Source organism: Homarus americanus, unplaced genomic scaffold (assembly GCF_018991925.1).
Source record: "Homarus americanus isolate GMGI-L3 unplaced genomic scaffold, GMGI_Hamer_2.0 scaffold24260, whole genome shotgun sequence".
NCBI lineage: Eukaryota > Metazoa > Arthropoda > Malacostraca > Decapoda > Nephropidae > Homarus > Homarus americanus.
In genome coordinates, this window is record NW_024721079.1 from 8,356,139 (window position 1) to 8,428,227 (window position 72,089).

The following is a 72,089-nucleotide window of genomic DNA, read 5'->3' on the forward strand; positions in this document are numbered from 1 at the left end:
TGATGGGCCATTAGTTTTAGCTGATCTTCCCTCCTAGGACACACCCTAACGGACTAGTGTACTATTGTGAATAAGTGTGACCGTATCTGAAGGTTATGGTATTTACGTCTGTGTACGATTAGTAAACATAGCTCCCTCTGGTGTCGGGTGAAAATATGTGAGAACAAGATTTGGTAAAAGGATAAATGTATCACACAAATGTGAAGTGTTGGGGTTGACTCAAAAGAAAATATCTTATGTACCTCAGTGTGAGCTTAATACACACCGTTACTCCATGTGACGAATAGCCACAAACAGTGCAATGATTCGAGAATCTTATTTTTTATTTATTTTTTTATCATATTTGCCACTTATCAGCTTACTAGCCATTTTGGCACTCTATCCAGTGTTAGTACAGGAGGAAACCTGTGATGTTTGGTAGTGTCACACTGGATAACACCCTTCTCACATGTGTCCAGGCCAAGGCTCGAACCCTTGACACATTGGTGAGAGTTAAGCGCGTTACCGCTACACCACCAACACCCAAGTGTTAAACAATTACAAAGTGTGGGGGAAGGAACCATATATTAGGAATAAAGTGAAGTGGATATACCCAAGCTAAGAACCAAGGCCTTTGTTTGCATTGGCGCCTAAATCGCCTGAGGCTACAGTTTCAAGGTAATGAGATATACAAAGTAGTTTACCCGAACCTGACAAACCAGACACTTATTGTAGTACAGTACAGTACAGGGTATGTAATTTAGAATTAAGGTATGTAACTATAAGGCATAAAGTCACAATATCTAAAGAAGCGTATGTGTGGGGGCCAGAATAAGACATGGTGATTTGTAAGCATTGGCACCCAAAGGCCTAGTTGGTTGGAGATACAGAGGCTCGCCCTCAGTGACTCCCAGAATTTTATATGATCAGGTCAGTACAAGCTGGTGTTATGTCAAGAATATATAAAGAGGCATATCTAAAGTTTTATATACATCTTAAAGCCTTGCCTAATGTTATTGTTAACATACAGTAATAAGTTAATTAATAGGTTGTGAAGTATTAAGTGTTAATACAAAGGCCCATCAGACCAGTAAACACATCTCAATGACTCCCAAAATCTTGTAAGAGCAGGTGTACATGCCTGTGTGTGCGTAAAGGTGAGCGGTGAGGACCATGGATACAGACAAGTGAGGTTGGAGGGAATGCTTGGCCCAGCAACCACTGTTTTACTTTGAGGAGCTCATCTGCTGTTGTGGGTAATTCCTGGGACCACTATGCAACCTCCCCTAAGGATCTCTGGATATCTTACACTTTCAACTTCCTGAATGTGAAGAAATAGTGGTGCTACTTGAGGTGCTTACTGTTGCTACTTTAAACAACCTAATGACTCTGGAGAAAGAACCAGTCGTGGTATGAATGTCTGTGAAGAATCTCATCTAAGGCTGACGGCTGACACATCTGCAGGAACTATGCGCTCCGTCAGGTAGCTTTCGTCCACCTGTCTAGTGAAGTCAGTCCGGTTGGAGCAGGTGCTGATGGTCCTGCAACTGACCTAAAATGACCTCCTTAAACTCCCTGTCGAAGCCCTCGTTCTCCTGTTCACTAATGGTAAAGATTTTCCGTAAATATCGCCGATGTAGTTGTTCTTGGTTTTCCTCCTCGAATTTTCATGTTGTTTTGGTCGAGCAGGTAAGGGACCGTGCTGGAGGTGGAACCCATCAGTCGCTTGATCCCTTTCCAGAAAGCAGCAGAATCGCGGTAATTGTTGGCTGCCTCCCACACCAAGGCGGCCCACTTTTGTTCATGTAGACATTTGCACTTGTGCTGGATGTCCGACTGTAGCTATCAGTACCGGTCTCTCAGCTCTTGAGCATTGCCGCATTGTCTATTAAGGTTCTTAAGTTCCTTTGATTTAGTGGGCCACAGTTTGGGGATCTGTAGATACACCCGACGATAAGTAAGTCCCCTCCCTTTAATTTAATCTTACACCACTTGGACTCTTCAAAAACATCCTCTCCCTGTACCCTCGCCTGGCTGGCTGTAAGGTCTTGCCTAGTATAGATAACCACACCTCTCTTGCAAGTTTCTTGAGAAAGGTTTGTAAATGAATCATATCCAGCAATACTAAACTCACATTCCTCTGGGTCGATTCTCCTGTTTTTGTACAACAGTTCTACAACTCCTACAATATCCGTTTTTTTTTTTACGGGGATTAGCCCACCCGGGCAGAGGTCACTGACCCACATCAGGGCCCGGGGGCCAAAAATGTAATAATAATAATAATTCATAGTAAATAAAATTTATAATAAAAAGTAAAATTAAATATTAATGGTAATAATAATAATAACACTGTGATAATAATAAATACAAAGAAATGCAAGAATGAAAAAATCAACAGTGAGAAACGCTATATGTATGTTGTTTTGTCATGTAATAGAAGCAATTGAGACCCTACAGTAGTGTTTCAAACTCCTCTCTTTTATCAAGAAACGTGGCAGTATTAGTGTACATGACATTCAAGCCAAAATGTGTTCTCAGTAACGTCTCTGCTCTTGGTAGTAACCCCGCTGCCCCCCCTCCCCCTCCCATTCTCAGAAGCTGCAGCATTTGCTAAGTACACTGTATTTTGCAGGGTGTGGTTAGAAATGTCATTGTTTACACGATCTTGAAGAGAGAGGTGCTTCCCCGCCTGGAGTACTGTCACCCCGGCTGGTACCCGAGATATGTTAGAGACTGTCAGTTGATTGAAAATGTTCAAAGGAGGGCCACCAGGCTGGTGCTGGTACTTTGGCACCTCAACTACCCAGAGAGATTAGACTGCCTGCAATTGCCTAGCTTATACTACAGATGGGCAAGGGGTGACCTAATTGAGGTGTATAAACTTATCAAATGGCACTACTCAGTCCAATTTTCTTACCTAGAGCTGGCAGACGCTCGCCCCACAAGGGATCACAGCTCAAGGTTGAAGCCGCAAGTCCATAAAACTGTGAGAGCTAACTTTTTTCGGAGTGAGAGTTGTGAACTCTTGGAACAACGCGCCAGAGAGTGTTGTGACGGCACCGAGTGTGAGCTGTTTCAAAACCAGACTTGATAAGCACTGGAGCAGGTTCAGATACATTCAGGAGCCTGTAGCCTGTAGCGTACTGTCGTGGCAGGTTGTCAGGGTCTCTTATTTGGCCTCACAACGTACGTACATGAAATATATCCAACACTCAGGATTGAGGTAGAAATAGAAACTCACAGTGTTTCTCGTATATATATTGTTGCACAGCACAGTGTTAAAGAGATACTAAGTCGGGCGAAGCTTGCTCAGGGTTCCTGTAGGGCGAGGAGCTTTCTGAGGGAGCGTGTGAATGGAGCTGTTGAGAGATGTTGCTTGCTGGTGGCGGTAAGTAGAAAGAGGTCGATGAAGGCCAGGTGAGGTCTTATATAACCGCGGTAGGCGTGGCTTGATGGTAGGCCCCCGCTTTGTTCGGCGTCGCTGGTTACCTGACTTTGACCACTAGGGATACGCCGGTAGATTGGCGGGGGGTCGGCCAGTCAGCGACACACGGCGTTTGTAGGGGAGGACTCCATTACAAGCCGATGCATGCCCAGTACTTGCCAACAGTGCGTAACAGAGACTTGACCGATCGCCCAAGCGGCTAATGAACTGATCATTGGTGAAGAGGATAAAAGTAAAGTAAATCTTAACCACATTTTTTACTTCATTTAACTGATTAGTTTATCATTTGTCAAACAAAAACAACTTTAAAGGCTAGACATGGATTGACACACAAACACTTTACAGGCTGGTCGTCAATATGGACTTCTAACCATGACTGGTACCTTTTACACAAGAGAAAAAATATGGCTTTCTCTGGTAACAATGGAGGAGACTGCTAACACCAGAAGGACTTTGTGGATTTTCTTACTCTTTTCTAGGTTTGTTATTATGGTGATTTTGAATAAGAATTTGGATATGAAAAATGATATGTGTCATTAAAAATATTTTTCCTAATTTTAACCACTGTCTAAGCAGTAAAAGGGTAAATAAACCCAACACATACTTTGAACACAATTAGATTTGCTGGTCGAAAAAATGGCTGCTGAGATTCAATGTCACGAAGTGTAAGAGGGTGCACCTGGGGCGTACCAACGGTAAGGAGACGTATCATATGTCCCAACTGGATGAAGAAGCTGCACTATTTGAGACAATGTGAGAAGGACCTAGGTGTGTATGTTGACAATGAGCTGAAGTTCTCGGGTCATTGTGAGAAGAAGGTAAATCAGGCAAATAAATTATTGGGTCTTATAAGAACGTCGTTCAGATATCTAGACGGCCAGTCCCTTGTAATGATCTTCAAGAGTGAAGTGGTTCCCCATCTGGAGTACTGTCACCCCGTCTGGTCCCTGAGATATGTTAGGGACTGTCTGTTGGTTGAAAATGTTCAAAGGAGGGCCGCCAGACTGGTGCCTGTACTTCGGCACCTCAGATACCCTGAGAGATTGGAGCGCCTGAACTTGGCTAGCTTATACTACAGACGGGCAAGGGGCGACCTAATTTAGGTGTATAAGCATCTCCCCAAACTAACGTATGCGTCACCAGCCTGGTCGTCTTCTCTCAACTCCACCCAACAACGTCAGCTAGAGAAGGTACAGAAAAGGGCCTGCAGAATCATGCTCGGCGCAGAATACTCCGGCTACACCAACGCTCTCTCCACCCTGGAAATGCCATCCCTCAGTGACCTCCACCACCAAGCACTGGAAAGGTTTGGCAGTGGACTACTGCACCACCCTCGTCATCGCCACCTCCTGCCACCTGCAGCCCCCCACCCAACTCGCGCAGTCCGCCACTACAACAAAATTCAGCCCATAAGAGCCCGCACCGATAGATATAAGAACAGCACCATCCCATCTATTGTTAAAATAATAAACAACAACTGGTTTATGTACTGTACAGCCCTGTAAATGTATTCAATGCATATTATATCATTATGTCTAAATCAAATGTAAGTCTGCATATTTTCAGCCACTGGCTGCAACTCTATTAATAAACCGTTTATTATTATTATTTTTATTATTTTACTCAGTCGAGTGTCCTTACTTGGAGCTTGCAGACACTCGCCCCACAAGGGGTCACAGCTCAGGATTGAAGAAGCCGCAGGTCCAGAAAACTGTGAGGACAAACTTTTTCGGAGTGAGAGTTGTAAACTCTTGGAACAATCTGCCAGAGAGTGCTGTGACGGCACCAAGTGTGAGCTCTTTCAAGACCAGATTTGACCAACACTGGAGCAGGTTCAGGTACATTCAGGAGCCGGTACATACCCAGTACTTGCCAACAGTGCGTAATAGAGACGTGACCGATCGCCCAAGCGGCTAACGAGCCAATCAATTGATGAAGGGGATAAAAGAAAAAGAAAATTAACAAAGACATGACCGATCGCCCAAGCGGCTAACAAGCCGATCAGTGGTGAAGAGGATAAAAGTAAAAGTAAAGTTTATATCACCACACACTATTACAACTATTTATTCACCTCTTCCACAGTCACTGATGACACTATGAACTGTTTTAACTAAAGGCACAGTACTATACTCCCTGGTTGGCCTTTATCACGGCCGTGACCACAACTCCGTAAAAAAAAAAAATAAAAACTTTGTCATATGGCAATGATTTTGTGGTTGTAGGCCTCTTAACCTGGGTTGTACCTCCAACTCAGTGGAGATTGAGTTTTCAAAAGTACAATCGCGTCTAGCATTAAGAATCCTACATCAATTTACACTTTCACATTACTAAGACGATCTTCATGATCTTATGTAATCACTGTCCAATATCTGCCACTCAACAACGAAGGCCCGAGTGCCTAACAACGCTTTATTACAGAGATGCAACACGACCCAACCCACGCGCCTAACACCGGTATACACAAAAGCCCCTCAGGCATTATGATCAGTCGGGCGTCTCTTCTCACCCATGCAGGTGTACTCCGGGAGCGCATGTAGGCCCGAGGGAGTCAGAGAAATGCACGGCCCAGTCATCATCATCCTCGTGTGAGGTACCCACATGTTGCTGTGGAAAATACTGCTGGCCACCCTGCAATCTCCCTTAAGGCCCCTGGACATCTCACATATCACCATCTACAACAGAAGGCAATGGTTGTCTTATATGGAATGATTCGCGGTAGCGTTAAGCGACCCTATGATACTGGACGCTGGAATAATCTGGTATGATTACCGGGGAAGCATCCCATCTACCTAGCAAAAGTAGAGTGTGAGCGAGGTACCGATAACGTGTACCATGGTGCTACAAGGATGTAAAGGGTGGTGCTACAAAGTATTTTTGGGTGATTATATAAAGATTGACCTGGGTAAAGAGGTCAATGGTTTGTTATGAAGAATGCAAATTTTAATTAGTTAATTTGGAGAAGGTCGTGTACTGGTGTGAAGTGTAATGAACCTAATAGTAGTTATTTTGATGAAGGTCAACTATTTTTTGTATTGTAACTGAATGCACAATTTTTTTATGAGAAAATAAATTAGTTAAGTCATGAATGATGTTTTGCCCTTACTCCCATCTTTGGTTTGATGAATGCCTGGCTTGCTCTGCCAGCTACCTAACAAGCTACATACTGTCTAGGGGGTCTGGTGGCAGTGACCTTAAAATTAAGAGTAGAGTTAAGTTATCCCCTTTGGATTAGTGACCCCAGAATGGGCAGTATAACACCCCTGCCTGCTATGCCTTACACGTGGAATGCGATTCTGCTTATAACAAGCTTCCTGCCGTGCCCGGAGGAGAGTGGGAGTAATGTAGTGATTTACTCTTCCTACAATGCTCGGCTGTTGTTGTTATTGTTGAGAGTGTCGGACCGTAGTCCGACATGGGCCTTTGCCTGCCTTTTGAGGTCCTCCTTCTGGAGGTTGGCTTTGCTATCACCTAGTTCGGTGATTTTGAATGTGGCTGGTGGAGGGCTCCATGGTAGTGGAACTACATAATCGCTGTCTCGTATGTCTTAGTTGTTCTTGACGAGTGTTTCTGCTTGCAGGTGCCCAATGACCTCGCTTGCCTCGTGCAACCAGGTGGCCCCTCGCACTCTGTGGTCGAGGTGGAGGGAGGCATTGATTCGCATTTTGGCAGCTGTGGGCTTATCTGATCTACAGATTTTGGCGAGATCGGCTGTCACCTGCTTGACTCAGACTGCCAGGGGTGGTAGTTCAGTTTCCATTTGCAAATTGCAAATTCTGGCCCACATGGGTGCTCCGAGCATGGTCCTGAGAGCATTATTTTGGATAACTTCTAGCTTAGCTATCTGGTCTTCTCTCAGTCCAATGAATGCTGGAGCACTGTAATATACCAGCGATCTGATGGCGGCCGTGTAGTAGGCTTTGAGCACGTGTATGTTCGCTCCTGCGGTTGTGCTGGTGAGCGACCTCATTATGTTGTGTCTGCTCTTCGTCCTGTACCTGAGATACTCGAGTTGCGGCTTGAAAGTGAGTTTCTGGTCGAACCAGATTCCAAGACACTGGTGGGTGTTGGTCCAGACTACCGGCATGTTTTGTAAGGAGAGCATCATGTCTGGTGTGTCTGTGCAGATGGCCATCGCTTTCGACTTGGCTGGATTTATCTTGATTCCAAGTCTGTTGCACTCCTCTTCTATAAGTTGGAGTGTGTGTTGCGTGTTGACTAGTCTGTTTGCTCCTTTTACTATGAGCTGTAAGTCGTCTGCATAGCAGAGGAACTTGGCTGTTTGTCTGAAAGGAAGTCTGACTAGATTTTTCATCAGGACATTGAACAGCGTTTGACTGAGGATGCTTCCTTGTGGGGTTCCGTTTTCGTTGACCCTGTAGCTTGACGTTGCCCCATGAAAGCTTACTCTTGCTTCTCTCTGTGTAAGGTAGTTCTGGATCCACCCCAGCAACCTTCCTTTGATGCCTTTTTCAGCGAGCGTCGTTATAATGGCCAGTGGATTTGCTAGTTCGAAGGCCTTCTCCAAGTCGAGGAAGACCACCAAAGCTGGTTTATTGTCCACTGTTCTGAGTATCTCGGCATTGTTGTTGCTTGTGCCGGTGTTCTCGGTGTAAGCAAAAATGTGAGGGTGTGGGCTGCCGACTTTCCACTTGAGTCTGTTGAGTCTTGGTTTGTTTGGTTCTCTGGGCTTCGGAATGGGCTTCCATTCCGGTGGTAGTCTCTGTGCTATCCACGAAGCATTGATGACTTGTAGCAAAGCCTCGTGCCCGGCTTCTCCGGCATGGAAAATCATGGAGTAGGTTATCCTGTCGGCCCCTGGTGCTGTGTCCTTACTTCGTTTTATCGACTTCTGGAGTTCTTGCTGGTTGAAGAGTCTGTCGGTGTAATCTTCACCATTGTAGGCCTCTTCGATCATCTGTAGCCTGGTCTGTCGCAGACGCTGTTATGTCCCTCTCTACTCCCACAGATATTGTGTATATAGACAGTTGTCTCCTCTAGCGGCCGGCTCATCCACGCCAACGCCGTTATGGCTCACATGTGGCATGCACCGCCCGTTCTGCCTCACATATGCCATGCAACCCAGCAGACAACAAGTCTCCTACACCGCCTGGAGGGAAGGGGGAGTATTGTAGTGGATTCCTAATTTCCTCCCCTACAAACGCTGTTCGTCGCTGAGTAGCCGACCCGTGAATTACCCAGTGTATGCCTCGTGGTATAGGTCAACCAGCGCCGCCTTACATGACGGAGTTTCAACTATTAAGCCACGCCTACCTCCGCTATATAAGACCTGACCTCGTGGTGACCTACCTCTCTCTTTCTACCTACAACCGCAGCAAGTAACAACACCTCCTCCGCTCCTGCCTGGCGGTCCTCGCTCCCGCCGGCAACCATGGCCACCCACAGGCTGGTCCTCCTCTGAGCATCCTCACCAACCAGCTCTCTCTACATCACGCTTGTAACTACGCTGCCACTTCCCAGCACCAAGCTGCACTGTACATCCAATACAATATTTATACAGAGAGCACGTTGTGAGTTTCCTTTTTCCATCCCATCCTGAGTGTGAACCAAATATCTCATAACCCCACAAATTCAATTGTTTTCTTTCTTAGAGACGCCTGGCAACTAGATGGCGGACCAATCAGGGGCCTCAAAGTAAAATAACAGACGCGCTTCCTCCTATAAATGAAAGGACCTAAATACCCTTCCTAACCTCCTGCTCCTTCCTCTGTCATCTTCCCCGCTCTGACTTTCGCTACCAACAACTTTGGAGCTTCTAAACTTGATACTCTCCTTGGACGTTACCAACCGCCCAAGCGGCTAACGAGCCAATTAGTGGCTCCGAGTTCCTTATATCGAACCCGGGAGTCGGGGCCTAGACGCAGTTGTGAGAGACTGTGAAAGCCTACAGTACAGTAATTTGATTTGCGTATAACGCTCAATATAATTCGAATCGGGAACTTACAAGTCAGCCATGGCTGTTTTTCATATTTGATATTAGTGATGTATTTTTTACTACTTGTCTTAAAAGAAAGAAATGGTCACTTCTTCCGTATGTAATACTGAGCTCTGAATGTGAAACAAATCAATCACCCCTAAACCCTTTGAAGGAATAGCGGAGCCATACTTTTCATTAATGAGACACATTTATGGTACCGTATAATATTTTTGATAGTTACAAATATAATATTCACAAAAATAAAAAAAATAAAAATGTAAAAAAATTCAGCGAAGACTAAGATATACGGGTATCTTAATCCCACTTACGGTAGTTCAGGCGAATTTGAATGGAGCTTTTATATACAGATAAGAATAGTCATAAATAACTACATAAATAAAGTAACAGATTAACTTAGGGTAGTGATGTGATTTCATTTTTTCCCATAAGGTTATTTAAGGTTCGTAGGCGGTGGTGTGTGTGTGTGTGTGTGTGACTCGAGGCTCAGGGGACGGGAGGGCCACACGTCAACACTCAACTACCAAGTGAAGTGATCGATATCCAAGTGTCAACATGGTGATCAACATCCCTCATGCTTCTATTGCCTTAAAGGTAAACATAGGTACTCAGATATAAATGATAAGTTGTGTTATTATAGGTCTCTTTATGTTTCTACTAATAATCACCGTTGTCATGGAGAGGAAATGTGTTAACTGCTCATTAGAGTTTGGAACGAGGACTGACAGTTGTTTAGGACGTACTGTATTGATATAGTGTACAGATTCCGGTATTATTTAAGTTTCGGTCATCCTGGGAATTTTAGGAATTTAACTATTGGAATCAGTAGTTTAGACAATTCTATGACCTTTCCCTCGCTAGTGACTTGATCTAACTATACTAATGGTAGACCCTGCTGCCATATGGCATCACGAAAATTGTGACCGAGTCCCAGGTTGATGATCTGACTTTCTGCCTCATTTATACACAATTGCAGGGTCTCAACTGTTTCTCTTGCCATTGACAACACAACATACATACAGGTATATTGTTTCTCACTCTTGATCTTTTTTTTTTCATTTTTGTATTTATTATTATTGCAGTGTTGTTATTTTTATTATTATTGTTATTATTATTTTATTTTTATTTTTGTATTTATTAAAATTTTTCCTTATTTGAATTATTATTATTATTATTATTATTATTATTAGTATTAGTAGTAGTAGTAGTAGTAGTAGTAGTAGTAGTAGTAGTAGTACATTTTTGCCCCCAGGCCCCGATGTGGGTCAGTGACCTGTCCCCGGTTGGGCTAATCCCTTTAAAAAAATAAAAAGCCTCTTCGCCACTGATCGGCTCATTAGCCGCTTGGGCGATCGGCTCATTAGCCGCTTGGACGATCGGTCACGTCTCTGTTACGCACTGTTGGCAAGTACTGGGCATGCGCCGGCTCCTGAATGTACCTGAACCTGCTCCAGTGTTGGTCAAGTCTGGTCTTGAAAGAGCTCACACTCGGTGCCGTCACAACACTGGCAGATTGTTCCAAGAGTTCACAACTCTCACTCCGGGTATATTTAAGTCGTTTCTGAGGGAAACATCATAGAGGAAAAGTGCCCTAGAATTGTCTAAACTACTGATTCCAATAGTTAAATTTGTAAAATTCCATGGATGACAGGAACTAAAAATAGTAACTACAGTGTCCCCCCCGACTTACGATAGGGTTAGGGGCCTAAATCCAGGTCGTAAGTCGAATTGGTTGTAAGTTGAAAATGCGAAAATAATACAGTACCCTGTACATAGAAAATTTAAAATGGGTGTCTCTTTTTCTTCTCAGCACCACAAAACTCTCACTTTTAAGCTTGCCAGCAATTTTAAGGGAATTACAAACAAAAATTTTGTCAGTACACAGCGCAATCACTAATGTCGGGACTTGAAAATACGTAATTTGAAAAAATTTGGTACGACTGGGACGGTTGTAGCGTACTGTATGTGGCCAGTTGTCAATTCTCTTTATATGGGCTCACAAACGTACGTACATGTAGATATCTCACACTCAGGAATGAGGTAGGATAGAAACTCACAATGCGCTTTCTGTATATATATTGTTGTACAGCGCAGTGCTTAGGAGTGACTAGGTGAGGAGAAACTTGCTCAGAGGTCCCGTAGGGTGAGGAGGTTTCTGAGGAAGCTGAGTGGTGAGGAGCTGTGAGAGATGTTGCTGGTCCAGTAGCCGAGTGTAGAATGGTCTCCCTGGCCAGGCATGGCCGTATTTATACAATTTACGAGGATCAGGATTTGGGGTGAGCGTAGCGAGAGGACCAATCACAGCGGCTTAAGCGTAAGGTGTGAAACGCTCTGATCCTGAACCAAAGGTTGAAGGTAGAGACTAGGTCGGCCATCGTACCCCTGCGTCCTCTGCATAGACCTAGTCTCTCGGCGTAGCTGGCTGTACGCTGATTGGCTGGTAGGCGCGCGGCCGGAGCTCAGTTGGGAGTTGTTGGGGAGAGGAGCCACTACACGGTCGTATGGCCGGGTGATTGTAAGTCGGGGATTAGCTGTACCGGGTTATATTTAGTAGTTGCCAACACTTAATTATATATTGTCATATGTAGGAAGATAAAGGGAAAAATAAAAATAATTTATTCCTACCAGTATTTGTTGGTACTTGCCATTATAAATTAGCAAGACTAGTTTGCATCCATTATACTCGCCTTTAAATTTGTCTCTGGTCATTTTACTGGTTTTTTTATCATTGTGGTTAAATTTGATGTATCATTTGAAAGCTTGTTTCATGTGTCGACCACTCACTGTGAGAAGAAGTATTTCCTAGCAGTTTTAGTGCTTTGTTTCTTGTATATTTTCTATTGTTTCATTTAAAGTTTCTTGAAAGAAATGTGTGCAATTAAAATCTTCAATTCCATTCAATATTTTATATGTTTCTATCAGATCTCCTCTCTTCTCCTTTCCAGTGTACTGTACAGTAGATAGTTTCAGCTGGTGTAATCTTTCTTCTCAGGGTAGATATCTTAACCCAGGAACAATTTGGGTGAATCTTCTCTATACTGTATGTTTTCTATTATATCTACTGTATATCTTTTATAAGATATGGGGATTATGCCTGTACATCATATTTTATGTGCGGTCTCATATAACTTTTATATACTGTAGTATTAAGAATACTTCCAGGAACATGTAGTCAAAGGAACATTTTAATCATGCCTGACATTTGGTTAGCTTTTCTTGTTATTTCTGAGATGTGGTCACTAAATTTCAGATTGCTTGTCATTAAGACTAGATCCTTTTCTTTATTAACAGTCCTAATTGTTTTTACACATAATATAATTTAGGTTTAAATTTCTGTGGCCATAGTGTATTACTTTAAATTTTTTGTAATAAAATATACTTTTCATATTTCTGTTCAGGTCTTGAGTCTTTCTAGGTCCTCCTGTAGTGTAGCCACTTCCTTTGTCTTCTTGTAGATTATTGTGTCATCAGCAAACATTTTGCAAACTGATAGGACATTAGTTGGCAAGTCGTTGATAAATATAAAAAATTAAACTGGTCCAACGACTGATTCTTGTTGAACGCCACTTCATACTTTCACCTACTTACTGGGTAGATTTGGCTTCATTTACTGTTACACATTTTCTTTGGGTTAAGAATCCTTAGATCCATCTTAATGCATTATCATTATTTGTAATTTTGTTTAATTTGTTTAATAACCTATGATGTGGTACACTATCAAGTGCTTTCTTAAATTCTAGGTAAATGACATAAAAGGCTTCATTTTTATCAGTCATATATGTCCAACCCTCTAAGGTTTATAATAAGTTTGTCAAACATGAATGTCCAGCTACAAATCAATGTTGGCACTTTGTTGTTAGTCCAGTATAGCTTCCTTTACAATTTTCTCTATTATCTTGACTACTTGTGAAGTTGACGATATTGGTCTGTAATTCTTTGTTTGGTAAAGGCTTACGAAACCACTATCACGAGAAGGAAATGTGCGATTTGGTTTAAATTTTGTGTACACTACAGTATTAGCATGTTATTAAACACAGAAATGGAAATGACAATGCAGAGAACTTATTAGAACCTAACCTAACAAACCCATCCTATTAGGTCAGTTTCTAGTAGGTTCTATGCATTATCGTGTTCATTTATATGTTTAATATTATGCTAATAGTGTGTACAAAATTTTTTAACAAAATCGCACTTGGCAAAAGAACTTAGGAAACCCTACCTAACGATTGTCACGAACGAAATTTACCCTAAACAAACAACTTACCGTAATATTGGGCTACCAAAGTAAGCAAAAGAACCTAGAACACCCTACCTAACTATTGTCACGAACGAAAAAAAATCTTAAACAACTTACCTTAATATAGAGTTTGATATATTGCATTTGGAACATTTATAAGTGTTCTTAATTAAACCTTGGTCACAAACAAGAACTAGGCCTGATAATTCGCGATAAGAATAAACAACCAACGGAGGTCAACATGCTCTAAACGAGATGCTGTAACACGTAAATATCACGTGTTAAAGATGTGTAATTATTTTATTGAAAGGATCAGGAGTAATGGAACACAATTTATACGATTGGAGAGGAAACAAGGAATGGTAGTGGTACGAATTGTGAAGCCGGACTGACTTACGGTAAGAAAATTGTTTTAGCGTTTGAAATGCACCTAGAGACGTAATTTTAATGCCATAAGATCAGTGTTCGCCGTGTTTTTACCCTGTAATTTCCCTCATCTTTCATGCCCTGCCCACTAACAAGGAATTTAAGATCGTAGGATAGAGTAATTGAAAAAAATCCTAAAGTATACAAAAAATTATAATAGAAAGTTGTCGTTTCTTTTAATATACTTAAAATCATCAAAACAATAAGTACAGTAAGTCCTCGCTTAACGTTGTTTCGGTACTACTTTGCTAAACTTTAGAGACCAAAAATTCGTTTCACGTCCCGGTGATCCGATACAACGTCGTTTTGCGTTGTCACAGACTATATTTCACGGTGCGTCACCCTCTCTCCCCCTCTCTCGGCTTGGCGCAGAGTCTCAGTGACTCCCCACCCTCCTCCTCCGCTCCCACCATACTTCTCCCCTCCTATCATCCACCTCCTCTGCTTCACTACCCACCACACACTCGCTCTACCACCTCCGCCCATCGGTGAGTACCAATACAAACTTAGTACGTAGTTGTATATGTAAGCATTATTTTCTATAGAAATGGCAATGATTTTCTGTACATGTAATGTATTTCATGGGGCAAAGGGAGGGTCAGGAACGTAACTCCCATATTTTATCTATTTCTTATGGGGAAAATTGATCCACTTAACGTTGTTTCCTATAATGTCGCATTTTTAGGAACGTAACCCCGAAGTTAAGCGAGGACTTACTGTATAGCAAAAAATAAAGTAAATCAACAAAAAGCTAATAGTGATAGCAGTTTTGTATACATTTACCCTTTGTTTTTTCTTTTCTCATTTCTTGTGAATTGCTGTTTCTATTGCATTTTTCCAATCTTCTGGTAGTTCTCCTTCTCGAAGAGATTTATTAAACAAAATAGTTTGTGGGGTCTTTAGCTCATTTGCTGCCATCTCGAGATCCTGGAGTGTATGTTTTGCAGTAGTAGTTTATGAACTAATGTGTCTCTTATTGTTATGTTTTTCAATTTATTTATGTTCCCACTTGCCAATGTAAATTCTCAGGGGTCCGATACTCCGTTTCATACTGTTGAGCTGATACTTAGTTCAGCATTAGTATGTCAGGAAACAATTTATTGAGCTCCTCAGCAGTCTCTAAATCAGTTTGTTAGTGTGCCATCTGTTTTTCTTGGTTACATGTTGGGCTTTTCACATCCCCCTTTTTACTTGCATACAGTATTTGTAAAATGCTCTAGGGTTATTTTTCATATCTTCAACCATTTTTTTTTATAATTATATTTCATTTTTCTTATTGTTTTTCTAGTTTTATCTTTCTTTGGTGTACCCTGTACAGTATTGTTGATATATACGGCATTTGATGTTGCAAAAATCTATTCCAGGCACATCTTTTGTTTTTTATGGCTCTTGTACACCCGGTAAAAAAATATCTTTACAATTCTTGTACAAAACAAGATAACACCATGAATGAAGGATTTTGATAAAGGCCCATGAGGCATACCTCGCATTGGTAGCCCTGCGTGTGGATTGTTCATTTCAAAATTCATTGGACCCCTTCTGAAAGATATTTTTTACTGAGTGTATTAAGCCATGGTGGTTTATTTATTATTTCTGGGTATAACTTTGGGGATATATAATCTGACACTGACTTCATACTTATATTCAGTACTTTTAAATATATCCCAGTCTTTTTAGGTGTTTTTTCCTTCCAGTAGTGTCTCCCAGTTTAACTTGAAATGGTCTCTAATTCTGTTATTTCCCTTTTAGTAATTATATTGAGTTGACCTTGTGTTATTATTAACATGTAGTTAATCCATTAAAGGTTACTACAGCATGATCACTATTTCTTATGGGTTCCTCTATATTTATATCATCCATGGTAGCATTATTTTTGGTTATAGTTTAAGTATAGTACATTTGGTTGATTTTCCCCTCTGGCTCTAGTGGTTTCTTGAACATGCTGAAGTAACTGTCATCTAGTGTGTCAATGAATCTTTGGGGCTATCCTTTGGGGCCTCCAGTAGCTGTATAATCTTTCCAGTTTATTTCTGGTAAGTTAAAGTTACCAACTATAATTGTTTGTTTTCAGTATTATTGGCTTCTTAGTGTTTCCAACAGTCTCATCGTTTCTGTCTCCAGCATAATGCCTTCTGTATATCAGTCCTACTAGTGCTTTAAATTGCCTCTCTCCAACCCAGCACGAGAAACTCTCACCATAGTCTATAGCTTTTAAACATTCACATAGTTCAGAGTTCAATTTGATAGTTATATAAATCAATAGTCTTCTTTTTCTTTAATGTTTCTGTTGGAAATTTATAGCTTTTGAGTTATTTTCATTTTTATATCACTGCTACTAAATTTTTACCCCAACAATATTGGTTGTTCAAAGTGGACAGGCTTTTAAGTAGAGGGAAAATGTGAGACAAAATACTAAAAACCACACCAAACAAACTTTTGAAAACCTAACCTAACCTAACCTTCCCCAACATGTAAAACTCTTATAACTATAAAATGTTTACCTTATTCATGTTTTCGGTTTATAGTATCTTGGTATTGATTTCGGTGTTCAGGTGAGGGATCCCTAAACTCAAAAGTGGTTCTTAACATTTTTACAAGTTAGGAAACGTTGGGTACGGCTTTCAAGGGTTTGTTTGGTGTTCTTTTTAAGTATTTTACCCCAGATTTTCCCTCTACTGTACTTCAATGTCCCACCCACATTGAACAACTAATATTGTTGGGGTAAATATAGTAGCTGCCATATAAAAATGAAAATAACTAAAAAATACATAAATTTCCTATGGAAGTGCTATAGAATAAATTTTTTCGAGTTTCTTTCCTCTATATCCCTATAATATAAGACTCAATATATAATTAGGTGTTGGCAACTACTAAATACAGTATATTAACCATACTCTTGCAATATTTCACTTTTTGCTTGTATTTTTTCGCCCCCCGGGCCCCATTGTGGGTCGATGACCTGTGCCCGGGTGGGCTATTCCCAGAAAAAAAAAAAAAAAAGAACCTGACCTAACCAACCAAAGAAACCTACCCAACGTTGCCTAACTTCCTAGCCCCATCACATTAAACAGGAAGTACTTATTTGGATATCTCGTACCAATAAAAGCAAGATATCTATATATATAATTTTTGTCACTTATCAGCTTACTACTAGCCATTTGGGCGCTCTATCCAGTGTTAGTACAGGAGGAAACCGTGGACCAGGTAACCTGTGATGTTTGGTAGGGTCACACGGGATAACACCCTTCTCACATGTGTCTGGACCGAGTCTCGAACCCTGGACATATTGGTGTGAGTTACACAAGTTACTACTGTACCACCAACACCCTATCATCCCCCAAAAGATTCTAGAAAAAATGAACGATTTCAATTCGGTATAAAACTTAAAAAACAAGCCCAATAAGATAGTCGTTGGTTTCTTGACATATAAACAAAGACTGCGAACCCTGCTGCCTAGCAGATGATGTGAACTAAAACATGGTCGCCGTGGGAGATTCGACAGCACCGTAATTACGGTAAATTATTTATTTCTTCGCTTACAAAGGATATAGAGACGTGAAGTTACTGTACTGTCATATGATCAGTGTTCATAGTGTTTTTACCCTGTTATTTCCTCCTTTTTTCATGCCCTGCCCAATAACAAGTACAGTAATTTATGATCAAAGGATAGACCAACAAGAAAATATATATATAAAATACTACAATGTTGTCAATTCAATTTTATTGCTCGGTATCATCCAAATAACATTTCCCGATAATTTTTGCAGTTCCATAAGTCCTTCTGGCACGAGTGGTTTCCTCCACATTTACCTTTACTCTCTTACTTTTTTACTTATACTTTTATCCTCTTCGCCACTGATTGGCTCATGAGCTGCTTGAGTGATCGGTCATATCTCTGTTACACACTGTTGGCAAGTATTGGACATGCACTTGCTCCAGGATGTATCTGAACCTGCTCCAGTGTTGGTCAACTATGGTCTTGAAAGAGCTCACACTCGGTGCCGTCACAACACTGTCTGGCAGGTTGTTTCCAAGCGTTCACAATTCTCACTTGGAAAAGTTAGTCCTCACAGGTTTCTGGACTTTTTCAACCTTGAGCTGTGACTCCTTGTGGGGTGGGCATCCGCCACTTCCAGGTATGGGCACTCAGCTGAGTAGTGCCCTTTGAGATGTTTAGCCACCTCAATTAGGTCCCCCCTTGCCCGTTTGTAGTATAAGTTAGACAATTGCAGGCGCTCTAATCTCTCCCGATAACTGATGTGCCATATCACTGGCACCAGTCTGGTGGCCCTCCTTTTGACATTTTTAATTAACTGACAGTCTCAAGCATATCTTGGGGACCAGCAGGGTGACAGTAGTATACTCCAAATGGGGAAGCACCTCACTCGTGAAGAGCGTTCTGAGGGATGGACCATCTAGATATCTGAACGACCTTATAAGGTCTACTAGCTTAGTTTCTTGATTCACCTTCTCATATTGGCCTGAGGACTTCAGTTCATTGTTAATATACACATCCAGTACCTTTTCATATTTGATCTCTATTAATGCTGTTTCTTCGTCCCATTGACACATGTGGTACACCTCCTTACTGTTGGTACGACCCAGGTGCATCCTCTTACATTTCTTGACATTGACAACCCTTTCTTTATAACACCAATATTGTTTCTCTATTACTTCCAGGCACTCAAGCCTGCTGCTTCCTCCCATTTTTTTTCTACTTCAATTATTTTTAAGTTTCCACAGCAGCCACTGTTTTCACTATGAACTGTCCTAGCTGAAGGCGCAATACAGGTAAACCTTGAGATATGATATCCCTAGAAGCTATATTCCGCTTTAAAGACGGTCATAAATTAAGACCATCTCGCTTTTTACCGTATGATCAAAATAACCGCTTTAATGATATTCATCGAATAGCCATTGATATCCATCGATATCCATTGGTTGGATTTTTTTTTTTTTATCTTTAGTGTAAACTGTAGTTTGTATACTGTATGCCCAAATTAATCGCTGTCTTGCAAGGATTCCAGCAATGCAAATTATATTTTTCTACATCAAGTCAGTGACGTTTTAAAAGGAAACAATGTTGTATCCTATGCATGACACATCTCTACCTTCACTTATAAGTCTAACCACGCGCCGCCACACGGCCAACCCGCGCACTACAGCCTTGTGTTTGGTTCTTTGTTGATCGTAAACCCGCCATTGCATGGCTCCATGATTATCGGCCAGCATCGTACATTGTACTTATCATCGGTGTTTTTTTATATAGTGAGAGGACAGCACTAACAATTAGATTGAACTGTGTTATGGTGACTGTAAAGTGTTATTTTCTCTGTTTTTGTGACTAAGGTTGTTTAGAAAATGTGAGCAGTGTCGGCTGCTATCATTGTTTTTGTTATCATTGTTCGCTCTGTTTTTGTGACACGTGCTTTTGGTATATTTTTGTGACTGGGAAATGAGCAGAGTAACTTTGAAAATGTCTGGGAAGGCCAAGGCATCCAAGACAATTGTGTCTGTGAGGTTAAGCTTGACATTGTTAAGCAGCATGAGACTCCCCAGAGGCTGTGTGGGAGTCAGAGTGACATTCCCACTCCACCTGCAAGAGTCCCATTAGCCTCGAAGGGGACATGTGATGATGGCCAGACTTATTCTTCAGTATGTGGTGAGTGTTGTTTAGTTGTTTTGTACTGATAGTAGTATTGTAGGAATTTTTTTGTCAGTGATACATGTGTATTTGGGGACTGGCTGGGAACATATCCCATTGAACCCCATATTATAATGCTCCCTATTTACAATAATTCACCTAGCGATGGGTTTTTCAGGAACCTAACCCCATCGTATCTCAAGGTTTACCTGTACTATACTCTGATTGTCCTATAGAAAGTTGATCACAGCCATGGTTGTGCCTACCGGTAATTTAAATTTTCTGTATAAATCTTGGGATTTGACAATGATTTTACTGTTGTACCCACACAGCCTAGCTCTGGTCAAGGACAAAGAATATTTAATTCTTTAAATGCAAATAACAGCAAAAATGCTACATCAGTTTACACATTCACTACACGAAGACGATCTTGATTATCTTATGAATGCACTGTCCAATTTCTGTCACTCAACATTGAAGGCCCAAATGTCAACATGATTCATTACAGAGACGCAACATGACATGACCCTCATGACACTTGAATTGTAATATTCAGGTACGGTGTGGCCAAATAGCTGTTTGAGGTTTTAAGCAGCACTTCTACCACAGTTTGTCACATGAATCTAAGAACCTGCATTAATCACCAGCCATTTTTCCTCTTAATCATAAAATGGGACTTTGTGATTCAACTCTAAATTTGTTGGTTAAGTTTGACTTATTCTATATATTGTATACTGTACAAATGAGTGATGATCAGTTAGGTATGAATCATTTATTGAATCAGTTAAAAGCTAATGCTTATTTCAAAGTCATTAAGACTATTGCTAATGCTTGCCATGTTTTATATCTGGGAGCCTGTGAGGTGTGGACTGAATTCATATAATTTTCATAAACTTCCCATAACAAAATAGATAATGCATTCAGTTATGTTGAGTATATACCTGGTATCACTTTATTACTTGTAGAGCTTTGTGTGAGGAATAAGTTCTGAAAGGATTTAATAGGAAAATTGTAAATATTGTGTGGTACTGTATAATATCACAATTAATATAGCGACAGTATAAATGTTTGGAATTGTCACGCCAGTACAGAGGGCAGCTATGAGCTCAAGAGTTCCTCCATTTCATGTCATTATAAATCTCACTAATTAATTATTGTTAATCAACTTAATGATGTGGAGTGGACTTTACAGTAAAAATTTTTATTGTTACCATTATACAATGTATAGTAACTGATAATTACCACCATTTCATTAGCAGATAGGTACTCAAGTGTATGTTTTATTATTGCTGATAATTTTACTTCCATTCACAGGGAATATTCTTCGCACACCTGATACTCACAGTATGGTAAATGACACACCCAGTTTTGACTAGTGTTTCAGTGTCTAGCTAATGCTTCAGTATTGTGCTATTGTGTCATGTATTTGTTTTTACTTTGGTTATAGCTTTTTTGGTTGTTGTCTGGAAAACCATTTTTTCTCTTTTGGCTTGTAGACATTCAATAAAATCTATAAAACTCCATTTGTTTATATATTTTTATTTCCATTGAGTAATACAGTACAGTAGTAAACTATCATAGGTAAGTAGTTTATACCATAGTACAGGCACTATATGTCTGTGTTTTCATGTGGCTGTTTAATGATTTCTCTGTGCACTCCATTTGTAACCAAGAGTACTGTAGTATTTCTGCATACTGTACAGTAGTATATGAAAATACAGTATATACTGTATCATGGGTATGCAAACTTTAAAATACCATTTGATATATGGAGAGTCCCATTAGCAAAGCCACCAGAGGTACTGTATATAGATCTACTCTTTGCTACTTGTTATTTTACTAGCCGTTTGGACAGTCATTTATACATTGTTGGCAATTCCTGGGTATGTATAGGCCCTTCACTGTAGGAATTATCTAGGGGAGTACACATGGCATAGTCTGTGCCCAGAGAAAACCTGCAATGTTTGGTAGGGTCATATTTGGATAAAATACTTCTCACATTTGTCCTGTGCTAGGGATTGAACCCAGGACAGAATAGCGAGCAATACAGAGCATGTGTGAGAAGTATCCCACTAATTTACTTAAAGTACGCCCGGATAATTTTCAGATTTTTATTTCGCGGTCCTCTATTATTCGTGGATGACACCCTGGATATACCCAAGAATGTCTAAGGGTAGTTTGAAAGTTGCCGACATTTACGCGGCCAGGACAGGGAGCCATTCGTTCTACAGACAGTAATATCCTTTACCTGTATTGTATGTGTGTGTGTATAGACACACACGCAAAACATATGCAAATAAATAATAATGGGAAAATTCTCTCACAAATAATCAGAACAAAATTTATTAAAATTTTGAGTCTACCCTCAAGTCTACTCCATGCTTTGTTATTAATAAAGTACAGTGTGGTCTTGAGGGTAGACTCAACATTTTTAATAATTTTTTCTGATTATTTGTGAGAGGATTTTCCCATTATTAATTATTTGTATGTTTTGTGTGTGTGTACACACACACACACACACACACACACACACAAACATATACAGTGGTCCCTTGATTAACGAACGGTTCAATTAACGAAATTTCGGTTAACAAATTGGTTCCCATAAGGATTTTCAGTTCCATTAGTGAACAAAACTTCGATTAACGAAAGCCTTAGGAGAAACACGCTTTGTTGTGTGCATCAGCTGATTAGCTGATAGGCTAGTCCGCCAATACAGTAATCGGTTCTGTGTTTACATTCGTTTCCAGTGGAGTAAATATCAAGAAAGTTGTGTTCTTGAATATTTTTTCATTTTTATATTAAAATTATTGATCATTCTAAATTTTAGCCATCCAAGCTCTGTCTACATAAAGTTTTTCAAGTAATATTTTTGGCTCGATATATGTAACTTCATTCATTTATTTTTACTCATTTACCTGCACACACTGTCCTAAGGGCACAGCTGTACTGTACATGTACTCAAAATAATGTACAAAATGATTACTAAGATTTTTGTCTAATGCAAACTATAGCTTGTTTATATTCAAATGACAAGTAATCACTATCTTACAATAATCCCAGCAATGTAAATTATATTCTCCCCGGTCATTTCAGTGGCATTTTATAAGAAAAAAGCTTAGTCACTCTTAAGGACAGATAAATAAACACACATTAGACCTTCATTGCCAACTGTCAAACATATTACCTCACCACCCCTCCCTCCTCCTCCCCCAGCCAGGGTTTTAGGCTTACAGTTTTTATCTTATATAATATCTCAGACTAAAGTTAGGAGAATATAATTTGCATTGCTGGAATCCTTGCAAGACAGCAAATAATTTGAATATAAACGTCATATATTCTGCACAAGAGATAAAAATTAATCACCTGCATCACATTACAGTAGTGATTTAAGAGTTATATATATATATATATATATATATATATATATATATATATATATATATATATATATATATACGGTATATATATATATACAGTATATATATATATATACAGTATATATATATATATATATATATATATATATATATATATATATATATATATATATATATATATATATATATATATATATATATATACAGTATATATATATATATATATATATATATATATATATATATATATATATATATATATATATATATATATATATATATATATATATATATATATGCAAAATGAAATCACTGTGGTCTTGGCGTGATCTGGGTATATGCTGATAACCACAAGGAAGAGAAAACCACGAGTTCCCAAGCGCTTTGTGTGAATTCACATCCTCAGGGGTTGAGGTACAGACTGAGTGCTCACTGAGAGATGTGCAGCTGAAACATATATATATACATACATACTTACTGATTTAAGGTCGATTTAGGGGATTTTTAGGAGTGTTTCTGATTTTGCATTTTTTGCCTTTACTTTGTATGTACTTTTTCTGTGGGTTGGAACCAATTACCTAATATCCCATTGAAATAATAGATTCAGTTAACAAAATTTTCGGTTAACAAACGACTCTGTGGAACCAATTGTGATCGTTAATTGAGGGACCACTGTATATACAATACAGGTAAAAGAAATAATTGTCCTATGGGCAAACACATAAAGGGAATACAGTCACTCCTTGACTTATGACGGGGTTCCGTCCCAACGACCAGGTTGTAAGTCGAAAAGGCGAAAATAATACATAGAAATTCTAAAATGGGTGTCTCTTTTTCTTCTCAGCACTGCGAGAACTCTCACTTTTACACTTGCCAGCCATTTTAAAGGGAATTACAAATGAAAATTTTGTCAGTACACAGCTCGATAACTAACGTCGGGACTCAAAAATACGTAATGTGAAAAATATTTTATACAACCATGGCCGTCGTATGTCCGGGTTGTCGTAAGTTGAATATGTCGAAAGTCGAGGAGTGACTGTATACATTACCTTGTACACGTGTAAGAATGTAAAAATCCCCCCCTCCCCTCCCGGTCAGCAAATGTTATTCACGGATTTTGGCGATTCGCGGGCATTTTGAGAACCTAAACTCCGTGAAATTTTTTTAAGGGCATGTTGTACTATACTCCAGACCCTGAGGCAGGGTCTGAGTGTGTTAATATTTTAGGTGAAGGGATCATATTAATTTCAGTCTTACATTCTTGTAAATATGTATCATTTACTATTCAGTTCCTATAAAAATTCATATACAGTACTGTACTGAACAGTAGAACATCGATAGAACGTAGCTCATAAGGTTCAAAGCAGCATTGAGGACAGTCTTGGTTGTTACACCGAGATCTATAAGGAGACGAAGAGTAGCACCAAGCAGTCAACACTGGATTCATATTTTTTGTCGATGGATGGCAGGAGCTTCTTCACAACAGCCGGCAGCCGAGGAGGAGCAAACAACAACGGAGGAGGAGCAACCAGCGGTGGACTCTCAGATCGTTGGTTTATTTTCTGTCTGTAGCCTTGAGCAGCTGGGCCATGGTATGGTGTAAATAATACGCCTTGAATGCGGCGATGACTCCTTGGTCCATAGGTTGCATCAGTGCTGTCGTGTTGGGAGGCAGGAATACAACTTTTACACTGTGATGCAAGTTGTCAAGATTTGGAGGATGAGCTGGAGCATTGTCAAGGATCAGAAGAATTTTAAAGTTATAAGGTTCTCCTTGGCACAGTATTCCTTCATTGCTGGGACGGCGTACACGTTAACCACTGGCTAAATATGGCGCCGGTTATCCATGCCTTTTTGTTTGCCTTGTAAATGACAGGAAGGTGATCCTTAGAGTAACCTTTCAGGGCCAGTGGGTTGGCAGAGTGAGAAATCAGCATAGGCTTCAGCTTGAAGTCGTCGGCAGTGTTCGCACCAAGCAGCAGCGTCAAGTGTCTTTTACCGCTTTAAAACCTGGCCCTCTTTTCTCCTCCTTGAAGATATAGGTCCTCTCAGGCATCCTCTTCCAAAAGAGACCAGTCTCATCCACATTGAAGACTTGCTTCAGTGAATAGCCAACTTGCTGGATAATCCGTTTGAATTCTGGCGGGAATGTCTCGGCAGCAACCATATCTGAACTGGCAGCTTCAGCAGTCATCTTTATGTTGTGGAAGTTATAATGACGCTTAAATCATTAAAACCATCCTCGGCTGGCCATAAAGGTCTCTTCCTTCGATCCTTCACCCTCTTCTGCCTTTAAGTCGTCAAACAAGGATCTGGCCTTATGTTGGATAACCAAAAGGCTCACATGGGCATTACGTTGATTCTGGACCTCCATCCACATTGCCGGCATTTTTTCCACCTTCTCTATCACAGTGCTTCTAGTACGAGGGGTCTTAGTAGCACTCAGAGAAGAACCACTTCTAGCACTAACCTTAATCTTGTCAGCGTTGGTCTGGATAGTACGCACTGTTGTGGGGTTAAACCAAGCACAGCGGTTATGTCCACAGCACGTTCCCCTTTTTCAAATTGGGTTAATACAGTACATCCATTTTCAGAGCATGGGTAATGGTTACGTTGCCTCATCACTATTCCTATTCTAGCATCAGTAGCACTTGATGGGTGCTTGGAAGCCATTTCGAATGTTTAGAGTACAGTTTTAGAACAAAAACACTTATGCACACATGAATGATGTGAAGTCGTAACAGAGACTGGCTTGGCGTTGCTTGGGGACGCTGTGATTTTCCGCAAGTGAGGGCAGCTGAGCCGAGAGAGCGTAGTCTGCCACACAAGAGCGGGTGATGCACTGTAGAAAGTAGTCCGTGACGGCCTCGCAAAAGACGTAGTATTGGATTACCGGGACGTTAAACAAAATTTTGGTCTAAAGTTCAGCGACATAGTACCAAACAACATGGACGACTATAAGCGAGGACATACTGTATATATTCAGTACAGGTACTCCTAGACTTACGACATGCTTGACTTACGACAACCCGGACATACAACCGCCATGGTCATATAAAATATTTTTCAAATTACGTATTTTCTAGTACCGACGTTAGTGATTGCACTGTGTACTGACAAAATTTTCGTTTGTAATTCCCTTTAAAATGGCTGGAAAGCTTAAAAGTGAGAGTTTTGTGGTGCTGAGAAGAAAAAGAGACACCCATTTCAGATTTTCTATGTATTATTTTCGCATTTTCGACTTAGGACCAATTCGACTTACGACCTGGATTTCATAACCCCGTGTGAAGTCGGGGACTGCCTGCCTGCCTGCCTGTCGTAAATCGAAAATGCAAAAATAATGCCTGTACAGTGGTCCCTCGAATATCGAACACAATTGGTTCCAACTCACAGAAAAAGTACATACAAAGTAAAGCCAAAAAATGCATAAAGTCAGAAACCCTCCTAAAAATCCCCAAAATTGGCCTTAAATCAATATATATACAGTATAGTCTCGGTTTACGCGATTTTATACGCCAAGTTGGTCATTTACGCTGCACCTGTCCAGACGCCGCAAAATTATTAGTTATGTGGTACATTCCTGAATTTACGCGGGAAGCGGTGCGGACAAGCTGCGTATTAGGTCGCTCATACGTCACCGCTGATGTCAGATGACGTTTGTTTCAATGTGATTGGGCCACGTATCCTTACCACCCACGCATCCCCCCCTGCCGTGAGCTGTGATTGGTCTATTTAACTTTGCTTGCCCTGCCACCAGGGGCGATGAGTCGATGACCTTGACTGCGTCAGTCCCATTGTCTCCCGTGTCCATGTATACTCTCTCGTGCCCAGGAACCTGTTTTGTTTTTTGTGATAGTGATAGTGAGGATATGGACTTTGAGGGTTTTGACAAGGAGGCCCTGCTAGCCTCTGTGGTGGATAGTGATACAGGTGATACAAGTAATACAGGTGAGGGCCAATAATCTGCCCTCTGCCTCGCAACGGTTATCCCCGTGTGCCCCGCCATCTCTTTTACTAACGTAAGTGTTAAAAAAACAAATATTATTGATATTTCTCTTATATATTAATTGTGTGTGCATACCATCATAAAATTAAGATGTTATTTTTACTACAACATACGACAGTCGGAAAAAGGTAGTCTGGGGGTCGGCCAGTCTCTATTTCAATTAATCCCATATGTTCTGTTATTTTAGCTACGCTTTTAGTATATCGCCGACCTCCATGGTTTAATTGATCGGTGAAAAACGAGACTAGTGTGTGTGTTTGCGCTGTAATTATTATTTTTTTATTATTAATATTATTATTATTATTATTATTTTTTTTTTGTGATCAAACCTTGAGTAAACGAAGGATGGGGCCAGCTCTGTGGTATGGTGGTTACTGGTTAGCCAGACACTGGTTCAAAGCAGACTTCCAACCTTTACCCCAACTCTTTCCCAGTGGAGGAGGGCAACATCAGCATATTTGAGGTGTGCTGTGCAGAGTTTGAAGACAGGGTTAGATAAGAATTGACAGATCACCCCTGGTAGACCTTAAGGTCTGAATTCAGAACTCTAGTTTGAAACCACATGAAGGTCTAAGCAAAGGATCACACAAAGACTAAAGATTTTCGGTATTCAGAATGCTGGCTTGAGCCAACAAAGATTCAAACCGGGTTTGAGATCGGATTTGTCGATCCTCGCATTAATCCAGTCATTCGAGATAGCAAGTCGGTATGAATTTTGACAGCACGCGCTTTTTGGCGATATCATCAGATTGGAAATTTTTGTAAGAGAAGACTGATAAAGATAGGCAAAATCCTATAAGTTTTTATGATGACACAATTCAGACAACCATATAGGTTCAGCAAGGGAGATTTCCTTAATATTTTCCATGATATGGAGCATCTACTTGACAGACCTGTTGCTGGTTCACCTCAACCTCCCATTCATCAGCTGATGATTGCTTTGAGATTCTTCGCAATGAAGAGTTTCCAGGTAAGAAAGATGCTGGTTACTGAATGAGTTATGGTAATGTGTTACAACACTTTGCTTTAGGGTCCATGAGGATCAAGCGGGTAAATGTAAAGAACGCTGATGCTTCTTTATGTTGAGTGTTTTCAGGAAAATATTTTGATGTATTTTCAATATAATTGAATCAATGCTGCGTGCGTTTTGATTTTAATGTGTTAATAAAGGAAAGTGGGGTTAATAGAACAGAAAGAAATCTAACCGAACCTTGCCAGGTTACTACACCCTTCATTGATTCATCCTGCTTTGGTTTTGATTATTGACACCTGTCCTGGATTATGCAGAACTATATCTCCAATATGTATGTAATTGTTTTGAATTTCTTTACCATATAACAACACAGCCAGGTTGTAACACGGTACCTGTACCATAAATCATTATAATGTGATCATAATTTGATTGTAATTATAGTGACAAAAGCAACTAATGATGTGCAAGGAGAGATTTCTCCTCCTCCATAAAAACTTGTTGATGGTGATTGGCTGTTGTAATGGTGCAACTGAAACGTGATTGGCTGGAATTTCAGTGTTCGAATCCTTGCTTGGAATTGAAGAAAATGCAACAGATTACCCCGTCCTGGGTTCAAGCCGGTGTTCTGAGTATGGGTAATGCACTGCAGAAAACCTCGGATCGAGGAACTCGATTTGCACGCCTGAGCCAAGCTCAGATTCCAGGGTCAAACTACCATTCTGAATTTGGGCCTAAGGGCTCAGCCAAAGAGCTCAAGGGAGCCCTAGTAAATTTCTCCCTATTAAAGTAGGCTGTTGAATATGGACTAGGCAAGCAAAAAAGATCTGAGGATTAAACCTCCATTTCTTAAGGATGTGGGAAAAATTAGCTTCTACAGCATTCGAAATAAATAATGAATGTTTTGAGTTGCATGTTCTTAGTAGTTGTGTGTTTCACTGTTTCCCACCACATGGCTCAGGTAGCACATACAGCACAGCATGCATGTAGCAGTCATTGTGACATAATTTCTTCCTTTTTTCCTCTGTTTTTCTGTGAATTATACATTATTTTATACTGTTAGTCATCATGGTCTCACCATATGGATTATTACCATCATCAAAAGGAAATATTTTTTGCTATTTGTTTACAGTAAAGCATATAATAATTTTGACAAAGGTGAGTCTATCAGTAAACTGACTCACTCCTCTGCCAACGTTTCTCTTGTATGCTGCTGCTCTTGTATTTTTATATTTATTCATAATCCAATTCTTTCTTGATTCTTATTTTTCATGAATGTGAAAAGTTCACCTTGATGAGTCTGTGGGCCAATATTTATTGAAAATACTTCCTAAGGCTGCTCTGTATTACACTGGTCATGAATATTTCTTGGTACTGTAATATATGGAGTTTACTGATGTGCAATAATTATTACAGTAGATCTTCACTTATGCTAAATTGTAATAAAGAAAACCATATATTAGGAAAACTACCCTTCATCTACCATCTGGTTATTTGTCCAACATCTGAAAACACCATTGTACTTTTGCAAGCAGCCACCACCTAATAAATTGCTGAATATTACACCGCAGTGGCTGATCCTCAGGGTTTTTCTTCATTTATTATGGCGCTGGTGATAGTACAATACGTACAGTAGTTAAGATATAAGCAGCAAACAAAGTGGTAAATAACCACTATAAAGTACAGGTTGTACCTCTCTAGTCCGGCAACCTCGGGACCTGACCGGTGCCGGACCATGGAAATTCACCCTTTTCCTGGATAGATAGTGACTTGTGCTTATGCTTGGAAGCACTAGCACCACTTTCTCTGCATCATGGTTTCTTTGAAGACATATTGAAGGGTTAAATGTCGTATAGTAGCTTGTCAAATTTCGCGAGTTTTTAATATACTAACGATTTTATTGGAACACACAAAAAATAAATAAATACAAATTTTGTCGCAGAAACTTGAATTTCGACGGGTTTGAATGGCCGCCAACGGCAGACGACGTGCATAATAGTGTAAACAGCGCCTTTCTTATGTACAAAAGATTCATTATTGTTTTTACTGAATGTCTTTTTTATTGAATTAATGTTTATGTGTGCAAAATGAGCAATACAATTCATTAATAATATGTAGAATATTAAAACACACGAGGAAATGACACAGCATTGTTTTTCAAGTGATTACAAAACCAGTGACTGACTGATTCTACATATAAAACTGAAGAAAATAAGACCCTGATTTTAGCTGTAGTAAAATTAATGTAAGCAAATTAATATGGTTGTTTGAAGTACCTGTAATGTTATTTAATGTTAATAAATGGAACAATATAAGTAGCTAACCATTAATGGTAAAAAAGAGTGCGAGCATGTAAGTGTGCACATGTGAAAACATATCATTACTCTACATAAGAATATGAAAGCAACACTTATTTACTGCTCATATATATTGAAGGGTTAAATGTTGTACTCTGTATAGACAAGCAGAGAGAGAGAGAAAGAGCAGCCGAACTGCGGACATAAACAAACCTTAATTTCCAAGTTTTTTTTTTTTTACGGGATTAGCCCACCGGGCATAGGTCACTGACCCACATTGGGGCCTGAGGGGCAAAATTTAATACTCTGTAATAATAATAATAATTCAGATAAAAAAAAAAAACCTGCCTATCTACCTATTGGACAAACTAAAATCGTTCCGGACCACTGGAGTTTCCGGACCACAGAATGCCGGGCTAGAGAGGTACAACCTGTATATCCAATTTTTTGTATCTAAGTTTAGCACTCACTAAAATCATTACTGGTACAATCTGACCCGCAGTTTGCCCCTGGGTAAGTGTTAGTTTGGGTTACCAAATTATTAGATTTTTCTTGAAACAATGTACAGTAATCTTATTTATTCTTGACAATATTATTTTCATTATCCTGAAGTGATGTCCCTATACAAAGATGCCTTAGTTGATGCGGAGACAATAAATGTGCAATGATCATTTTGTTTTCTCATCAAAAGTCAACTAACTATTTCCTTCTTCATTTTTATCATCTGACTGATGTGGTCTTATTTCTGGTGTTGCTCTCCCCTCTCATACCTTTGCATCAAAATTTCCCGTATGATTAAATATTCATATATACAGTATATATATATATATATATAATATATAATTATTATATATAAAAATATAATATAATATAATATATATATATATATATATATATATATATATATATATATATATATATATATATATATATATATATATATATATATATATATATATATATATATATATATATATATATATATATATATATATATATATATATATATATATATATATATATATATATATATATATATATATATATATATATATATATATAAGGTGTCCCATAAATTTCCACACATAGGAAAAATAAATTTTATATGAAAATCCATTTTTATTTATATAATATGCTCTACATGACTACCATTCTGTTGAAAACATTCTTCAATGCGTGTCCTCCACTGCTGAAGAACACGTTCAAGCACAGCTGGAGTTATGCTTGTAATGGCGTTGGTGATACGTTGTATGGAAACTTATGGGACACCCGTATATATATATACAGTATATATATATTCTGTCACTTATCATTTACTTCATGCAATTTTATTAAAGACCATAAGACATTGTATGAGTGTTGGTAAAAGTGACTTAATTTTTCAGGAGCAACTTTTGTGGGAGCCTCCCTGAGAGTTTTGTTTTTTACAACACCATCTTTCTACTAACAATCATCTGGAGTCTGCACCAGCGGGAATCTGAGGAACCTCCATTTATGGTGAGTCTCTTCCCCCCTATTAGTTTAATTTTATCCCTGCCAGCAGATGTTAGCAACATTCCCCCATCCCCAGAAGGTTTTTCTTCAAATGTTCCCAAAGTGTTCCTCATAAAGATGTGTTTTTACTGTTGTTTCTTCTTACTTGTGTTTTTATACAACAAATGAGGTTGTAAACTTTATTGCAGGGTACACAATCTGTTAAGGTGATTTATGTTCTTTAGTCTATAATTTGTGTAATCAAACGTATTTTTTCTGATAATTTTTTTGAGCCTTCTTATAGTTGTTTATTATAGACTGAAGCATTGCTGGATGTCTTACCTTGAACACATGGTAGAGGTACAGGAATTTGTATACAAAATATGAGGTACAAAAATAAACTTCTCATAGTGAGGGCCTTAATGGTTTAACATATCACTTGGGCATTTAGCATATACAGTACAGTATAACAGTTTAGTCTATAGGTTAAGAACCCAGATTCACCATTGAAGTTAGTGGTTAGAACTAATTCATTGGTCATTGGTCATTAAGTGAGCTTGAAGGCAATGAGTCTAACCTTTGCTTTAGCCAACATGCACTAAAGTATGTCCCTCACTTGGCTGGGCCATACCCTGTAGTTTTCAGGTCAAGTTATCAATTCCAGCTTCTGTTCCAAGTCAAGTGGATGCGCCCTTGTCTCTTGTCAGGAGCTAAATGATCTTTTCCTCACGTCCTTAATACTTTGAATTATTTTTGTTTTTGGCATCCAGTCCTAAGTGTAGAAAACACCATTTATGCCTATTCTGTTGTTTGTTGTAAGAGTATTTACATTTGCTTAATGACCCAGTTTGATGTTATCCTGTACTGTACAGGGTGAGCATAAAGTCTTTCCCTGATTATGAAAAATCATATCTCGAAGACCATTCTAGATAGAAACATTAATGTTGTAGCATTGTGTAGACGAATTCATATTTTTTTCATGCATATTTTAAGCTGCAAAAAACTGTATGTTTGTACCTAGCATATGTTTTGTGTAATAAATGTTTGTAATTAGGGAAAGACTTTATGCTCATCCTGTATATTGGACAAATGCAACCCAACACTGTCAAGGGTCATTCCTGAAATCACTTAACTTAGCTAAACCTGTCATTAGGTAGCCATTCATTTCAGCTGCAGGTATCTGGCATAAGATAAAGAAATAATCTGGTGTGATACAAAAAGATATTACAGGTTTTATTTTGGATGATGATCAGGGGGGGGGGGCACTCTGGGTACTTACCATGGGAGCAGATAGTCCTACATTCCCTTGTTGGAGATTAAAATGAACTTTTTTGTATTGAGACATACAGGAACTCCTCAGAGGGTTTGTCAGTTAGTTCACAAAACTTGAATATAATGACAAGAAAGTATTGTTCTTCCCACCTAGCCAACTAATGCACAACCAATGATAAATATTGGCTACTTCATGGTCAGGTAAGATTGATATGCAGTCATGGAAAGGCCTTGTTTAAACTACTGTAATTATTCAATAATGACTGTAAGTTGATTAATATTTATCTTTCTTTTCAGGCTTTGTGCACAAACCTGTTGTCCATAATGTTTGACATAGTGAATCTTGCATATTACTGGCCTTACACAATGAGTAAGTACCTTACTGTTTGTTAGGATATAGATATGTAAGACAGTGTAAATAAGTAGGTAATTGTATTCAGAATGAGTCCCTAGAGAAGCAAACTGTGCAATAATTTCTGCTTTGACACATGGTAGAGAAGGATGGATTTGGCATAAAAAAAAAGCTTAAAATTTCAATCTACAGAAATGTATTACACCATATTATAGGGCTGAATCTGGGGCTAAAACTATGAAAAAAATAAAGAATTGCAAAGTGTATGGGATGTTTGGAATGGCAGTAAGGGGTAAAAGTGTAAATTGTGGTGTGATGGAAGAGGTAAAGGAAGATGCCTTGAGATGGTGTGAATATGTGAGGAGGTTGAAATAGGATAGGATGGTAAAGTGGGTCTCCTGAGGGATTGTAGCAGATCCTCTGTGAAAGACAAAGATGAAACCAAATGTTCAGAGAATTGGGAAAGGGAAATCATCATCATCATCATCACTACCACAGTTTTTAGCCTTTTTCATTCTTTTATGGATCAGCTCTGATTACCTGATAGTAGGTCTCAAGGCTGCACAGTCTCTTACTGCATCTTTTTTCAGGTTATTTTCTCTGATGACATTTCTCACAACCTCTCCCCATATCCCACCAAGTGGAAGCTGCCATGTAGTGGTGAAAAGAGGGGGTAGGGGGGTTGAGATCCTGTTGATCTGATGAGCCACACAAGGACACAAGGGGAGGGGGGTCTGGTCCCTCCCCCTTCCTCCTCAAGGAGGAAAGGGCTTCCCTTACTGGGAGAGTCATCAGGGAGGGATATGACTAAATGGTTCTCTTGAGCTGTGAAAGCTGGCTAGTGGCACCTTTCCTCTGGCCCAATTTTGTTCTAGGTTATTTGTGAGGGAAATGTCGTAGAAGAAAAGTGTAAGCTGTTGTTTCCAAAGATAAAATTCCTGAGATTTGGTTGGTGGCAACAAATGCAATAATACCTTATCTAGTAGTTTTCTGATTTTCAACTTATGGCCATGGCTACCAAGATTATCTTTTTTTCTTCCATATTATTTTGGGTTAGAAATTATAAATGTTTCAGACATGGTGTTGATGTATATATGGAATGAGTTTTGTAATACAAATTCATAAATTAAAAAAAATGTATAGTCTTCTCTTCATATAATTCAAGTGTGAGTGTGTAAATAAACATGCAACTTATATCACTCAGGATATTATAGTCTGCCCTACTAAAACTGTTTTCTCTAATACAGAGTACATTAGACTCATAACTTACGAGGGGGTTACGTTCCTGGGACCCAGCATAAAACCAAAAAAACGCGTGAAGTCAGAAACACTCGTAAAAATACCCTAAATCACCCTTAAATCACTTTTAGGTAGTAGGCAGCTACCGAACAGGGAGGTACTACCGCCTGGGAAGATATTGGCAGCATAATGTGTTGTCTAATGGTAGACCCTGCTGCCATATGGCATCACGAAAATTGTGACCAAGCCCCAGGTTGCTGATCTGACTTTCTGCCTCATTTACACACAACTGTAGGGTCTCGATTGTTTCTATTACATGACAAAACAACATACAGTCAACCCTCACTTTATGCGGTTAATATAACCCACAGGGTACCGCGGAAAGTGAGAAACGCGTAAAGTGAACAACATAACTTATGGGATTAATTGAAATAGAGACCTGGCCGACCCCCAAACTCCACTTTTTGACGACACACAACTATGTTGTAGTAAAAATATTATCTTAACTTTATGATGGTATACACACACAATTAATAATTAAGAGAAATATCAATAATATTAGGTTTTTTAACACTTACATTAGTAGAAAAGATGGCTGGGCACACGGGGATGGGCGGTTGGTTCCGAGGCAGAGGGTAGATTATTGTCCCTCACCTGTATCACTTGTATCAATTGTATCACTATCCACCACAGAGGCTTGCAGGGCCTCTTTGTCAAACCCCTCAAAGTCCATATAAGTCCATATCCTCACTATAATTATCACTATCACTGACTTGGGCCGGCTGTGGTGGGTGGCGGGTGAAGAACTCGGTAATGTTTTGATGACTGGGCGACCTTGTGCGCGCCATGCTCGCTCCGCTTACACAACATGGCGGATGGCGGGAGAGGGCGGGAGGTTTGGATCCAAAAATGGCGCGGCTCGCCAGCCGCTCTCCGCGTAAAGGGGTACACGCACCGCGGAATGTGAGCATCCTGGGTTCCGGCAGGGCACTGCGTAAACGTGGAAACGCGGAATGTGGGACCGCGTAAAGTGAGGGTTGACTGTACACATATAGCGTTTCTCACTGTTGATTTTTTTTCATTCTTGCATTTCTTTATATTTATTATTATCAGTGTTGTTATTATTATTATTATCATTAATATTTTATTTTACTTTTTATTATAAATTTTATTTACTATGAATTATTATTATTATTAAATTTTCGCCCCCGGGCCCTGATGTAGGTCAGTGACCTGTGCCCGGGTGGGCTAATCCCCGTAAAAAAAAAAAAATATATATATATATATATACGTACATGTACACTAGAACGCATAAATCACTACTGTAATGTAATATCAACATCTGTAACAAGTGCATAGCAGCATTAATAGAACACAGACATGTGTTGTTTTTAGATTATTCATCCACTTCCCACGTCACCGTGGGGGGATCATCAAGGTCAGATAACGATGCAGGGGAGGATGTGGGCAGCCCAAGGTCACTGCCAGAAGTGGAGGGTGTATGTTGATGCTGAGGTTTTCTTAAAGAACATGGTGATGGGAAGCTGTCGTTGTCTAACCTGGTGGAACATATTCTTACACTGAGCCATAAGGCTTGTAAGACCTCTTGAGAAGTTGATGCTGCGCTCCATAGAGGGGCCATACTCAGACATTAAGTTTTTCAAGTGCTCGGCCACCTGAAACACTTCACTAAACTTGTGTATGTCCCAACATGCTGGCTCTTCTTGTTCTTCATCATTGTCGCCGTCTTCTTCGTCCGCTCTCACTATTTCCTCCAACTCACCATCAGTCAGAGTTTCCCTGTGCCCTTCAATTAACTCCTCAATTTCCTGCTCGACCATGTCTTCAAACCCATCCCCGCCTACAGCCCTGGCCACCGTCATGATGTGCTTAACTTCAGAGTCGATCGTAGGGAATCCTTTGAAGTCACGTACACAGTCACTCCACAGTGTTCACCAACACGAATTAACCGTCTCTGGTTTCAGTGCATCCATGGCCTCCTTCACAAAACTGATGCATTTGGCAATGTTGAAATCCTTCCAGCCAACATTCTTATGCAAAATTTTGCGTTTTACGAACAGCGTTCCCCTATTCATCAATCGCGTTGCAACCAATTCACTTTGACAAAACACGCGTTGTAGCAGAAATGATTGTAACTGGTATGAGGGCTGTGACGTCATTCAAGACGGTGGCCAGCATTCAGGTTGCTGGATCTCGCGAAAGTCACGATATTTTACACAAAATATAAGACTTGGTTACATTAGGTAGTGCTCGCGAAATTAAAAAATGCAAACTGAAATCGCGCAAAATATGAGATCTTACTGTACAGTCACCGTAGGCTGAAGTAGGTTTTACTATGTCATGTGTCTGAGGTGTCTCCGTAGGTGTGAGCAAATTTAAAGGAATTAATCTCGATTTAGCAAACTAGGTCAGTAAATCGAGTGAAAAATAACGAAAAATGCTTTTCTCTAAATAGAGAGTTCATTATATCGGATTCCGTAAAATTGAAAGAAGGTGTACTGTATTTTGTTGTGGCTGCGCCTTAAGGGGAGTTCCCTGGGGTAATGAGGCATTACATGTAAATATCATGTATGAGTTAAATGGACCACAGTTGTGGCATCACATTTGAGTTAAATAATTTTTAGAGAGAGAGGGGCAGAATATTTTTCAAAATTAGAGTTTTCATAAACTAGTCTACAATTTTTCTGCAACTCAAGGATGAAGGTCATTACTGTATTACCATGAGCACATTTTTAGAATATATTGATAAGTCATTCTATTTTAAGTAGACTGACTTAAAACATGTTTCACCAGTTTGTGCTTAACGGGCATTTGCTAATAGGATTAATTTATGAAGGCGGAACTATTTAATAAGATTTATTTAGAATTTTTGGTTTGTTAGTGGTTTTCTAGTTTGCTACTTCATGAATAATTCTAGTTTAGATAAAATGCATTTCATAGTGGCCCTGGACAGGGTGCATACAGGAACTAAGTAGTAATTTGATAATTAAAATTTTAGGTTAGTAATCCTTCATATAGAAAAAATAGTTTTCAAATTTTTATTTTCTTGAGTATATTGATAGTGAAACTATAATTTGTCCAGAAAAGAAAAAAGATTTTTACAGAAATTTTGTATTTATTTCAGGTGGAATGAAGCGCTTTGGAGCAGCCATGGCCATCCTGAACTTGTTGCTGCGACCATTGACGAGCTTCTTACTCTACAGAATTGTTCAGGATCGAGCTGGATCCTATGGGAGCTTCGGTTTACCCTCAGGTTTTGAGGGTATATTTGGTTGGTTTTACACATATATATATATATATATATATATATATATATATATATATATATATATATATATATATATATATATATATATATATATATATATATATATATATATATATATACATATACATATATATACATACATATATATATATATATATATATATATATATATATATATATATATATATATATATATATATATATATATATATATATATATATATATATATATATATATATATATATATATATATATATATATATATATATATATACATATATACATACATACATACATATACATATACATACATACATACATATACATACATACATATACATATACATACATACATACAGTAGTACCCCGATTTACGCGGTCAATTGAACCCACGGGGTACCGCGGAAAGTGAAAACCACGTAAAGTGAACAACAGAACATATGGGATTAATTCCACTAGAGACTGGCCCGACCCCCAAACTCCACTTTTTCCGACACAATACCTATGTTGTAAAAATAACATCTTAATTTTATGATGGTATGCACACAATTAATATTTAAGAGAAATACAGTTGCCAGGTTAATGTCCATTCAAATAATGGACTCAACTCCCACCCCCTCTTCCCAGCTCAATGGCTCCTACCTCTCTGAGAAATGTTTGGGTGAAAACACTAGATTTTAACGTTTAGTAATAAATAATACCTCAGACTAAAGTTAGGATAATATAATTGACATTTATGGATTCCTTGCAGGTCAGGGAATATTTTGAATGTAAACTTCATATATTTTGCACAAAAGATAAAATACTTGCTGTGTGTAAACCAAATTATTACATTAGATTTAAAATTTGTATGTTTAATGCAAAATCCTTGATGTTTATATTCAAAATGATCATCATATTGTAAGAATTCCAGTAATGTAAATTATATTCTGGCCGGGTAATTTGTATGAATTTTATGAGCTGAAACATATATCTTCATTAAATAAACAAAGAAATATTCTTCAAGGACACTCTATGTCAATCAAAATACTGGCCCTAGCTGGGTCGGTCCCTCCCTCCCTCCCCCCCCACCCCCCACCTTCCCTCCCTACCAGAGAAGCTTTGGGAGAAAATAGTAATTTACATTTTTAGTAATAAATAATAACTCAGACTAAAGTTAGGATAATATAATTGACATTTCTGGATTCCTTGCAGGTCAGGGAATATTTTGAATGTAAACTTCATATATTTTGCACAAAAGATAAAATACTTGCTTTGTGTAAACCAAATTATTACATTAGATCTAAAATTTTTATGTCTAATGCAAAACCCATGATGTTTATATTCAAAATGATCATCATACTGTAAGAATTCCAGCAATGAAAATTATATTCTGGCCGGGTAATTTGTATGAAATTTATGAGCTAAATAAAAAAAAAAAATTATACTTCATGCGTATGTGAGTAGATGCACCGTGGAAAGTGAAAGCCCGGTTCTGGTGAGGTACCGCGTAAATGAGAAATCGCGGAAAGTGAAACCGTGCAAAGCGGGGTAATACTGTACCTTAAGAGGTCTCTTTACTACCAAAATATCATTTGTCGTAGTGTCCAGTAATTGTGGCCAGTTGGCTGGATCACATAGATCTTTATCAGCATGCCTGTTAGCATAGGTAGAACTGTCCATTTTAAAAGCCTTAGTATGTTTTTTCAGTACTCTCCTCTTCCTCAGCTTGAATATGACCCACACTATCACCACCACAGTCGCTCAGGTCCTTTTCTGCTGTTTTTGAAGACACATATTTTTCTAGTGAACCTTTCATTGACATTTCAACTTCTTCTCTCTTCCTTTTTTTCATCCTTTTCTCTGCTCCCGAGATGTTTTTTCTGTGTCTGTCTCTCTCCCTGCTGGCCATGGTATAATAAAAAACGAGGGCTGTGTACGATAGTAAAATAATGTATATCAACGATTTCACAAAACACAAATCACGGACAACTGGAGGTTCAGAGTTTCGACAACACTGACAGGTGACCTCTGTCATCGTCCTCACTCCTCTTCGACAGAGAGCACAGTAAAGAATGACATTGTTCTCAGTCTGGGTGGTGAGATTGGGTGGCTTAATCTTACCTTTGACCTTATGTCAGTAGATGCATTGCCTAACTGTGCTGGTCACTAATCCTTCAGGTGGTTTCCTGAATCTGGGTAATAAGGTGAGATCAGCTTAACGCGGTCACTAATTCTGGTGTTGGGTGAGGTAAGGGCCGCGGGGCCTGGGGCGGTCACACCGGTTGCCATACCCTAAGGACGGCTCTGACTACAGTATATGGCATATTAGATAGGGTTAGATTGAAATTCATTACTTAAATATTATGTGTTACTGTATTTAATTTCAGTGAATACCCATACAGTATTTTGCATTCCACTGTTAATTTCCATTCTTCTGTGATTTCAGGTGGTCCCCGACGGAGCCCATATGAAGATATTGACCAAGCTCCCCAGACTAATCCCTCAGCGGGAGTGGATCCAGAAAACATCCCAACCTCATCACCCAATGAAAATCTTTTCACCACTTAAGTAAAAAAAAAAAAAAATCCCAGAGTTTTGAGAAAAAAGACTATCAGTAATTGTTAATCAAAGGTATTAAATAAAGGAAACCTCATGTTTGTTTCTAAAGTTTGACTGCCTGACAAACTGATAGAAGGTAAAGTAAATTATTATTTTTTTTAGCTCTTGATATGACTAAATTACGGACTGATAAAATTTATTTATTTTTCATAAGTACTGTACCCTAAAATACATGCAGGCTAAATGATAAAAATATCTCAAGTGCATGAACTAAGTGATGGTGAAGGGATGATAGGACCAACACAGGATGATACTGTACTGACAAAGGAAATGGTGATGGTGATCCTTATGAAAATAAATTTGATCCAGACATTCAAGCAATGTTACCCAACCCCAGTTTATTGTAAGTACTGTACTGTATGGTTTAATACATTTTTAATTATTATGAAATAATCTTCTTTACTGTAATTCACTTTCATTATAGTAATTATCATTTGCTTGAAATTATTTTTTCTCACAATGTAATTTAAAACATGACCAGTGTCATTTTATTATTATTTTTCTACTCTACTGTATATAACAGGAGTCTGTAGGATACGCATAATTTTTTAATGGATTCTAAATATATAATCCATTTGTATATTAGGGGTTATCAATACTGTACAGTCTCGGATGAAAGTTCTTGATACAGTCAAGGTGGATGGTGCAAAGTCAACCCCACCCTTACTGGACGGCGGCGTGTTGTCAGTGCTGCCACTCGTGAAAAAAAAAAATGCTTACCAGATTCATGTCTGAATCTTTCCAGATCGCAATTTTTTTTTGAGGTATGACAAAATTATATCCAATTACAAGTGTTTTAATTTTAATCACTACAATTATACAAAATGTACAAATACTTGTACAGTATATAAAATATTCACAAAAATAATGGATAATCAAATGAAAATAATCACTTGGTGTCTGCATTATAAAAGAAAATGAAGTTTATTCAATAGATGGTTTGAGACGAGACTAAACTAAAGTTCTATCTGAATACGTATATCAAAACAGAGCTTTTGCTTAACAGTATCTAGACAAGTAGACCTGTTGTGCTGTAGTAATAATTTTGTGGAGCTTACTAAGTACACTGCAGCACCTAAAAAACTATATTTAGTATTCCTTTCAAAATAAGAGAAAAGTTTCATGCTGCTTAGAGGTGCGAAATTGGCGAATCATGGGCCCGGGGGTGCCAAATTTATTTCCAAACTAAGTGCTGAAAGAACATTGTCATATCTAAGTTAACTATGGTTCTTAATTATAAAAACAGAAAATTTATAAAAAAAAATTTGAACAAATGTATAGATTTTTTCGATGTATGGGAGGTTTTTAAAAATTTCTTTAACGCTTTCACGGTTGGGGTAAAATTTTCAAAATCTAGCAACAAATTTCAAGCAGTTGCCTCACTGGTCGCTGTCCGGTCAACGTCTTCAACACACAAACAAGTAGCCCAAGCAGTTAAAAAATCAAGCTCTGATACTTCCATTTCTCTATAAGGACTGGGAAAGGAAATCATTGTTTTGTTAAATAAATTCACGAAACAATTTATCCAGTCAAGTTTTACATTGTTTGACATCATGGTACACATCAACAGACAGTGGGAATACTGCAGGGGTAGACTGGAGCTGGCATCCATACCGGACAGGCTACAGGCCGTCACTGAAAACCAGGGCGGCTGCACTTGCTACTGAATGGATATTTCTCGTGACAACATATATTATGCATAGTTATTATAATCTAAAGACTAGAGTGTTTGAATCATTGTTTTACCTTTTTGAACTAAATATATACGTACTGAGATACTGAGTGTATATAACATTAACTAGGCAATATTTATGGTTAACTATACGAGTGCAGTATGCCCAGATAATTTGCGGATTTTTATTTCGAGATCCTTTATTATTCGCTGATGCTACCCTGAATGTACCCAAGAATGTCTGTGGGTAGTTTAAAGTTGCCAGCATTTTTGCGCCTGGGAGAGGGAGCCATTCATTCTAGAGACAGTAATTTACTTTACCTGTATTGTATATATATATGTGTGTGTGTGTGTACACACACACGCACACAAATAAATAATAATGGGAAAATACTCTCACAAATAATCAGAAACAAATTTATTAAAAATGCGACAGTCTACCCTCAAGTCTACTCCGTGCTTTGTTATTAATAAAGCACGGAGTAGACTCACATTTTTAATAAATTTGTTTCTGATTATTTGTGAGAGTATTTTCCCATTATTATTTATTTGTGTGTGTGTGTGTGTGTGTGTGTGCACACACACACACACACACACTAAGAGGGCCTGAACTGCCACCATTTATGAGGGCCTCTGTGTGCCAGTAACAATTCCTTTTACTCTTATACTTATCACCATTGGTAGCGTGACGATAGGAGGCTCGTGGGTAGGTGTAATGATAGTATCAAGCAATAGGGAAGAAATAACGGTAAATACTGTAGGTAAATAATAGACACAATTATACAAATACAAAGTTTATTTAAACATGAATATGAAATTAGAAGAAAGAATTGGTTTGTACTAACAGACGAAATCTAGTACTAGGCCCTCAGGCTCAACATACTCACACCATTACTGGGTGGACATATTCAATAACACTTCCAACCCTACTGGGTGGACATACTCAAGAACACAACTATTATAGTCATTTAGCACCATAAATACTAGGGCAACTGCCACTACAACACTCAGTCGTCAGGTGTGATACTCAAGCAACAGCCATGGGGTCCAGCCATCATGGAGTACTATTCGACGAACTCTGGAGATCCCAGTGGATTAATTCCACCACACAAATAGCCCTACTGAGTTAGACACTCATCCACCAATGATGGGGGCTGGTAGTGGTGTGTGGCTTGGTGATCCGGCGTCACCTCGTGGACCGAGCGTTAGGGCCAGACGAGCCAGCTATGGGGGCTATAGGTAGTCTGAAGTGTCTGACGGCCGGGTCTCACGAAGGTAACTGATCCTACTGGACCTCGGACATCTCCCCAGACATAGTGGATACAACATCCACGCTACAGACACGGCCTAGGCTGCGTTAGGGACCTGTATGGATGAAGGGACGGGCACTTACTAACCGGTGACAACAACATCACGTTTCAGGGGACGTTAAAGACGTAAATATGACTTCACTCAGAGCATATCAACTACGTTACTGTAACGCTTGCACAAGCAACTATTAATTGGGTCAAATCACTTAAAGAAGGGCGAATTACAACACAGAGTGGAATGGCATACCTGTATGGATGAAGGGACGGGCACTTACTAACGGTAGAAATGCCCGCGGCGCCCTCACTCAAACTAGGCCAGGGAGTCCACCTACTCCTATTCCGTTGAATTAATTTACTGTACACTCTGACGTTGAAATTGAGACTATGAACTCATTTTCATTCTCTACTATTATCTTCACTAACAATGCTCTGACTCGGCTATCAAAAGCAAAATTAAATTGACTACAAAGGGTTGGATGGCAACAGGTCCCAGCATACAGCGTCTGCTACTGAATCCGTGGATTATATTCCAAGCTCCCATAGACAAAGACGAGGGAAACAGAGAAAACGGGGGACGTTTCCACTGGGGGACTCAGAAGGTTTTGTGGACGTTTGAGCGTAATATGAATCCTTAAGGTTTTCCAGTTAGCTCTTATAATGACCATTACAACACACACACACACACATATATATATATACTGTACAATACAGGTAAAAGAAATAATTGTCCTAAAGGTAAACACATAAAGGGAATATACATTTCTTTGTACACAAGTAAAAATGTAACCCCTCCTCCTCCTCCTCCACGGTCAGCAAATGTTATTTGTTGATTTCGTGGTCATTTTGAAAACCTAGCCCCTGCGAATTTGAAGGGCATGCTGTATAACTATTAATAAAATATGGGCATGCTGCTTTTACCTTATTTTTCCGTCAACCCTTAATCAATGGTGTTGTGACTTACTTCCAGTTCTGACACTTTTTTATATTAATCGTGTCGCTCATGTGTCGCCTATACTCCCATCATGTTATTCACTGTAGGGATCAAACCATGGTTACTTGTGGTAGACCCTATGATATGGCCATTATCATGGGGGGGGATAAAGCATTCTCTTATGAACCATATTATCCCTCACATTAATACTACTTGTATGCTGACTACTATTCTGAGGGAAAATACAGCTTGAAGGATTCTGATATCTTGCAAACCCCAGCCACCAAGACACACTCTTGCAACTGTGTCTTCTGTATTGTAAAGATTATGTAATGATTATCTAACAGTGATCTAACCTATTATGTCAAATAATGTAAAACTTTGTGAGAAATGGAAGTATCAGAGCTCGATTGTTGAAGTGTTTGTGTGGTGGAGGTGATGGCTGGACAGCGACCCACGGTCCAGTAAGGGTGGGGGCAGACTTGACACCCTCCACCTTGACTGTATCATTACTAAATCTGATTTTAGGATGAAATCATCATTTTTTGCCCCAAGACTGAAACTAAGATGCGTTGTGGTGATTACTGTGCATGGAAATTGAGTTGAAGATTTATTCCACACTTAGTTGTGTCAGTTATTATTTTCATCTTTGCTGAAATGCTAGAGCCACACAATATCATAGTGATAATGAAGATTATTATCATTATCATCAGGCAGATGATTAGAATTATTACACATTGTAAACTGGGCTTAAGCCAAACAAGATTTTATAATCTGCACCCCCCCCTTGACAGCTGTCAAGCACCGGTGTCCCACAGGTGTAATGTACATAAAAGGAAGAGGAAAGTTTGTGACAAGACATGAATACGCATAAGGAATCACAGGCTAAACCCTAGCATCACCAGGAAGTTTGTTGATATGCAAAAACTGCAGGGTAAAGTCTGATGAGACATTATGCAGCTTTCGGCCATACCTTTAGGATGGTGCTGAATGCAGTAAAGCATGAAGGCTGTTGCTGGTATTGCTCTAACTGCAAAATCAAAGTAAATGAGATGTTTGAAGATCATAGGGGAATGAGATACTTGGAGACAAAAATAGAGGAAGCCAAATCTGTTGGTTGCCAAGCTGGAGCAGGTTGGGAAAGAGATCTGCACTAAGACTGAGGAAGTAGGCGACAGAGCTGAGTAAGTACCGTAGTTAAGAAGAGCAATGCTCAGGTTGTAGCAGGGTCACAGAAGGTGACAGAGAGTAATGCAGGATCTGAACAGGTCCTCTGGCAGCTAGGGACTCTGCAGAAGTGTGTTGATGAGTTGACAACTAGTAGACCTACTGATATGGGAGAAGAGGAGAAATCGGAATTTTCAGAGTGTAGGTACATCATAATAGTGTTTGGAGTGCCCGAGAGCCAGTCGGAAGAAGCTGAAACTAGGAAAACACATGACAAGTTGAAATTTCAGAATATTTGTGATGAGGCTATGAAATTATTAGCTCCCACTCAGGACATGAGGAGGCTAGGACAAAGGCAGGAGGACAAGCTCTGCCCCCTCAGGATAAGAAATGAGAAGTTATTCAGCATGCAAAAAACTTAGCAAGAGACGATACATTTCGGGGTATATTCATAAACCCAGATCGCACGGTAATGCAGAGGGAACAGCATAAAATCTCCTGGAGTCCTTGAAGCAGAGGAGGGAGGAGTCGATGAGGAGTGGGGATGGATGTGCTTTGGTTATATACAATAGGAGGGTAGTGGAAGCAAGAGCGCCAGCACAGAACCAGGGGGCAGAGGGACACCCGCCATCTGTTCTACCTCCCACCCAGGAGGTGGCGAGCGCCATGTAAACAATGTCATCTCTGACCACACCCCGCAAACCACAAGGGATACAGTATACGAGGCAGCTGCTGAGAATGGAGAGGGGCTGGAGTCGATACTAAGGCCAGAGACATTTCCGGCTTGAAAGTCGTGTACACTAATACTGACACGTTCCTCAACAAGAAAGTGGAGTTTGTAACACTACTAAGGGTACATCAACCTGATATAGTAGGTGTTGTAGAACTGTTGAACAAAAACAAGTGAATCGAACTGGAGGAATGTGAGTTCAACATGATTGATATGACTCACTTACGAACCTTTCCCAAGAAATTTGCAAGAGGGGTGTGGTTATCTATAATAGGCAAGACCTTAGAGCCAGCCAAGTGAGGGTGCGGGTACGTCCAAATGCAGGTTGTCTCTTATGGCCACCACGTTGGTTAGGGGGGTTGCCTCGGCCGAGCGATAATTGCAGCGTCATCTGCTGGGGTGGTCCTCTGAGGGGCTCCTGCTCTCCTACCTACAGAAGAGAACACCCATATTCAGAATGATTTTGATACTCTAAGTTACCTAAAATGTAAATTTACATTTCAAATATAAACATGGTAAGAAATTATATGCCAGCTTCCATAATCTACACAATAGTTTCAATATGAGAAGAAGGTTACAGCAGTGATTATTATTTCCAGATAGATCACCAATTTGAATAATAGCAAAATTTATCTTTACCCATACATATCTACCCACAAATAGTGATGCTGAATTTGGCTGTTAATAAACTTAGGTTAAGATTCCTCTACCTATATAAATATTAATATGAAGTTCCGTGGTCGAGCTTTTCCGAGTCTTTACCTAAACTTTGAATATGGTGCAGGTCTCTCATTCTCTATCCTTCATTCATCAATGCTGCTATGGTCCGCTTCTTTGCCGACACAGTTATAACTTAACTAAGTCGTTAAGGTTACCGCTCTCCTCCCATCTTACCCACTTCATCACAGTTGTGAGGGCCAGGCCAACTTCATGTGTGATACCCCATATAGAGAGACCATTATCATGGATATTGATAATGCGACCTCTGAGCACCAACTTCTCGACTCTACGATTCATGTTGGCTTGGTGGAGCTTCTGATCACTCTCATCAGTGGCAAATAGCAACAACACCTCGGTGAAACACACACAGCCCACTTGTGTCGGTGTGTTTCAGTGTGCGTGTCGAAGATGTAATACATATGAAGAACAGTAAGATCTTGTATTTCGCGAGTAATATAGACTGGAAAAATTGCGCCAAATTCAAATTCACCAAATGCAAATACATAAACTAATGGGAAAAATAACAATATAGACTGGCCACTCTACATCAACCTCTGATTCTCCCATTTATAACCTCCAAATGATGCAAATTCTTCCTTTATTGACCTGATTGTGCTTTCCAGAAACTAGTTTTAAGGCCTTCCTCAAGTAACTTAATCACACGCTGCTTATCCTGCATCAAGCACTTGGCAAACTTAACTCCCTTATGATAGTCCTGCTTCTCCTTTTCCTTATTTGGCCACTTAGGTGGATCTGTCCCACCCCCACCAGCACCAGTAGGACCCCAGTAGAGGAGGTAGAGGCCATTATCTTGACTCGACAGGTGGTAGCACCACCCAAAAAAACACACAATAACAGCCTGGGCGGTCGATAGGATGGCACGGTCTACAACGTGATAGTTGCTTTCTTGTAAACCTCTTTTACGTTCACCACCGGCAATTCGATCACCAGAACGCTTCTTGGAAACATTCTTCTTACCTCATCTTTCCATATTCATCGCTAACACGACAAAATCGGAGAAAACGGCAAAAATCACGGAGCAATTGACAAAAACCGCGCGATTCAACTGATCACGTGATGTAAACAGAGAGCGCTGGTGTAAACCGTTATTTGTCCTCACTGCGAAACATTCTTTTTACTTATTCTTTTCATACATTATTTATGGGTAACAGCTAAATTTGCAAAAAAAAAATACAAAATTTACAGAGTACCTCTCAAAAAAACACCTCACAAACAAAAGACACGAATCAACCGAAGATGTGATGTCAAACGTAAACTGTAAACATTGCATAACCCCGTGCCATGCTTAAAATGTTGAGGATGGAATCGTGCTATAGCCAACATTTGTATGCAAAAGTTCATGTTTTACAAACAGCATTCCCCTATTCATGAATCTCGTTGCAACCGATTCGCGTAGACAAAACACGTGTTCTAGCAGAAATGACTGTAACTGGCATGAGGGCTGTGATGTCATTCAAGACGGTGGCCAGCATTCAGCTGGCTGGATCTCGCAAAATTTACAATATTTTATGCCAAATATAAGACTTGGTTACATTTGGTAGTGCTCACTAAATATGAGATCTTACTGTAGTTTGCAATAGACATGCAAATTTTATTTTTAATTTGTAATTTTATTACAAAGGGCTAAAAAAAATTTCTCTTATGCAAAATATATGATGTCTGAATTCAAATTATTCGCTGTCTTACAAGGCCAGCTATGCAATTTATATTCTGTTAACTTTAATCTCTGACATTTTATGTCATGTTTAGTCACTTTTATTGGCCTCCAGAACCTAACCCCATTTTCCCCATTGATTACATGTAATTATATATCATGATTTAATATATAGCAAACATCCTTGGACCCTATCTCGCGATATATCCCGACCCTACTGTATCCCCTGACGTCACAAGGGGGGTGGGAGAGTGCGGCTGGCCAGTTTCAGCTCACTACGTACCTCACTTCCCAAACATACACACCCATGCTCTTCATTTTTCTTATTTTATTGTATATTGTATACTATAAAACTATAAAATACTGTGCTGTATTGTATACAGTACATTTTTACATTATTCGACAATTTCCTAATTTTTTTGTTCGATTATTCGTTGATTTTATGTTCAGTTTTTGTACCTTATTCGTATCATTCCAAAGATTGTTCCTCATTATTCCAACCAAAAATTATACTTATGCATACTTATGCTGCAACATAAAATATTACAGCGTTCAGCAGCCTGGATCTCGTGTTCAGCAGCCTGGATCTCGTGTTCAACTGGCTGGATCTCGCGAAACTCACGATATTTTACGCCAAATATGAGACTTGGTTACATTAGGTAGTGCTCACCAAACTGAAAAACGCAAAATGATATAGAGCGAAATATGAGATCTTACTGTAATGTTATTTAACACTTAATCGGCAATTATCACTATATAGCGTAACGCACACACACATATACTGTATTGTATATTTAGCTAGAGTATTATACAAAAAACTTCAAGTAATGAATACATTGAAGACTCTTGATATATGAACTCTGTTCACTTACTTCTTTTGGTGTTCATTTGAAACCAATTTCCCTATTGTATTCCGATATTCGAATGGATCCTTCTATCACTACAGTTTTCTTTTTTCGTCAGCAGGATATTCATATCAATATCCTCCCCATCTCCTTTTGATGAGTATTTGTTCGAATCAAACTGCTCTGTTGCTAGTTCTATTGTGTGTGTTGGTAGGAGGTTCGGCGCAGTGACCTGACGTCCAGGTAAGGGTGCAACAGGCTATGCACTCTTCACCGCCAGTATACCATGAACTTCTGAACTGAACTGTACATATCATGTGTCTGAGGTGTGTCTGTAGGTGTGAGCATATTAACGGAATTAATCTCAATTTAGTGAACTAGTTCACTAAATTGAGCAAAAAATAACGAAAAAATTCCTTCCGCTAAATCAAGAGTTCATTATATCGGATTCCGTTATATCGAGAGTATACTGTATATAGTACCTAGATTTTGCCAAGGATTTTGACAGCACACCCCATGAAAGGCTGAGAGTCAAACTGGAAGGGTACAGGATTCGGGGAAGTGTCTTAGCTTGGATTGAAGACTATTTGCATGACCGCAAACAATGTGTGGTGATAAATGGTTCGAAATCGTCATGTGTACCTGTGACTGGTGGGGTACCACAGGGTAGTGTATTGGGCCCACTGTTGTTTGTCTGCTTCATTAATGACATGCCAGAAGCTGTACACTCCTCCATACAAATGCACTTAAAAAAGAGGGCAATTTATATAAATTGTACTGCGCATTAGTACTGTATATGGTATCCATTTGAGGTCAAGAAAAATCACTTTTATGTGATGCATTTATTGGAACATCCACTTGAGACTGTTTCAATGTGCCTGACTATCCTCCCATGTTGCAAACCTTACTCGGCCTCATTGGTAATTTACTAAGCTTCACGAAAAGCCTCAATCACTGACTTGTAAAATTTAATTGCAGATTTTGGAGAGATTTTTTAATAATTTTAAGTTCCAAATTTTATTTCCAACAAGTCTATAGTCGACTAATTGTTCTTTTTATTTCCATGTCACTCCTGGTTTTAATGCACCAAGTCAAGCGGTGATCACCATTTCGCTAGTGTCATTTCATAATCTTTCCTTGTACATTCACACTGTGCAGTACTGGTATTAATTCTCTAATGGTAGAATACTGTCACCTTCTTTATGTTCTCTTGAACACATTAGAGTACAGAATTATGAATGTAATGACAGTGCTTTCTCTAATCCTTTTGTAGAATGTTTTCCACTATCTGGTGCATCTTATACTGATCTTAGTGTCCATTTGATCCTATATTATTACTAGTTTAGTGTAAACTATTGCATAAGTAGCTAGGGTAAAGCACATACAATAGTGACATTTATTCAAGAGTGGCTTGTCTCACCATCCCACCAAATCTAAATACAGTACCGTACATCACTTGTTCCCAGTCAATAAGCTGGTGACTACTGATTGGTGCTCTTAGCCATGTCAAACAAAGCTGACCACTAGTTGAGCTTTGACCTTAGTTGTTGTTCATGATGTATCCAATTATGTTTAGAAGAGAAAAATCACCGTCCCCTATGAAATTCAGGGGTGCAAGCACCCATGATGCAAGAACTGCAGTCCCTCAGGTTTTTACTACGTATATGCATTTTATAATTTGCACTAGTTTAACCACTCACTTCAAAGAAATTGGGGGAGATACAGTAATAGAATTTTAGTACCAAAACTATTGGATATGAGCATGATACTGTGCAGTACTCCAAAGATTTTTTTTTACTTATGACATAAAACACTGTAGTATTATTATATCATTTTGAAGTCTTATAATATGATTCCAGAAAAATGTGTAATTGGGAATGATGGTTTCACTCAGGTATATCATAAAAATACTTAGGTTAATCATCGAACCTGTTAGTTGTCAGTTTCATGGGGTTGTTTGTCTTTACCAGAAATGAAACACCAACCAATCACCGCTTTACCCACCTTTGTCATTGTGTTTTCAACTACACTCAAATCATGTAGTATTGGCATACCATTTTTGGAAATGTGTACCCAAAAGTTTGTTTACATTTATATATTTTTAGTAAATTTTCATCAAAGAAGGAAGGGGCTGGGCTATCCTAATACAGTAGTGCCTTTTTTTTGCAGTAGAGAGTTCTCTTGTATACTCTTCAGCTCTTATTTATTTTTCAATGATGTATAGTATTGTGGTGTTGATATAAGACAGAATCATGCAGGGTGTTGGAACTCCTCACAGTCTTGTTTCAGAGGGTTTTTTATGATATATAAGAGTGGTTATTCATATTAAGATTTAATTAAGAATTTTTTCTTCCAGTTTTATGTTATGGAATATATAGCAGCTGAAGATTCATTCACTTAGTCATGTAATGGACATTTCATATTTTAAAGCAAGAGTACTGTACTTGTATTAAGTGTATACTGTATGTAATTTTGACAAATACATACATTAATATAAGCTTACTGGCTGCAGAGAAATATAATTCATTGAATGATACAGTACATATTACCTGAACATTTAATTTTGTATATTTATTCATTGAAGAGTTAGTTATTAAACTAGTTCTTCTCTGAACTGCTAGTGCCCAACTTAGGTGGTATTTTTTCATCGTCAATTTATTAACCCCTTGTGTATGGGGTCCTGTCTGTGCTGAATAAAATCACTCGATGTTAGCCACATAAAATATTAACCCTCTCGTGCACGAGATAAGTTTTAAGTTTTCCAGTTCCAAGATCACATCTCTGAGGCCCCCAGGGCAGGCGAGACAGCACATGGTGAATGTTTATTTTTTCTTTTGCTTTATCAATTTCCCCCAAACATTGTTTTTGTTGGCATAAACCATATATCTTTGGCTTCATAACTGATTGCTCTGCAATATAAGCCCCCCAAAAGAAAAGAATAATATAAGTATATTTTTCATCACTTCTAATAAACATGAGAAAAATACACGCCAACACGTTCACAACCTCCTAGCTCAAAATTGTCTTTACCAACTTTTTAAGTACTGTACACTGCTAGAAGTGAAATTTTATGAGTTTTCTAACGCAGTAATCAGATTCTGATATGACCAACAGTTTTTGAGAAAATAGCAAAAAACTGATTCTCAAATGGTAAATTATTTTTTATCCTTTTCAATTATTTTTGTGCTTTTGTTTTATATCGATATAAATTATATTGCATCTTGTTGCCAACACTATAACGAAGAGAAGAGTACAGTGGCCCCTCGGTTAACGAACTCAATCCGTTCCAGAAGGTCGTTCGTTAACCGAAACGTTCGTTAACCGAAACCATTGTTTCAATGGGTTTTTGGGTAATTGGTTCCAGCTCACCGAAAATTTCCTAACTTCAACAAAAATGGCGGAAAAATTTACTTACTTTGAGGTGTGTATGTAGAAGGCTCCTGGATGATGGTGATGATGTGCATTTGAAGTGGGAGGTGCAGGAGGAGAAGGGAGAAGAGAAGGAAGTGGAGGTGGAGGAGAAGCATTTTACTGCTTCTTGGAAGGTGAGTCACCTTCCATGAAAATGTCAGGAACCTCTGGACTGACAGATTCTCCACCATGAACATCCTCTCTCCTTCTTGAAGTGGAAGGCTGAGGGCTAGCATCTTGTTCCCTCTGCCTTTTACTGAAGAAAGTGTCAATTGTGGTCTGTGGGGCATCTGTCCTCCTCACCATTAACTTATGTTTAAAGAAGGAGACCACTGAGTCCTCAACATGACACAAAGTTAGTTCAGTTTTTCCACTTCTGGGTGCTTTGAAGCCAGTTCCCTGAACTTCTCCCAGTGGTAAATCACATCTTTCAACTGTTTAGCTGACATATGGTCATCACTTTCAATTTCCTCCTCACCACTGTCAGCCTCTACCCGTAACATCTCATCCAGTTCCTTCAAGTCATTAGGAGTAAGTTCCTCCTCATGAGACATCACAAGCTCTTCCACATCCTTCTCCTCCACTTCAAGACCCAATGACTGACCAATGGACACAATCTCCTGGTCCAACTCTGTGTCATCCTCAAATCCCTCAAAATCATGGACTACTGATGGCCACAGTGCTTTCCATGAAGAATTGAGGGTTCTATTGGAGACTTCTTGCCATGATGACACAATCAATTTTACAGCCTCCAGGACGTTGAATTGTGTCTTCCAGAACTGTTTCAGTGTTAGTTCAGGATCAATGGAAGTTGCCTGATGACACCTCCTAAACATTTTCTTCATGTACAACTTCTTGAAGTTGCTGATCACATTCTGGTCCATTGGCTGTATGAGTGATGTAGTGTTTGGAGGCAAAAACAACACTTTCACAAAGTCAAATTTATACTCCAAATTTCTGGCAAGGTCAGGGTCATGACCAGGAGCATTATCCATGAGGAGAAGAGCCTTTAAAGGAAGTTTATTGGTGGTTAGGTAGCTCTTGACAGAGGGGCAAAACACATCAATAGCCCATTCATTAAAGAACTGTCTTGTCACCCATGCCTTACGGTTGGACTTCCAATAAACTCCAAGCATTGTTCTTACCACTTTCTGTTGCTTGAACACCCTGGGGTTTTCAGAGTGGTAGACAAGCATAGGCTTCAGTCGGAAATCCCCTGAAGCATTGGCACCAAGCAATAGAGTGAGACGGTCTTTCATGGGTTTATGCCCAGGTAAAGAGGCTTCATCCTTGGTGATGAATGTTCTTTTGGGCATCTTTTTCCAGAACAGCCCAGTTTCGTCAACATTGAACACTTGCTGTGGAAGATAATTTTCTTCTTCCATCAGTTTTTTAAATTCAATTAAAAACTTTGCTGCCCCTTCTTTATCAGCACTAGCAGCTTCACCATGCCTAACAACACTTAAAATGTCACTTCTTTTCTTAAATTTTTCGAACCAGCCTTTGCTAGCCCGAAAATCTTCAAATTCTGTTCCTGAAGAACTAGGTTGATCTGTCTTTAAATGTTCATAAATCTCCCTGGCTCTTTCACAAATGAAATCACCAGAAACTGAATCACCTTTCATCTGTTTTTCCCTAATCCAGATGATAAGTAACCTCTCAGTTTCTACGATTAGGGATCTACTTTTAAACACTCTTGTAGATTTGTCTCTCACGTTCACTTCCTTAAATTTGTCTTTTTGTGCAAGAATTGTCGACACAGTTGATGCCGACATGCCATATTCTTTGCATAGCGCATTTGATTTAATACCTTGTTCGTGTTTTTTTATTATTTCCTGCTTCATTTGGATTGAAATCACTTTTCTTGATCTCTTAGGCCCCATGCTGGATTCAAACAATGGCAACACGTATTTTTCAAAGTTAAACTAGCTGTAAATAAAGAATATTTTCTTTAAAATAACACTGCACTGCACTATATATTGTCAATATGTAAAATAATTTTCAAAATGACCAATAATTTGCTTGGAAACACAGAAAAAAAGCGTTTAGTTGAAGAGAGTCTCAAGCAAGATGTTACCTCCAGTGAAAACAGAGAGAGACTGACGCCTGTTTGCTGTGTTAAGAGGCTGGATGCCGCGCATTAAACTAGTCACTTTACCTTCAATTTTGTTCAATAATTGTTAAAATGACTAAAAAATTGAATATTAAACTTTTAAAATTATTGAATAGTATAAACTTCTTGATATTTACAAAAATAGTAAGGAATTTAAGCCCTAGAACCGATTAATGTATTGGCGGACTGATACTAAAGCTGGTTGCCCGGTCAGTGCAAGCGAAAACATGTTGAGGTCGGTTCGTAAGAAGTTCGTTAAGCGAAATTTTTTTCGTTAACCGAATTGAAGATCCTTATGGAAGGCAGTTCGTTAATCGAAATTACGTTAACCGAGGTGTTCGTTAAGCGAGGGGTCACTGTACTGATAAAATTCATGTAAGTCCTGAAGGTTTTTTTTGGGGGGTGATTATATTTTTATACAAGCGGGCAGGCATTCGACTACATCACATTACTTATGGTATGGGTATATAGTACAGTAAGTAATCATTTAACGTTGCCCCCGATAACGTTATTTCGTTATAACGTCGCTATTATTTGGATACTCATGATTTGGACAATGTCCCGCCGATTCAGTATAACGTCGTCACGGACTACTTTGTATGGCGCATCACCCTCTTTCATCTTGACACACTACGCCCTCTCAGCTTGGTGCGCCACGCTCTCACTCGTGGAGCGTCACAGCATCCCCAAGCGTCGCCAGTCTTTGTTAGGCTTCCACAGCGTTCGTGTATGTTTAAGTGTTTTTGCTCTAAATACTATACTGTAACCATTTGAAATGGCTTCCAAGTGCCCATCAAGTGCTACTGATGCTAGTGTTGTGAAGAACCAACGTAAGACCATTAGCCTTGCTACAAAAATGGAGATTTTAAACTGTTTTGAGAAAGGTGGACGTGCGGTGGACACACTCGCTCCACCACCTCCGCCGATCAGTGAGTACAATACAAAATGATTTAGTTTATTTATATATATACTATTTTCTATAAAAGTTCCATTGAATTTCTGTATATGTAATGTATTTCATGGGGCAAAGGGAGGCTGGGGAACGTAACTCCCGTATTTTATTTATTTCTTATGGGGAAAATTGATTCCGTTAACGTCGCGGTTTTCAGGAATGGAACCATGACGTTAAGCGAGGACTTACTGTACAGTATAATATGCGAAAATAACACAAATTATAACAAAATATACCATAATAACATAAATTGTATAATACACCTTGTCACATAACAGTTCGAACAGTTCAACGAAATAAAGGACAGTTCACTTTGGCTTTGACGTTATATCTCATCCTTTGACATTCCCTTGTAATGAATTGACGCTGTAACAATATAGTTGACAGAGGAGATACTCACAAAATTATTGACGAAGCACTATGGATATTGACAATGAAAATAAAAGATTGGATAGTTTTCCACATATATTTGACAATTAGCATAAGCTTTGAATGGCATATACAGTAATGCATGTATACAAACGATATACAGTATAGTCTGCATTTACGCGGTCAATAGAACCTGTGGAGGTCCGTGTGAAACGAGAAACGCGTAAACGAAATAACAGAACATATGGGATTAATTGAAATAGAGACTGGGCCGACCCCCAAACTCCACTTTTTCCACCACAATACGTACATTGTAGTAAAAATAGTATCTTAATTTTATGATGGTATGCACACACGCATAATATAGAAGAGAAATATCAATAAGAGAATAATATACTGTACCAGGTAAAAGAAAAATCAAGGTTTAACACTTACTTTAGTAGGAGAGATGGGTCGGCATACGAGGATGAGGGCTGGTTCCGAGGCAGAGGGCAGATTAGTGGCCCTCAGGTGAATCACTATCACTATCCACCACAGATGTCAGGGCCTCCCTGACAAACCCCTCTAAGTCACCATCACTGACTTGGGCTGGCTATGGTGGGTTGTGGGCGAAGAAGTCGGTGATGCTACGCTGACGGCTAGTGTTGATGTGGTCGTGATACATCTGGATGTACTGCTCCATACTTTGGTCTAGAAGGTTATTGAAGGCTTCATACCGGTGATTGACATGGTCTTTTGAAAGGGTGAGCTCTAGTTTGTCAGCAAACTCGATGGCATCCTTTACATCACCATGAGTTAACTTCTGTTCCCTTGCTGCCGCACCACCTGCCTCCTCACTGACGTCATCGTCTTCCAACATCCCGTCGGCAGTCACCTCAGGATCCCTGATTACCTCCACGATGTCGTTGTTGGTGGTTCTCGGAGAAGCCTGCAGCTGTAACACTGTGCAGCTTCTCTTGCAAGGTCCACTGCCACTGCAACAGACTGAACCTCACCAGCCACAGGTTGCCTCTGCCTCTCTTGCAACACATGCCGCCATGCATGACGAATCGTTGCCACAGACAGCTGCCCCCATGCCTCCACCAAGAAATCAACAGCTTTCTTTACGTTAAACATTTTCCAAAACTGTTAAACTCGCACTTCATGCTCCGCCAACTCTTGTTCTGGATCCTCGTCATCGCTCTCGCTATCTGTGCCACTCAAAAGGTTACGCAACTCATCCTTGTGTTGGTGTAGTCGTTCAGGAGCTTAAACTTCTTTGCGGAGAATGCAGCCTTTACATTGCATATCAACTCCTGGTCCATGGGCTGGATTAACAACGGAGTTGGGAGGTAGGAAGACCACTTTTACTCCGGGGTGACGATCCAACAGTAGGGGCGAGTGTCCTGGTGCGTTGTCAAGCAGCAACAAAATGTTGAATGGCACATTATTTTGCGCGCAGAATTTCTTCACGTCAGGAACGAAACAGTCGTCAAACTAGGAGAGGGACAGACCAGTGAACATCCACGCCTAACGTGAGGTTAGCCAGTGGACATTTGGCTTGGTCATGTCCATGTTCTTGTAGGCGTGCGGCTTGCGGGCTGTGTGGATCACCGACAACTAGAGCTTACAGGTCCCGGAGGCATTGGTGGTAAACAGGACGGTGATGCGCTCCTTCTGCAACTTCCGGCCACGACACTTGCTGGCAGACTTGACAACGAAGGTCTTGGAAGGTAATTTTTTCCAAAACAGACCGGATTCATCCATGTTGAACACTTGGTCGTCAGTGTACTGTCCTTCCTCCATAACTTCTCGTAAGAATGGAGGAAAATCCATGGCGGTAGCACAGTTAGCACTGGCTCCTTCACCAACAATGTTAATGTTGGTAATCTTGTTCCGTTTCTTAAACCCTTGCAGCCACCCAGAGGAAGCAGTGAAGGGTTTGGGCTCTGCAATTCCCATCTTATGCGCCACTGATGAGTACAGTTCACGAGCGTAGTCCTGCACTGTCCATGTGTCCACAGCCATGTTACGTCTTGCCTGACGAATTAAGTAGCTCACCAGTAAATTCTCAGTCTTGAGCAGCACCTTATTCTGACAATACTTCACCATTGAAGCACCTGCAGACTTTGTGATGCTCATGTGTTCTTTAATCTTGGCGGCATCCTTCTTGATCGTCCAGATCGTAGATTTGTTCACGCCATGCTGGCGCCAAATCAACTTGTCTCGTTCCTTTCTCCAACTTTTGCACAATTTTGTACTTAACTTCGTAACTTAGGGCATGTCGTATCTTCTTGGGCTTGGGGCGGCTTGGTCCAGGTAATGCAAGGTTTTTCTGGGGTGGTGGGGGTCCAGCGGAAGCCATTGTTGAACAGATTAGCAGACACGAGAGAGAACAGTTTACGCGGTGACTGAGAACAATGAGACTGACGTGGCTAGGTCAGTAGATTCTCTCCCATGCCAGGCCACGTCATATAACATTAGACCAATCACAGCTAGCGGCGGAGGGAGGTAAGGATAAGTGGCCCAATCACAGTCCCATACATCCTAGGACGTCAGCGATAACGCAACAGCGACATACTGCGCACCCATACCCACGCCGCTTCCCGCGTATGGTCAAGAATGGACCGCGTGAATAAAAAATGGTGCGGCGCGTCTGGACCTCCAGCCGCTCGCCGCGTAAATGACCAAATTTACCGCGTGATTAAAACATTTTCATTCTGGCAAGGCAACGCGTAAACAAAAACCGCGTAAATCCAGACTATACTGTATGCAGAAGCTCAACAATTAATTAATTCAGCAAAACCCAGGTCCCTTTACATTACAAAGTTGCAGATGGGTCATTAACAATGATGATTTCAATCCCAGATGTCCTCTCGTGCAATACACCTCTGTAAGTATGTCTGGGAGTGCTGGTAGTTTCCTGAACACAGGGTAGCATCAATACTGGGGACTGCTGTCCTCAGTACCTGTTGGAGAAGTCTCTCTCGATACATCCTTAAGGTGACCCCATGTTGAGGTGCAGCACGTGCATCGCAACGATCAGCAATGTTGTTCAGTTGTCGTTTCACAGTGGTTTTCAGTATTGAGAAGCAATTCTCAATAGGATTTAGGAAAGGTGATTGTGGAGGAAGTTTCTTGATGACACGATCCTCAAATTCCTGTTCAATTCCTGCATGACAAGGTGCATTATCCATTAAAATCACAGTAGCCTCAGAACCTAGCACAGACTCCAGCGAGGTCATGAAATTTTTTAATAATTCCTTGGTCACAGATGTTACATGAATTTCATAATAGAATAGGCTTGCCAAATTGTAGGTAGCTGCTATCAATGTCACATTACTGCCACGCTGTCCTGCAGTGATCCTGTTGACAACGCCGTGGAGCCCGGCTGTAGGTCCTACTCGTATACAGGTTGTAGCCGGTTTTATCTACGTACACACGATGTTGATGAATGCCATCCTTATACATGTACTGAGCTAGCGCTACACGAGCGGCTTTCACGTCCTCTGAATTGTGGTTAGCCGATACATTGTGTACCTGTTTCAGGGTGATAAGTTCGCCATTCAAAGCCCTAGAAACAGTCATGTTGCATACATGTGGCTTGCCTGGAAATGTTTGCTGAAGTGTATGGTTAAGTTCTCTAATGGTGATCGTTGGTGTAGCCTCAACAAGCATCACCAAAAAGTCCTTCGCCTCGTCATCCAGCACAGGTGGTCGTCCTCCTCCATGTAGTTACCGTCTTTCTCCTGTCTCCACGAACTTGCGAATTATTTCATATGCTGTGGTTCTTGGAATTCGTAGCTCTGCAGCAGTGTCCAGAAAATCCTCTCCAGCTTCATATCGAGTAATTAATTCATCACGATCTTCGTCTGACACCCGGCGATATCGTCTGCGAGGCGTAGCAGGGTGCTTCCGAAGTGTGCCAGACCTAGTATGAATAGTACTCCTCGAGTGGGTGTCTCGGGAATAATGCCAACCTACAGATAGCACACCAAGTCACCTCGTATTCACTGTTTCACTGAATCTCCAGTACATACCACTGTTTCGATTGATGTTTCATGGTTTCGGGTGGTCAACCTCTCTGTGTAAAATGACCGTCCACTGTTTAAAATGCACCAAGGGGTATGGTAGTTGTTATCTTGTTTGTCAATTTATTATCTGTTTGTCAAAATCTTATGGTGGTATGTCAATCTCCAAGTGTTACATTCTCACACTATATGTAGGCTGTCGGTTTAGTGTTCACGTCTGTCAATTTCATAACTTGTGTCAATCATTTCCGTTAGCATGAATGAACAGTTATTTTAGAATGTCATTCGATGTGTGTTCTGTCATTCGGTTATGAAATACAGTATGTCAAATAGGTATGTAACAGTGTCTCAATGTATATGTGAAAAGGTGTAGTATAATATAAAATAAGATCATATATGTAGGTGGATGGGCGTTCAACCGCATCGCATGATTATCATATAGTGAACGAACATAACACATTGTCTAATAATAAAATGCAATATAAAATAACAGAAAAGATATTATAAAATAAATTCCTTCTGTACTGATATAAAATAAGATCATTCTGTCCACACATCCTTCACATAGGTGGAAGACTTCCAGAACTTGTAGATGGACTTTGGGGGAGGAAGTGAGTGAATGAGCCTAAGTAAAATGGACGAGTGAGAATGAATGTATGTGAGTGTATAGTGTGTGGATGAGGGTGTGTGAGTGTGGAGTGGAGAAAGAAAGGGATTCCAATGTAGCATTGCTGAAAGTGGAGTGTGGGAGGTGGAAGATGTTTGGTGACCGTGGGAGGCATGTGGTGGGGTAGTGAGGAAGGGAGATAGCGGGTGGTAAGAGGCTTGCATAATGCAGGAGATATGAAGGAGATGCTTGGGATATGGAAGGTTGTGGTGAAGAAGAGTGAGGGTGGTACGTTGTTGGTGCGGGGATGGTGGTAGAGGGAGTCTGGTGCCGAAGACCATGATACGTGGATGCAACCGACACAATTTCTCCTTCAGATTCATGACAGTCTTTGTTGTTATCACGATCATTTTCACTGCCAGGCTCTTTATTATCACTGTCCATAAACAGGAATTATAGAAAATTGTCCTCTTTCAGACACTTTTTTGAGACATTGTCACTGTATCGAGGTTGTATAGCCTGAAACGTTAATGGCTTTTGAAAACTAAACATTTTTCCTGTAAATATGAAAAAAAAATATTACATTACACAACCATCACTTCACTTCTCTAACACTAAAAAGATATTGTTTCAGCGAGTAGGGTAAGCACTGTAATCCAGGGGTTGAGGCAGCCCACACAGAGTTATGGAAATTTAAATGAACATGGCTCACACTCACAGTCTGACTGCTGATATAATACTGCATATTTATCGTTCTGGTCTTCCCTTCCTATGGGCCTCGAGAGGTGCCAATTTGTTTATTTAATAGAATTTACGTGGTACTATGACGCATTAAAATTTGACGCAATTCTGTTGAAAACTTAATTATTGGCAAATTTTTTAAAGTTTGGTGACTCGATTTGCATCACTGTGAAGTTGGTCTTACCATGAATATGACGCGAATCTTGTCTTTATGCGCAAGAGGGTTAAATATGGCAGCCCCATAGTGAAGGAGTTAGAAACAAATAGTATAATTAAAAACAAAAATCTAATTGAGAAGTATATTGCAGTGACCATCATTAATAAGAGGGTAAATATTTGAGTTGCTGAAGGTTCTTATTTTTTTGCTAGTTACCTTCAATTGTGGAACCACTGAGTAATGATAGATAAAACTGCCATCTCACATTATACTCTCCTATAATTGCTTATGATGTTCTGCTGAAAAATCCGAATACAGGGTATTTCATTTGTATTTTACTGTATAATATAAAACTCATTTAATCATGCATAGTACCCTGAATCTGGAAATACTGTAGTGTATTGTAGTTTTTGCCATTTTGCTCCATTGTATATTTATATGATAGAATGGAATTTTATGGCAATCCCCTTAATGTATTTTTCATACTCTTTCTTCAAGGTAATGAAATCTTGCTTTGTATTTGAGCCTTACATTGGTTGCTTGAAATATGTCAAGAATCTCAGAATTTTTAGTTGTAACATCACATTTATTACAGTATGGTTACTATTTGGATTGTGAAATATATACATTCCTGAACTGAACTTAGATAAGAAGTGTGTTTAATTTTGTAAGATGCAGACTAGAAATTTGGCATACAGTATGATACAGGTATGTTTCAGTGACATTGTTAAAATTTGTAATGGAGAACTGAAATAATATAACTCCACTTAGTTGCTTTATGTCAATTGATCACACATTTTTAGATGCAGGCCAGTTGCACTCAAAAGTAATAGACCCAATCCAGTCAGAAATGATCCAATTCTAATGGATAATTTAGATTGGAGCTGTGTAGAACTGTGGCCTATTAGGATTGGGGCTCATTAATCCAGTCAGCAAAATATGGGAAATAATAAATAACTAAGCCAGGAAAATGGCTTGCATTAGTTTATGAAACTCCTTCAAAGAGACTAACAAGTGGCGGAAGAGACGCTAGTAATACACAGGCTGCATCAGGCTGATTAAGTTACACACACACACTAATATTCTCTCCAAGCACAACAAATATTAATATATTTCATAAATTACTGTTTTCCATGTAAACCCACCAGATATTAAGATATTGAAATATAAATCTGAAATGTTTAGCCAGGTTATTGTGGCTTAATATGCATTAAATTTAAAACAGTGGCCACATGGTAACTCAACTTGTAGGCAGGTCTGCCTTTGTGATGGGTTGATTATTATTGTATTAACCCTTTTTTGTATATTACTTCTTTGGGGAAAATGCTAATATTTTTGGTCACCAGGAAAGCACCTTCTATTTATTTCATGAAGTGAATGCACATTACAGACTTTTACTGTACAGGTACAGGTTGACAATCCCTTATCCGAAATCCTTGGGGCCAGAGGCATTTCGGTTTTCGGAATTTTTCGGTTTTCAGAATGGTTATTTATTTATTTATTTATTTTATTTTTTTATATAAGCCCACCCGGGCATAGATCACTGACCCACATCGGGGCCTGGGGGGGCGAAAATATTATAATAATAATAATAATAATAATAATAATAATAATAATAATAATTCATAGCTCTAGGTCGCATTTCTCACTTTTGATCTTTTTTTTCATTCTTGTATTTCATTATTATTATTATTATTATTATTTTATTACAGTATTATTGTTATTATAATTATTATTTTATTTTGGTGTACAATATTTTAATTAAAAATTTTATTTACTATGAATAATTATTATTATTATTATTATTATTATTATTATTATTATTAGTACTACGTATTACAATTTCGCCCACCAGGCCCCGATGTGAGTCAGTGATTTATGCCCGGGCGGGCTAATCCCTGTTAAAAAAAAAAAAAAAAAATCGGTTTTAGAGGTTTTCGGAATAAGGGTTGTCAACCTGTACTGTATTTCTATTTTTTTGTCATGATAAGAGTAGAGGAATTTTTTCACCAGACTTCACCTGATTTTCTTAGGTTTGGAAATTGTGATCTTGCAGTGGTCGGGTCCTGGATTAGATTGGTTAGACCTGTACTAAGACTAAGAATGGGTGCAATAGTTATGTTAATAGACGGTGGCTTGTGTTTAATTTAGAATTGTTGATGAATAGTTGTCAGATTTTCAGATGAAAACAGGTCAATTTGAAATGCACTGCATGGTACTGGTGTTATTTTTTTTTAGTACAATACAGTACTGCGTTATTATTGAAACATTTAAAAAAAAACGCACAGGTAATGGTTGAATCTGGACTATTCTGATATTGATATTAAAGAAATACATATATTAAGTAAAGGTTCTTAAATTTGAAGTTTCAACATATAAGGTAATTGTGTTTTTCTGTGTACTGTACTGTATTTATGTGAGAGGAATTAGGAATATTGTATTGTCCAGTGTGTGTTTTATATTAAAGTATTTACAATTTCCAACCTGTATGAAACTCACCATTTTAAGTGTTTTATAAAATGCACTTTGTCATGTCCTCATTTCTTAGCCTCTGACACCCTTCTAGACTGTATAAAAGAAATAATGTAATGCACCTGTAATAATATCTGAGTGTTACTATAAATTTAATGGTTCAAAATAAATTATAATATTCTTTTCAGATACAGTACTGTATAACAAAGCCATACAAAAAAAATGGATTAACCAACAGGTTGAAAACAATTTAGTGGCTGTTTTTAATTTTTTTTATAATTTTGTTTATTATTCTTATGTACTGTATGTGCAATTTTTCACATTACTGTTGCCACAAAGGACCCAAAGGAATATATTTGTTAATTACTTAATATAGGTAAATATATAATCAACACTTTTTTTGTAATACTGTATAGTAAATCATAGTACAGGGTAGGTGCTATGCACACATGCAATTTCACATTTTATAATGATACCGGTGTGGAGCTATTCCTTAATATGAGTACCCACCTTTTTTTTTTTAAGTTTTCTCAATGAACCCAACAGTCATGGCAACTGAAGATTACTAACATACTCAGAATTTTTTTTAAATCCATACTTGGTCAAGCATCATCTTGGATTATGAGGACTTCAATCCTGTATCTTGAGACAACACCAATATAGGTAGTTTTTAAGATTACTGTATCCCTTTTTTCCTTTATTTTATGCAAGGCAAAATTTAATAGGGGGTGTGTCACAGTATGCTTGGTGCTTCTTTCCACCTTCACCTTTTTTGTTAGCTGTATTCTGGTTCACTTGGTGTCAAGCCATAAATGGGGTTTGATCCTGAAAGTCCACTTGATAACAGAGCCTGTTAGTGCAATTGGGATCCCACCTACCCCATGGGATTTCCTCAGAGATTGACTGGAGTGAGGGGGTTGTTACTGCAATCCAGGTAGTTTAATATTATCAAATGAGGTCCATTTTGCATACTAGAAAGATGGAGCTGGACAGCCTTACAGCTTTTCACATTCATATGTCAGGACAAACTGTGACACTCATTTTGAGAGTAGGTTGTCTCCGGGGAGAGGATGATATTTGAAATATCATTAAAAGGCCTGACCCAGGTGGTTCTTATTATAAAGTGGGTTTTGAAGACCATCATTTTATTATATAGTGTAAGATTTTATAGAAAATGCAGGATAAATTACCCCAGTATGTGTACCATCTTTATATACAGGTCCTGTTTATGATACAGTACTTATTGTAAGAGGGTTGTTTGTTGTTATCTTTCAGTATGTCATTCGAATGAATTATAATATACTGTACCTGTAGGTCAAGTAATGATAATACTTTATTAGTTTGTATATAAGGAGTGATATACTGTATAATTTAAGCCTAATATATCTGTATATTATCTATGAAGAATGAATTACAGTATCTTGGCATTAACCTTGGCATATTCAGTTAATTAAGAAAAGCTTTCATAGAGCAAGGTTGAAGCCTTTACTTATTTTCGGAATACTGTATATTAATTGTGCAAGATCCTTTGTTCATGAATAGGAAAAAATAGATTAATTAGCACAGGTATACACTTTGGTGTCCTTCACATTGACTCGCTCATTGTAGCAAATGCTTGTCTTTGTATACGCCTAACTTGTCAAAGTTTAGTCCTCAGTATTTATTTCATAAAAGACTTCCTTTCTTTTATAACTGAGCTTGTGCCTTGTTAGGCTATTGAGACATTTTGAATTCTAGTTTTACAGTCTAAAAGTTACTGTGTATATTGCTTAAGCTAATAAATAAATACTTTATTATTTTTTTCCCTATATTATGTGGTTTTCCCTCATGCCTGTTATTTATTTTAATGAATTTGAAGAGAATCATTGCATAAAGAAATGAAATACAGAAAGCGCTTGATAACTCATAATTCGATATAACTTGGAATGGCAGTAAAATATTCAACTATAAATTATTTTTACATAACGCAATCTCAGAATGACATGACCTGTGGGAGGCTCTGCCCGGTCAGCCACTAAGTTACTGCTTACTTGTTGGTAGGCCTTGTGAGAGGATATCTATACACAGTAACTCTACTTATTTTCACATTTTGTGCAAAGTGCTATTCCACCTGCATTGAAAATTTAACCAATACTGTACATATACAATAGTGTTTAAGTGAATACCATTTTAAGTGTTTATAATACAGAATTGTATTGCATATACTATATTGTACAGTAGTGCAGTGAGCCCCCACCCCCTCTCTCATCACCTCTGGTGTCTACCACATAGGCATCACAAGTTTGAATTATCCTCGTCCTTCACCTACATTGCTGGTAAGTGTTAAATTTTGTTCGTTTCCTGATTATGGTAGGTTATTTTGGCCAAAAAGTTGGGTATTGGGATGGGACGAAAGACAAGAAGAAAGTGCCTTGATAACTCGATATGGTTGAAACCCCAGTGATATCTCCGTTAGCCGGAACAATTAGTGCAGAACATTTCAGGGAATAAGAGATTTCAGGATAACAAGACTCTCGAAGCAGGAAAAAATATCCCCCATCCCCAGAATTTTCAGGGCAATGAAAACATTTTCTTGGAAGTTCCAGAAATCGGCCATTACATAATCTCTCAAACCCAGGAAAAAATTTTCCCATACCCGGAATTTTCCAGATACTGGAAAAAATTTATCTGAATTTCTGGATAATGCGCCTGATTTTCATCTTTCAAACCCGGAAAAAAATTCCCATCCCCGGAATTTTCTGGCTATCGGGAAATTTTCAGTAAAATTCCAGCTTTGGGAGTGATTTTCCGAGAAAATTTCAATTCCGGTTATCAGAGAGTTCCGGATTTATGGGATTTCAGCTAACAGAGATATTACTGCTGTATTGCAATTTGTCAAGGGTTTACTCACTTTACTGTTATTTATAATGCTTGAAATCATCAGAACAATTGGTGTTACAAGTGTTAAGCCTGTACTCAACATGATGAACAAGGATGAAGGGAATTTATTAATTAAGCAATATTAATTGCTCTTCTGTAAAATTTCAATTGTTTTTAGTGTTATTCTGTTGGATTTATAGTATTTAACCCCCACATTATATGATGTGTGCTTATGGGGTTTTGTTTCATGTCATATTTATGACATTATTTTCGTGGTAGATGTACAGTAGTTTTAATTGCTATGCAGACCTGGCAAGATTATGTTGCCAAGTAGGCACATATCTTTCTCTCACCCACCTCAAGTGTGGTAGAGGTCTTGACCATCAACAGATATGCCAGGCATTACTGGAGGCAGTAATAATACATTCTCAACTCTTCCTAGCTCCAGTGATGTGTTTCTTCACTTGTTATATCATGCAAGATTAGAATCATTTTAAATTTTCTTGAAGATTCCCATGTTAATCATTTCCATCTACAAAATTATAACTTTTTCAACAAAGTAAATATGAAAAAAAATTTCCGGAATTGAATCATCTTGCATTTTACTTGCTTTAATTTCGGGGGCAAGAAGGTTGAACTACTTTTCACTCAAATCCCTTGTCCCTAGTGTTTGGCAGACCAAGAATACCTTAAATTATGGGTGTCATATCCCATTGCATATGTGAATAATCCATCCAAACAGTATACCTTTGACCTAAGGTGTTTTGAATTTAGGGGATTATCCTGTACAGTATATCAGAGTTATTATTTATCCAACTGTGCAACTAAATGATTACTATACAACATTAAAAAGGTCACCTGACAAGCCTGGAGGTCATTAAAAAATACTTACGTGGATATTGTGGAAAAAATGAATGGGACATAAAAGCAGGTTATAGAGGTAAAGACTAAAAATTTACTATTTTAAAACCATCCTTCTAGGGTTTTGACCAAATTACCTGGGGTCAAACCAGCTTCATTGCTGAGCCTTGGGGAAGGCAACCTAATATTGGACTTTTCCACATCTGCTGTTCAGGCAGATTGTAAAGGACAAAATGAAGATGATAATATATGTATATATTTTTTATTGATTCATTGTTCAATCATCAGAACCTTCATCAACATTTTCAGTTCCGAGTCCTTTGAATGAAGCAACGGGCACAAATGTAACTAGAGTATAGAAGGGCTGAGTAGAATCTTCATCCTCATTACGACGACGCGAGAGACGAACACGAATCCGGAAAGGAACGTTCCTGAAAAAAAGACAAAAACCTCAATATCCAAGGGTTAATGTGTGTTGGATACAACTGTATCTTCCTAATTCTACTATACTTCAACAGAAGCCTCTTAACACCAATGATATATAGAAAGCCTTTATGGACCTCCCCCATTTGCTCCCACAGCTTCTGGTGCAGTTATAAAATGCTTCTATCATTAGTATGAGACGTCATTCAACCCCTAAATGCTCCAACCATTCGTACAATATGCTTTTCGACCCCTAAATTTCTTTTTGCCCACTGCACTACCTAATATAGTACCCTTTCAAATGCCCTTATCCAAGTCTAAAAGGTACAGACTTCTTTCAGCTTTCCAACCTTAGTTTACAATACTGTATATCCATTTATTTTCCAAACGATTCACCTAAAAATTTGGCAATACTACGAGGGAGGATTAAATATTTACTGAAAAACTGATGGCATTACAGTACAGTATCAATAAAAATAACAGCATGGACTCAAGCAAACATACCTGATACCACGGCACCAAATGTGCTTGTTCAACCTGGTGTCAACACGAACATCCTCTGTGTTCATTTGCTGCTTAGCAAACTTGCGGATTTCCTTAATAGCTCGAGGTGCCCTCCTCTTGAAGGAAACTCCATACAACCTCTTGTGCATGTTGATAGTGTACTCTCGAGTCACCACCTTGTCGATGGCCGACTGGCCCTTCTCACCTTTGACACGTGGCATCTGGGGGGAATAAATGCTATGACCTGTGTCCTGTACTAGCAAACCAAATTTCCAATCCAAATGGTTAAGCCCAGATACATCATCTTATAACCAATGAAGTTCTAAAAAATTTAGTAGCAGGGGAGACCCCTAAGGAAAAAATTTAATTACACAGCCATAAACAATACTTCTTAAAATGCTCTAGATGTGTTCCTATATAATGAAGCACTATAAGAGGTTAGTACTGTATAACATGATTCCATTGGCTATACATTTGTAGCAGCACTATTGCTTACACATGAGCTTCATTGGGTATTGATAATACCACTAATGATACTGTACTAAATATATTAAACAACCCTACTCTCCTACATGGATTCCAACTAGCTCTCCCTTTTCTCCCATGAAATGCTTCTTGAACAAGTTGTCTTGGTTTCTGTTAATGAAGTGGTGCATTGGGCAGATGCCTTTACTGTATCTTGCCTGCATTCTTCAGGTTGACATAGCCAAACCCAAGCTAACACATTCATACTGATGCTTTTCCTTGCCTGCTTGATCACATTACAGTAGTGTCCTATTAGCAATATCCCCTGCAGGCTTTTCCCCATAAACTACTGTTTAAAAAAATACTTGCAGGTCTGCATTAAGACTTCAAAAGCGGGTGCCGAGTTGGAATCGGTGTACAGTATGTCATTCTCATTGGTTGAGCACATGGCCAGGAGAAAGTCCAGAGCTTCACGAGTCACATGCTCTCATGTGGAACCATTGTATAAACTGTACAGTACTTTAATTTTTTTAGTAAACATTTCCTCCATAACAATATTTTAACAAAATGGCTTTCAAAGAGGTACAGTGGTCCCTAGCACAATTTGTTCCAAAAGGTTGCTTGTTACCCGAAAAATCCGTTAACCAAAACCATTGTTTCAATGGGTTTTTGGGCAATTGGTTCCAGCTCACCGAAAATTACATACAAACTAAAAATAAATGCAGTAAAGTACACTTACTTTGAGGTGTGCATGTACAGTAGAAGGGAGTGTTGATGATGATGATGGGAATTAGAATGAGGGTGGAGGAGAAGAGAAGGCATTGGAGTGGAAGAGAAGTCACCCCATGCCACCATTTCACCCATAAAATTTTAGTTCGCAGTGTAATTCAAGATTATTTTCTTTAAATCAACACTGCACTTTATATTGTCAATATGTAAAATATATTTCAAAGTGACCAATAATTTGACTGGAAACAGAAAAAAGCATTTATGTTGAAGAGTCTCAAACAAGATGTTCCTTCCTCTGAACTGGTAAACAAACTGACGCCAAGCTTGGTGTGTCGAGTGACTGTTTGGCGCGCAAAAACTAGTTCCTGTACTTCAATTATGTTCAATAATTGTTAAAATGACTAAAAAAAATTAATATAAAACTTGTAAAATTATTGAATCGTACAACCTTCTTGATATTTACTAAATGGTAAGGAATTTAAGCCCTAAAACCGATTACTGTATTGGCGGACTAATACTACAGCTGGTGGGCAGCCAAATGCAAGCGAAAACATGTTGGGAAAAATTCGTAAGGAATTCGTTAAACGAGGGTTTGCTCGTTAACAGAAGTGAAGAATCTTATGGAAGGTAATTCGTTAACATAGGGATCACTGAACTGTACTATCTGTGATATATACCTCGAGTAACTAATAGAAAAATAACCCCCTTCTCCAGAACACAAGCCAAACATAAACACCAAGTGTTCTAAAAGAAAGAAGATCTGGATTTTCCATCTAGTAAAGAAATGAGATACTGTACCAGCTTCCCATCTATAAAGCTCAACAGCCCAGACAAAGTTTTATTCACTGGAAACAAGTGCTAATCACCCCTACCCTTTACCTATGCCCTTCTTAGGTAATTATTATCTTGAGAGCCCTCCACACCAATTTGAAGAAGTCATGTCTTGGAACATAGGCTTTGCAATAGGAAACCAAAATGCCACATGGGAGAGCCAGGCCATAGTTAACCAGCCACGAGATCCTCAGAACTTTGATATGCCCTTTGACTAAAGCTAAATAAGAGCCTACAGTATACTCTGAATTAACAGTATGTGCAGATCCAACATAAAAGAGAGGATTAAGGCAGTATCACCGAGTTATTTCTGCCAACTTTCATCTGGTATCTCATTACAGTATAAGCATTTTCATTTTAACATAATTGAAAGAATCGCCATTACAAGTTCCAAAGCCACGCTGTTGCAGATTTCGGCACCACTGCAGCTCAAAACAATCATGATAGACATCGAAGACCCAGTGATGCTTGCTATGAGGCTGAGAAAGCATTTGTGAACACCACCATGCTGGCAAGAAGAGATAGCATATACCACTAAGAGAACTCAGTTTTAGAAGACCCACAAATGATGTGGCAATGGATTCAACAGGACAATCCCTAGGGGTCAGGATATGGTAATTATAGTATAAGTCTTTTGCCCATTCCCCCCTTTTGAAACGAGAATATTTTTTTCTGGTGTATTGTGGTAGATTTTTCTAGAAAATTGACCTAACCCCTGCTGTATTAAACAGAAAATACTCATTTTAATATATACAGTAGTACCAATGAAAGCAACTTTGTTCAGTGTCATGGAGTAATTTTAAGGTTTTAGCGGATGTGATAGTACACTCGAACCGTGCGGGTCAGTTGTAAACAGACGACAACATGCGCCAACAATGGCAGATACTGTACCTAAAGTTTGAGGGTAAATATATTAAAACCTAAACACTTGCACAAGAAATGATACTCCAAAATATCGATTCATTATCAAA

General features: G+C 38.9%; 2 protein-coding genes across 3 annotated transcripts in view; one reads left to right on the plus strand and one right to left on the minus strand.

Moving 5' to 3' along the window:
* The first annotated feature begins 9,783 nt into the window (after positions 1 to 9,783).
* LOC121861529 (type-1 angiotensin II receptor-associated protein-like) lies at positions 9,784 to 42,560 on the plus strand. Of its 2 annotated transcripts, XR_006088040.1 has the most exons (7): positions 9,784 to 9,971; positions 20,999 to 21,033; positions 31,723 to 31,834; positions 33,380 to 33,452; positions 37,819 to 37,965; positions 40,392 to 40,907; positions 42,135 to 42,560. XR_006088040.1 is itself a non-coding variant. In XM_042359363.1 (6 exons), the coding sequence occupies exons 1-6, from the start codon at positions 9,933 to 9,935 to the stop codon at positions 40,511 to 40,513; spliced, it is 528 nt and encodes a 175-aa protein (XP_042215297.1). In that variant the 5' UTR covers positions 9,784 to 9,932; the 3' UTR covers positions 40,514 to 40,958. The 2 variants fall into 2 exon arrangements, 1 of the variants encoding a protein (XP_042215297.1); XM_042359363.1 differs by lacking the exon at positions 42,135 to 42,560 and having other exon boundaries at positions 40,392 to 40,958.
* Positions 42,561 to 68,414: 25,854 nt separating this feature from the next.
* LOC121861530 (60S ribosomal protein L31-like) overlaps positions 68,415 to 72,089 on the minus strand; it is an 8,148-nt gene continuing 4,473 nt past the window's right edge. Inside the window, exons 2-3 of the mRNA XM_042359364.1 lie at positions 69,094 to 69,314; positions 68,415 to 68,597 (exon numbers count right to left, since the gene is read on the minus strand). Coding sequence (XP_042215298.1) covers positions 68,444 to 68,597; positions 69,094 to 69,314 — 375 coding nt within the window. The 3' untranslated portion in view covers positions 68,415 to 68,443. The remainder of the gene's footprint in view (positions 68,598 to 69,093; positions 69,315 to 72,089) is intronic.

Coding starts and splice junctions, on each gene's coding strand:
- LOC121861529 (XM_042359363.1), top strand. CDS start 9,933: ATGGTGATCAACATCCCTCATGCTTCTATTGCCTTAAAG. Junction 9,972..20,998: donor ATGCTTCTATTGCCTTAAAG/GTAAACATAGGT, acceptor TTCCATTCACAG/GGAATATTCTTCGCACACCT. Junction 21,034..31,722: donor CACCTGATACTCACAGTATG/GTAAATGACACA, acceptor TTAATTTTTCAG/GAGCAACTTTTGTGGGAGCC.